Below are 72,089 nucleotides of genomic sequence, written 5' to 3'. Positions count from 1 at the left end.
GGCACAACAGCCCCAGGCAAATTCCCCAATTCCCTGGTGGGACGGGAGCCCAAGTCACTGGGGAGAGCTCTGGGCCCTCTAGGGAGAAATCCTCAGGGTAAAATGTTGAGGGGGATATTCCCTCACCCTACATGCACACGGAGCTAAAGGGCCAGTCTGCCAGCTCCTGACTCACACCTTTGAGTCTGCAGTGGCACAGTGATTCTGTGGAGGTGGGCTTTGTTACCTGCCAGTCAAACCCACCTGGTCAACCCTTGCTGGTGCTGGCTATACCACTGTAGTAGAGGCATGCACAGCTGGGCTTCCTCCCAGGGACCAGCCTGGGACAGGGGATGTTGGCTGAGAAGTTTTTCCCACTGAGCTCCCAAGAACCATTTCACCCTGTTGTTGACTAGGCATTCATACTACAAGTGATGGAGTGGCATATAAGTAGATAAAACCAGGAAGAAGGGCTGGAAGAATGCAAGACATATAGACACAGAAAGACACCCATTAGACTGTATTGTGAGGAAACAGTCAGCTGGAAACACAGGAAACAGACACCAAGTAAGGTCTGCAACATTAACAACTATAAGCCAAGATATTTACAGAATCCTTGCTGAGCACATGGGTGACAGCGCATGTTGTGCCTACTGTCCCAACTCCATCAGATTTGACCTTGAAAATAAACAAACCCTGATCTATTGCAGGCTTCCCAATGACTTTTGCCCCAATTCTACAAACACTGAAACATGTGCACAACTTTATTCACATGTACAGTCCTAGTGCACTTCTGTTTGATTCGATCTATGAATCAATGGGCCTACTTCTGTGAATACAGCTAGTCACGTGCTTAAGTGTTGCAGGATCAGAGCACTTATCTTCATTACAATGATAGTTGCCTCACCTCAGTGACTCAGTGGCTTGCGCAACATGTTTCTTGTTTCCAAACTTGTGCTATGGCAACAGAGAGGAATAAAAGCCATTTTTGGCTGGTGTTTCACACAGTGGCCATCACTGCTGTCACTATCGCATGCTGTAATTTGAGAAGGAAACTGTAAATGCAAGATGGGTAAAGCAAGAGTGTTTTATGGATTGTACAGCAGGGTTATACAACCAGTAGCTGCACCTGGCTGCTAATACCTGTACAGCTGCTAACCTTAGGGTACTGCAGACTAATATCTGTCCTGGAATCACATGCTTTAAAATCAAATATATTTTATAAAGCAGTTGGCAGGACGGCTGAGATTTGGGTGCAGGCACTTCTCCTGTGCAGTGTGTGTTGATCTAAGGCCTCTGACATTGGCAAAGCAATTCTTGATTGTAAAAGAAAAATTGTCCTTAGAGCCAGGGCAGGGTTTGGGCTGCCAAATGATGATAATAATCGTGATAAGGACACTGGGAAACCCATTTTATGACTTCTCTCTGATAGACTTACATTACTTCACACCTGAGAGTCCTCCAGAAATCTGCTGAATTCCTGATGCCTAGGCTAACTGGGCGTGGACCCAGACTAACCGCACTCTCTGGGCTCATGGGTTGTTTTGGATGAACTTGAGAGAACTTAAAAACAATGAAGGCCGAACATGGGCAGGAAACACTGACGTGGAAACAGGAGCTCAGGAGTTAGCCTACAGAGATGATCAGCATGATGCATAAACTTCCCCATCTCTGAATTCACTTTACCTACCGGGGGATGGGAAGTGGCAGCAGTCAAGAATAGGCATCTTCAGGGAAAGGAATACTGCGTGGTAGCCTTCAATCTGATTTTTTTCCAGTAGAGATTTTTTTTAAACTATATTTCCTAAAAATCTTCAAAACAAAAGAACATTTACTGTTTGGATCAAAAAGTTCTGTGAATTCTTTTGTTTTTCCACAGAAAGTTTTTGTTGGGAAATTCTTCATCAAAAACCAACAAATTTCAAGCAAAATGGAAACTTTTCATGAAAACTTTTTGGAAAAAAAGTTTTGACAGAAATTTTTCAGCTAGCTCTAGTTTCCTGCCTAGTGGATGAATATGCAGCTGCTATGCCGCTTTGGGGGGAAACCTGAACAAATCTTTTCTCTTCTAAGGGAACTGGAAAGGGTGGGAGGGTATAACTGGCTGGATAACAGAATTTGCTGTTATTCTGGTTCCTGATATACCTATTGTCAAACTGGAAGGGAAATTTAATGCTGTCAGTGGATTTGTTTTCAGGCAAAGAATGCTATTCAACAAAGGAAAAAAAGTCATGTAGCATGTCCCTCCCTCAAAAATGCACCTGATTTACAAATTTCCTTTTGGTCTTGGGAAGGTTTAAGCAAATGAATGGTTTTGTTTAATAAGGAACAAAAGCCTCCAGGATTCCCTGGGCCTGACCTTCTCTCTCACACCAGATTTACACCAGTGTAATTCCATTGCTTTCAGTGGGGTTACTCACTCACCCCGTGACAGTGGGAGAGGGAGCAAGCCCTGTATTTTGGTTGTGATATAATCTGAGCTGTCCTTGGGAATGGGGTTTTGGGCAGAAGGGGACAAGATCAGTGTGGGGTCTTTTTTGGAGCTCCACAGACATTTTAGCAATGTGGGTACTATCATTAATTTTATGGGGAGTTCACAATCTGCAGCAGGGAACACTTAACACTGCATTTTTAAAGCAAATTGTTCTGGTTTTGTTTTGCTCTTTGAAAAGGAATATCTATAAATGTAATCAGTATAAAGACTGCTAAGCCAAAGGAAATAGCTAAACTGATGAGCATGTCCTACAATAAATGTGGACCAAAGAACGTCTTAGTAAATGGCAATGCTACAAATATTTAAAGCTAAAAGGTTGCAATCAAATTTTGGAAATGGAAAATCTCCCTGCTGCTCGCTTAGTGATTCTGACACAGGTTCTCCAACAGCCTGTATCCAATACCATGACTTCTATTTCTAGATCAGGTCTTAGTTTACCTGATTGTTCTTGGGAAGAGAAAGGAAAAGTAACATCTCTGCTTTCTTTGGCTCTCACTTTAGCCTGGCTTTCAATGACTTAAACCACCATTCTAGTGTTCTCACGAGGGTGAGCCAAAGCTACCCCCAGGAATAAAAAACAGAGATGGTAAAGACCAATGTGCTATCTAGATAATAAGCCTGCCAGTATAGGATTGATCCCTACAGTACATACTCTATTGCACTACCTAGTCATTCTTTTAAATATCTGAAATGGTAGAGACCTTCCACTACTGTGGAGACACTGTGCCACAGCCTCACAGAGCTCACTACCGGAGAAGTATTTTTCTCATTCTTTTTTCAAAGTTTCCCCTTCTACAAGAATCTTTAGAGAGATGGATGAAGTGTGACTGCAGAAAGCAGCAGACTAACCTACTGCCGATGACTGCTGAGAATAAGAATACCTACTGCTAAGTTACTTCCAAGGCAACAGAAGTGTTGGGAGGGGAAGGAGATGAATGCCAGAGGAGGCAGGTGGCTGTTACCAACTTTACAGCACATCTCTATTCTCTATAGCATAGATTAACTCTTTCAATACCTGTTCTGTCACTGGCCAATAACAGTATTTTAAAATATGTCACGGAGTTCTGATTATTAAGTGATGGTCCTTGTTTGTTTTTCGCATTCCAGGCAATAATACAACATGGGTATCCAATCCCCCAGTAGCCTGGTAGATAGTGCTCACTGCTTTGTCATTGTGCATACATTTATTCATCATAAACATGCTTCATTAGTTTCCCAAAGACTAAAGATTAGCAAGTTCCCTCTGCAGTGAGCACTGCTAGAAGCAATAAAAATTATGCAATCACTGTTCAAGAACGTGTATCTTTTATGAGCATAATAAATTGCATGCGAATTGCATCGCACCAACAAAACCCTGCATAGATCCCAAGTTAAAAGCACAATGTGTTCACTGAAAGCAGTGTGTCAAAGCTTCCCTTAATTGTGATAAATTCTGCTCCCTCATCCGAGAAGGTGACATTTCACGGCAAATAAGCCCAAGAAATCAACTGGAACAAGGAAGAATTTCCAGTTTTGTAAGCGGTTTCCTGTTATGAACAAAACACAGCATAAAAGTGTTAGGCTGCATGTCTGGTGCATGGTTTACAGGGCTTTGTTAATCCAAATCAAGCTGGTGGAATTCAGTGCAAGAAGCTAACCAGGGTTCCTGAGACCTGATTGAATGTCACAGGGAGAACATATAAATATATGAGGCTAATAGAGAACCTGCTTCTATACTTTCAAGACCATTCCACATCCAAACTACTTTGCTAAAGCCAATAGAATGAGATGTTCTTAAGGCTCCTGTTTGTGTTTGCGTGTGGCTTTCTTAGGGTCTATTCCTTGTACCATTGAAGTCAAAGGCAGTTTTGCCTTTCTGGCAGTCAAGAAAGCTCAGGGCTTCAAAATGCAGCATGAGTGTTTTGGCCAATAATATTTTTATTGACGTGCTCCTGTGATGAAGTGGGACTGTTCTTAATGTTTCCTCTGAATACTGTGTGGGTGCCTCAATTTCCCCTATGCATTTCTTAAGTCTCTAGGGGGTGAGATTGTTGCAGAGCAAAGGGCCAGTGTACATAAATGGCCGACACTCTATCTCCTGGCAACTAATGGCCGGGGCCCTTCCCCCCTGCAAGGGGATAGCTAAAGGTGTGGGGAGAACAAGAGATCAGGTGACCTCCTGGCCCGGGAAAGGAACAAAACTCAGAGAGGAGGGGCTGGAGGGGGGGGTCAATTTGGAGCTAGCTGGGGACGAGGGGTGAGTGTAGATGTGGGTGTCTGGCTCGCTGCCCCCCAGGATGGACCCGGCTGAGGGGTCCTGTTCGCTGTACCTACAAGCTCTGTTTTAGCCCGTGTTCCTGTCATCTAATAAACTTCTGTTTTACTGGCTGGCTAAGAGTCACGTCTGACTGCGAAGTGGGGGTACAGGGGAAAACTTGACTAGGCCCATGTAGCGTTCAGGGATTCCATGTAAATCCCGCAGAATCAGCCAAACTGCTCCAGCAGGAAAAGTGTTTCAGACCCCCCCCCCCCCCCCCCCGAGTGTCTGAGCAGAAATTCACTTTAAACAAGCTTTAAGAAAAAAAGAAGGAAAACAACAGATACTTTAAAAGAAACAGCAAGACCCTGCTTGAGGTATAACAGAACCCAGCCCCCAGTCCTGCCACCATCTCCCAGACTCATGGACCAGCCTCCTTCCTGCTAACTTCAGTTCTTTCCCTTTGGCTTAGCAGCTCCTCCGAGTCAGCCTCCTCCCTCAATCCTTTCTATCTATGTGGGCGCAGGGCCAACAATGATAGCTCCCCATCTAATACATCCAAGGACCCTTGCACATGCCTTTGCTGTGCAAAAAGGCTGAAAGGTGGGGAGAGGGGCATCCCGGTACATGTCAGACTCCCCCCCCACCATACCCCTTTTCTGTCCCTTTACATAGCTGTTTTCCTGCCTCTCATGCACTGGATGTTGTAAAGGAACAGAGTTCCTAGTGCCTCCTCCAAGTATAAACAAAATAGCTCAGAAAATGTATGGAGAGTCTTTTGCAAGATTTGGTTTGAGCTCTTGAATAAATTAGCACCCGGATTTCACTGGGTTCTCAGTGAACCATGAGCCACATCACAAACCCATCCAGCAAAGTCAGAGCAGGCAGATGCTCAGTGGAAGCCTAGAGGCTGGGAACATGGCCTAGGGAAGCTGCACAGAAGGGAGCAGGAACTAGACTTGTCTCTCTCCCCCCCCCCCCCCCCCATACAAAGTCTTTATTAAAGTGTTTCAAGGAGTTGCCTTGTTAGCTGCTGCTGCAGGGACACAAAGCGGGGCCCTGCAAATATATTCAGCCTCAAATGCCAGTTAGAGTGTAAAGGCCTGATCCAAAGCTCAATGAAGTCAACGAAAAGACTCCCACTGATTCCAATGGACTTTAGATCAGGCCCTAAAAGGGGGAGTAGTTGAAGAAAGCTCCATCATTGAGTGTCGATGGTGGGTGTTGGAAACTCAGGGGGCTCCCTGCCCACAATTACTGCCTCTTAATTTTGAAGTCCGAATCTTTCCCCAAATCTGCCTGGCAACAAGTTACCTTCCCCACATCGCCATATGTCATTAATCATGCCTGGGAAAAAATAAACAAGAAAGCCTTGGGTGTTGGAGGGTTCTAGGAAGTCTGTAAGGGCCATCAGCAGTTTCCGTGCTAACAGTCATGCAGAACATGTAATTTCATGGACTCTCCCGGTAAATGTGTGTTGTTGAAATATCAGAGAAAAGCAAGCACAGTAATTCACAGCCAAAGGGAATTTGCTTAAAGATTCAAACAAAACTTCACAACGATTTTTCACGTGTGCAATAGTTTCCCAGATTCAACCTTCTCCAGAGAGGAAGCAGAGTCCACCAGAGGCTGGGAGCTCACTCCAATTCTTCGCTGAGGGAGATGGAGGAACCCACTGTGCCCATCACCCTCCCCTAACTCAGACTGGTTTGGCAGACATCTCATGATGCTTTTCTTTAGGAAGGGCTGGCTCCAGGCTATGGGAAGGGAGGATTGTGGGATTTTGGTTACAGGGAAGTTCTGGGGAACTTTTTTCTGAGCTTGTTTTGCAGCTTCCTGTCTTATGAGATTTCCATACGCCCCTGCTGGATGTAATCATAAACAGGAAAGTGTGGAGCCAGCTGGGGACGAGACATTCTCCTCCTCTCAGGTCTCCCTCCCAGAAATATTTTAATTCCAGTTAAAACTGACAAATAACGAGCTTGTTGAATAGCAGAGTTTGGGAGGAAGGGCAAACTCCTGCTTCTGACATGGAGATTAAAGTGGAGTGTCCTTGCTCCTGACTCTGTTGCTGAAGTCAATTTACAAATGTCCTTCCACCCTTCCTTCCTGTCTCCTGCACCTCCTAGCGAAGGGTGTGTGTGTGTATTTCAGGGTGATAGTCAAACTGCCACTCCCGCCATTGATACAAGTATGCAAGCGACTCCCTTCGCCCCATCCTGGGGCTCCCCAGAGGTTATCTTTATAAAGAACTGAAATGCATTGGGCACGTGAATCTTTAGAACCCTGGCTCCTGAAGAGAAGGGTGAGTGAAAAGCCCCATGGGACACCCGCAGCCCTGGCATGTTGGTGCACAATTCCTGGGGCTTCAGCAGAGCACTGCCTGGTTGCACTAGGGCTGATGTTATCCCCATTTACTCTGGGGGCTCTACAACAGCAGGACTCCAAGCTCATTTCATTAATACCCAGAAGGGGTAACATGAGCAGCTCTGGCCTGTATTCTCAATATGGCTACAAATAGACGAGACAAGCTGTTTGTGGCAGGGACTGGGCAATAGTCTATGTTGCTGCAGTGCCTAGCACAAGGGGGGCCTGTTTTCGGTTGGACCTAGGCATTACCATAATAAGCACAATAAATAATACAAGTAAATAGTAATAAAGGCCCTAACTCTGAAGTGAGCTTTCCTCCCCAAAAACTATTACAAACTTTTGTTTAGAAACAAGTGCCTGCTTTTCTTTAGGGTCACCGATCTGGTGAGGTCTGAGAGTTACCCCAGTTTATGCCCTTACAGCAAATATGATCTTCTTTGTCAAAATACATTTCCAGATAGAAGAAAACAAGCTGCCCCAATTATGCTTTGCCATTTGTCTGACATTTTCATTATCCCTGACACAGTACCCATCAAATATTATCTTGTACTCAAAGCCACTTCTGTCAAATTAAGTTAGAAGGAAGTAGTGGAAAACTAAAAGCTCCACAGCTAATCCTGCCACCTGGAAAATCAGCAGAGAAATATAATTTTATAGTCTTTCAAATTAAATCAGATTCTGTACTCTCTGCTGATGAGTTAATCCAATACTGAATGGAATATTTCCACTCAACCATGACTCTGCTTGGACGGATTTGATTCATGACAAAGCAGTTCCAGCTCACAGAGATGCTGCTTTTAATTGTATTCTGTAGTGATTTCTTTTCATTTTACAATTTGCCTCAACAGTTATCCATTAAGAAGCCATCAGCAGGAAGTGGCCTTTAATTGGGGGACCTGTAGTTCACACAGAAAGGATTGTGGCAATGGAGCAAGCATGTGGGCCTCCATTCGTGGGCATTTTAACTGGAGTTTCAATCTCATTTTCACAGCAGCATGCTGAGTTTGAAACGTGGGTGGGTTCCTGTCCTCAGGTGGCCTCCAGCTGATGTCAGAGGGGACCTGCGCAGGTGCAGCCGCAGGACTCAGTCTGCATGGATCCGATTGCAGAATCATGGCCTAGCAGTGCCTCTTAACGCCCAGTGAAGCTACAGTGATTCTGGGTCAGATTCACTAGTTCCCACACCTCCCTTCTGCCAGCTGACAGCCTCGGAGCATATCCTGAAGAGACGGGTGAGAACAGCAGCTAGGTACTGTTGCCAGCTGGAATCAAGATTGAGCAGCCCCAAAGTTGCTCTAGCCAGAGCCAGAGACCAGAGCTGGGGCAGAGATTCAGGGAGCTGTAACCAACTTCCTGACAGCTCTCTTTCTCTGCTGCACTAGCGGAGATCTGGCCCTCAATGCATTCGAAAGATGCAGTTTTACCTAAAGATGACCTGGAAAGGATGGGCTTGTTCAACACCTCAGTCCCATCAATATAAATATTAGAGCTCACCACAAACATAGCCTGAGAGATTCCCCCAGTGAAATCTGGGGGGACCAGACCTGACGTTTCTAAGGTTAAAAACAAGCAGGGGGAAAAACAATTAAAATTCTTCCAGGCCCTTTAAATATATTATGAAGAGGTGGAAAAGGGCAGAAACCCAATTTTTAAAAAATCCTTTCCCAATCACCTTTATCTGATTACAAACATGGAGCAAAGTCAATATGGATTCAGAGCTAGATTAGAGTACTGGACCATACCTTTACAGTTTCTTACTTGATGCAAATGGCTAGTGTCTCTCTCACTACCTCACTTACCCATCTCCCACACTTAGCACAAGATTTTCAGAAGAGCTCAGCATGCTATGTGCATCTTTGAAAAACTGGCCATATGGAAACTGCTTGGTGCTGAGCAATTTTGAAAATCTGGCTGCAAGTGGAACTGGACTGTTGAAAGAATTTGAGTTTATGCTTTTTATAAAGCTAGACTAGCTGAGATCTGCACCCCACTAGCAATATATTCTTTTCAGACCTTCTTTGTACATCATAAAGAAGCAAAAAAGAGCAAAAGCCCACAACTTTACCCGTTGCAAGTCACATTTAAACTACACACAGACAGGTACTGATGGTGCCATAATTACCTAGTTAAATATGTGAATGAGGATGTTGTGCCACTGGTAAGCCAAGTGCCAGCTCTGGCCAAAGCCTAGCTGAGAACTGACAAACTCACAGCTGGAAGCCAGGCCAATTCACTTGTGTATTAGTGTAGTGCGAAGGGATTGTTAAATGTATACGAATGCGTTTGGTGCTTAAACTTCATGAAAACTAATGGGGTGCTGCATGCATTGTTTTCATTTATTTGTATCCTGTTAGAATGTGTTAGCAAACATTTACATTGTATATACCCTGTAACTAAGCCCAGGTCTACACTAGCGGGGCGGTCGACCTAAGATACGCAACTTCAGCTACGCGAATAGCTTAGTATCTTAAGTCGACTTACTTGGCCGTGAGGACGGCGGCGAATTGACCGCTGCTGCTCCCCCATTGACTCCGCTTCTGCCTCTCGCGAGCTGGAGTTCCGGAGTTGACGGGGAGCGTGATCGGCGATCGATTTTATTGCTTCTACACTAGACATGATAAATCGACCCCCGATAGATCGATCACTACCCGCCGATCCAGTAACCCATCAAACCAGAAAGAAGCCCCGTGTAATGCAAATGAAGAACATTAGCAGGAAAGTGATAATTCTTGTGCATTTGAAGACAAGTGGTCATTGTGTGTGGGGATCAGAGATCAAAGACTCTAAATCAGTGCTGCAATGCAGCCCATCAGGGTAATCTGATTGCGGGCCCCCGAGACATTTTGTTGACATTGACCAGCCGCAGGGACGTGCTGGCCGCCGCTTCCTGCAGCTCCCATTGGCCGGGAACGGCAAACCGCGGCCACTGGGAGTTGCGGGGGGGGGGGGGGCGAGCCTGTGGACGGGCAAAATGTCAGCAAAATGTCTCACGGCCCGCAATCAGATTACCCTGATGGGCCGCAGGCTGCCCACCACTGCTCTAAATGAACTCCTCTCTCCATCAACCAAAAAAAGAGCCCACGTGAATAGTGACCCTGTCGGCTTGTTTTCTGTGAGAAGAAGCTATAAGTATGGACACAAGTTAAAATTCTTCATCTCTGGACTGTTTGGATTCCAACAGGGCATACTAACCAAATGAGAAGACGGAAATCTCCAGAGTTATTCTGTGTAGCCCTAAAAGACTTTTGGGAAACTGGCAGATTACTATATTTCTGCTGCTACCTTTTGAAAGAATAGATTGACTCACCTGTACTTATATTTTTACCTGCTTTAACCACTCAATAACTCTCATTCCTTTTTCTTACCTAATAAACCTTTAGTTAGTTTACTATAGCACTGGCTTACTAGCATTGTCTTTGGTGTAAGATCTAGGATGCAAATTGACCTGGGTGAGGGGCTGTTCATAACCTGAATTTGTTGCAATATTTGCTGTAAGTGACCATCTATCACATAGTCCACCTTGCCTAGGTGGCAAAATAGACTGGAGTGTCTAAGGGGACTGTTGGTGACTCCATTATAAGACTATTGTAGTATTTTGGGAGTTCACATTTGATACTGCCTTGCTAAAATATAATTATAGAACACAGCACCTGTTTGGGGTGTCAGCCCCGCTTTTGACAGTCTGCCCTGAAGTAGGCACTCATGGTTGTGCGCCACTCCAGTCAGCATGACAATTGACGTCCTATCCAGCTTCTTGGTTGACCTCCCAAAGTTTACCTTAATAAGTATGAAATGGAAGCCTCCGTCTTTAAGGGTGTATTCTCTGTAGAAAAATACTGAAGTTTGCTGAAGAGCTTTAGCTGGGGTTTCTCTGATTTACTTGAGAATCTATTTAAGTCCCAAACTTAACAAGCTTAAGGGTCATGAAACACTGGGTATTTTCCAGTATGTCACAATTACAGAAACACCTGCACTAAATGAGATTGTGATAAACTACTGTGAAAATCAGCATAGGGTTCAATAACCCTCAAAATGTATCTGCCCTTCTCTGTGGGGTGCTCTAATGATTGCTCAGTGCTGGGATGTTTTATGCTACCTACACGATCTGCTTGTTTCTTTCCTACTCATTTCTGCACTGAAGTTTAACACCTCACAATAGTTACCGCACAACTGCACTGGCAGAATTCTAATAGCACCCTGGAGTCACAGGAAAAAGGAATGCAAGAAAACAAGATTGAAGATGAGCTTTGCATCTAGAATTGCTGCAGCTGGAGATAGTATCTATATGAGGAGCGACGATTATGGACCCAGGTCCTGAATATATCCTCCCCTCCCCCCCATCCCTCTTGATGGTTAAAGGGCTGACAGATAAACAAAACCGCACATCTGTAGTGACGTCTGAGCACTGGGGAGGTGAAGTTTATTTACACACCGTGGCCTGTGTTTTCAAAAGCGACTGATGATTTTGGGTGCCTCAGTCCTTGGATACTCACCATGAGATGCCTCAAGGGGCCTTATTTCAGAGGGAGGGTGCTCAGCTCTGATAATTGGACCCTTTCAAGCTAGCACCTTTTAGACAATTCAGGCCCATATGTGAGGAAACCAAAGATACCTGATCTCTTTAGTCCAAAGCACAAACCCAGGGTCTGAATCCAAAGTATAAGGAAAATTCTTTCTTCACCTGTTGGCCCCCCAGAGAGAGAAGGGTTCTCTGGGAGACCCTCCCTATTCCTGCATGAACCAGGGCATGGCTCACATTCCTCCCTCTTGATCCTGCAGATGAGTCAGCAGGTGGCTGCCTAGCTCTGCCATCCTACCAGCTTTTAAGGGCATCTGGCTCCTTGGGGCAGAATTTTGACCCCGTCCTGCTGGATGTTCCATTGCTGGGTCCAATCCCTCCTTCACAAGTGTCTTTAGGTAGCAGTTATACAGTATAGATATAGGTCTACATTTAAAGCAGGATTTGCCACCTCACACAGACAAAGTGATATCATCAATAAAAGCCATTACTGGGATAGAAATTAATTGCTCGTGTTGGAGGGAAATGAAAGGATAAATATTAAAGGAGTAGTTGATTCTGAGGAGCTTCCCTAGTCACAAGAAAAGACGTCCTTAACACAACATGGTCTTTATGGTTTGGATTTTTATTTTCTTTTGCTAGGTTACAGTATTTTTTAAAGACATAAGCAAATATCCATTAGGCTGCAATTGGCAGTAAGGCCAGGTATTGTGATTTCTGACCAGAGAAAATGTTTTCTTGCAACTTTTATTCACACTCTTTGTAGATTTTGAGTTTCTTGTATAATAAAGAACATGCTAAAACCAAGTTCAAAGTCCCATCCCCCTCTGAATCACACACCTTCTTAGGTGAGTTTATTCAATGGCAGAGGAATTCTCTTTTAGCTGTGCATGTGTGGACTAATGCTGTCATCTAGTGGCCATTTACATTTCTCCTATAAATGTCTCATGGCATTTGCCAGGAATTTTCTCTCATTTAAAGGGGCTTCTCACTTTGAACTGGAAGATTAACTGGTTTCAGAGTAGCAGCCATGTTAGTCTGTATCCGCAAAAAGAACAGGAGTACTTGTGGCACCTTAGAGACTAACAAATTTATTTGAGCATAAGCTTTCGTGGGCTACAGCCCACTTCTTCGGATGCATAGAATGGAACATATATTGAGGAGATATATATACACATACAGAGAGCATGAAAAGGTGAGAGTTGTCTTACCAATTCTGAGAGGCCCCTCTGCCATGTACATTGGCCAAACCGGACAGTCTCTACGCAAAAGAATTAATGGACACAAATCTGACATCAGGAATCATAACATTCAAAAACCAGTAGGAGAACACTTTAACCTGTCTGGTCATTCAATAACAGACCTGCGGGTGGCAATTTTGCAACAAAAAAGCTTCAAAAACAGACTCCAACGAGAAACTGCTGAGCTTGAATTGATATGCAAATTAGATACAATCAATTTAGGCTTAAATAGAGACTGGGAATGGCTGAGCCATTACAAACATTGAATCTATCTCCCCATGTAAGTACTCTCACACTTCTTATCAAACTGTCTGTACTGGGCTAGCTTGATTATCACTTCAAAAGTTTTTTTTCCTCTTACTTAATTGGCCTCTCAGAGTTGGTAAGACAACTCCCACCTTTTCATGTTCTCTGTATGTGTATATATATCTCCTCAATATATGTTCCATTCTATGCATCTGAAGAAGTGGGCTGTAGCCCATGAAAGCTTATGCTCAGATAAATTTGTTAGTCTCTAAGGTGCCACAAGTACTCCTGTTCTTTTTGGAAGATTAACTGCTTTTCAAGTTAAAAGGGAGGGAGAGGGAAAGACAGAATTTTTCTTCTTGGAAGTATCAGCCCAAAAGTGCTTATATACTACAGCATATTGAATAGACTCTTTATCCAGCAAAAACCCAACCTGTTGGCTGCTAACCTGAACCACTGAAGATTCAAAGGGTCTGTGATGCTACATTGAAATATTAACCCTGTGCGTATCGCATCTTTCTGATTAGCTGAAGGAATTCTGCCTATTAAGGCAGGATTAATTTCTGCAAATGGAATTTGTCAAGTCACACTGCATGTGTCAATGAGGACATACAAATACCAGTTCAATGGACATATGCTGCAGTTCCACCAAATTAATGACTCATTAAGATAACTAATCTAAAACAAAGGATGGAGAGAAAGCAGGAGATAATTTATGCCAAACATCACAGCGGTAACACCATGAAGGGAAACAGTCAGTGGGAAAGCAGCCATGACTCAGATTAATCGTGGCAGACTGGGAAGGAAAATCTGAAAGGTGCTCCTTCAACCTGAGCTTAGCTCTGTTCCAAATGCAGGAGAAGCTGTTGGCACTGCCACTCCTTTTATAATCACAATAGACGTTTGAAATAAAGGGAAGAATTTATCCTTCTCTGGGCAGCTGGTGACAGATTATCTGAGGAGCTGTGGAATTTCCCAAGGCCCCATATAAAATCACTCTCCCAGAAATGTTTAATTAATCATATTTAGGGCTCTTTGGACTTCACAGGATCCTCTGTTGGTAGCTGCTTTACCTGTAAGTGTCTGGGCTGCAGAGTTTTAATTGGCTTCCTCTAAGGACACTCAAGAGAATCATAAAAGGCAATTTTCAGGGATTCAAAGGTCACTGCAGAGTTTGATCTTCTTGCGTGGCCCTGTGTGCAATCACTGGCTAGGAAGGGGGAAGCAGGACTGAAAGACAAGGATGCATAAAGACTCAAAAGAATATAGAGACAAGACATTATTCAAAACCAGAGGCCTGATAGGCACCTTTGCTGTCATCTGGGGGCTTGACTTGGGCAGGGGGCAGCTGTCACTTGGCATTCTGGATGCGGGGCTCCTTATCTCAATAGCTACTTTGGGACTAGATTCTTCAGAGGGGCACGTGTAGGGATAGAACCCTTCTGCGTGTGTCCAGTGACGGGGAGGGAGGATAATAGTCAAGCAAACTGCAGTTCCTGTGCCCAGAACTGCCCCCATAAATCACCCCTGGGGCATACTTGGGGAGAGGGGTCACTGCCACAGGAATGCGCTGCCCTCTTTTAAACCTGAGGCTCTGCATGACCCCAAAGGCAGTCACTTGCAAACCCCGAGAGCCACTGTCATTGTTTCCCTTTCCCCTCACTCTTGTCAGCAGCAGCAGGCTGCTATTCTCTCACTGCCCAGCCTCTGGGTTTGCAAGGCACAGGGGAAGCTGGGATTGTTATTTTCCGTTTTCAAGGACGGTGTATTTTAAATTCCATTGAAGTCCCCATATCTTGGGTTAGGTGTAGGGTGACCAAACGTCCCATTTTGGCCAGGACAGTTCCTGTTTTAAACCCTGTCCCGGCTGTCCTGACTTTTTTGGCAAAACTGGGCATTTTGATCAGTCGGCAAAAGCAAATGGAACAAATGCTCACTTTTGTCAAAAAAAGTGGTGCGCAGAGGAACGTAGGGCATGGGCGAGCGGCAATGCCAGCCCCGCACAAGGGGGGAGGCAGGGCTCGAGTGGGGTGGCAGGCAGGGCTCAGGTGAGGAGCGATGGCAGCCCAGCACAGGGAGTGGGGGGCAGGGCTCCGGCGAGTGGCTTGGGCCAGCCCGCCAGGGGAGGAGGGGTGCGCACACACACAGTCTAGACCAGGAGCCAACCTAACCTATCCTCTCTCAGACAGCCCCATATGTATCAGAGGAAGGTGCCAGGAGTCCCATAATGGAAGGTTATGAAATAACCAGCCCATATGGGGAATTTTCTTCCTGTCCCCGATCAGCTAGTGATTGAGTCTACACTGAAGCAGGAAGGTTTACAACCCTGATACATTTTTAACCCTTCCTTTTGTGATTGTGGCTCTTCTCACTGTCCATATAAATGTCTAATCCAGTTTTGAATCCTACAGGTCTTCTGGAAGTGGCTGCTGCATGCTGATTATGCTTCATCTATAAAGGTGTTGCCTCTCATTAGCTTTAAACTGGTTGCCTTTCAATTTCATTGTGTGTCCCCTTGTAATATGAGAGAGGGTAAATATTTATTAATTATTATTAATCATGTGTATTGAGGCATCACCTAGGAGCCCCACTCATGGACAACGACCCCAGCTGGGCCTGGTGCTGTACAAACACAGGACAAAAAATGGTCCCTGCCCCCAAAGAGCTTAAAACCTAAGTGATGATTTAATAACCAAAATAGGAGCACCCTAGTCACCTTCTCTGTACAGTTCATTCTTTTACAGCCCCCATTTCTTCATCTTTTCTCTACACTAAACGGCCCGAATCAGTGTGTTATTAACTCTTTGAGGCTCCGCTTCTCCTGTAGTTTCACTTGACCCTAACTCTAATAACTGCTCTTTTCTTTCTCCAAATCTGTTTTAATGCAGCCCAGTAGCTTTTCCTTCAGACGGTGAAGGTTGGCTGCTTTTGTGTGATGCAGTTTCATAAGCTCTTCAAAAATCTGGACAAATTATAGCCACAGCTCTGCTGCTAATTCTGAACGGTCTGTTTCTCAGGAAAGGTTGCCTGGGGCCATGCAGGGTCTGTCATAAACAAATGACATCACTCTAAACATTTAGAGATGGGACCTGCAATCAGTGCATGCAATACGTTCCCCACAACTGAATTTACCGTTGGGGCTCTGAGGTACCAAGAATGTCCCTTGTTGGTGATGAGCCCAGGTGGTATTATTGGCATGACAGTAGCATCTAGAGGTCTCCTCTGAGATGAGGGCCCCGCGGTGCTGGGTGCTGCACATGCACAGTAGCAGACAGTCCCTGCCCCACAGAGCTTCATCTCTAAGGCCACAACCCTGAAAACACTGAAGCGTGTGATTAACATTTATAAGCATGAGAGGTCTCACTGAAGTTAAACATGTGCATCAGTGTTGGTAGCTCTGAGACACTGATAGACAAGACAAAGAGGGAGGGAAAGGAAGGATCATTGCCTTTATTCTGCAGATGGGGCATCAAGGCACAGACAGACTGACGCCCAGACTGGCAAAGGTATTAAGGCATCTAACTCCCCTTAATGTCAATGGGAGAAAGGCTCCTAAATACTTTTGAGGATCTGGACTTAAGGGAGTTGGCCAAGGTCAAAGAGGGGTGTGTGACAGAGATGTGAACTGAACCCAGATTTCCAGGGTCCTGGCCCAGTGCCTTAGCCAACAGACTGTCCTTTCCTGCTTGAATCCCTGAATACTAAGTAAAAGATCTCTTGCTATCAGCACAGAAGAGTCTAGTTCCCTGATGGAGAGTTTCCTTCCACTTCTGGAGGAAGTGGAATAGTCTCACTAACGTTGCTCGTGCAGAAAGCAGGGACTTGTGTTATGATTCATTGAATAGTGCTGTGGAAGAGCGTGAAGAGGGAGCCTGCCTTCGGAGAGTCACAACCTGCAGAGAACGCTGCTGAATGAACAGCACAGCTTCTGCTCTATTATCGCACAGATGAGGCATAAATAGCCATGCACCCGGGGGTCCCCATCATGGACTTACACTGAAACTAGGAAACTTTTCCAAACCCCTGTCAGTTTCCAATTCAAGGAAGGTCAGGTTTTGCCCCATGTGCTAATCATTTTTTTTTAATATTCCTTCAGTTGTGTCTCTCTTACTTTTCACCAGGCCCGCCAACAGCAATTCCGGGCCCCAGGGCAGAACAGTCAATGGGCTCCCACGCATTCACAAGCTGCGCGGACGCCATCCGCCTGACATTTGGGCAGTACCGCGCCCGCACTGGCTGGTGCCCAGCGAGCTGCTAGCTGGGTGCACTCTTCCAGCACGGCCAGGGCTTCCACATGCCCACCTGGTAGGGTTGTCAACTGTCCAATCGCGCAAACCCAAAGACCCTTGCCTCGCCCCTTATGAGGCCCCGCCCCTTCTCACTCCATCCCCCTCCCTCCATCACTCGCTCTCCCCCACCCTCACTTTCACCAGGCTGGGGCAGGGGGTTGGGGTGTGGGAGGGAGTTTGGGTGCAGGAGAGGGTGTGGGCTCTGGGAGGGAGTTTGGGTGTGGGAGGGGGTGCGGGATGTGGGCTCTGGGAGGGAGTTTGGGTGCGGGATGTGGGCTCTGAGAGGGAGTTTGGGTGCGGGAGGGTGCTCAGGGCTGGGGCAGGGAGTTTGGGTGCGGGAGGGGGTGAGGGGTGTGGGCTCTGGGAGGGAGTTTGGGTGCGGGAGGGGGTGAGGGGTGTGGGCTATGGGAGGGAGTTTGGGTGTGGGAGGTGGTGAGGGATGAGGGAGTTTGGTGCGGGAGGGGTGAGGGGTGTGGGCTCTGGGAGGGAGTTTGGGTGCGGGCTCTAGGCTGGGGCAGGGGTTGGGGTGCAGGAGGGGGTCAGGGGGTCGGCGCTTATCTCGGGCAGCTTCCGAAAGGGACCGGCACACCCCTCTGGCAGTGGCTCCTAGGCGGGGGGGACAGGGGGTCTCCGCATGCCGCAGCCCGCAAGCACTGCCCCCGGCCAATGGGAGCTGCAGAGTCAGCGCTCGGTGCTGGGGCAGCACGGGGAGAACCCCTCACCCCCGGGGCCACAGGGACGTGCCAGCCGCTTCTGAGAGTGGCGCGGAGCGAGGGCGGGCAGGAAGCATGCCTTAGTCCCGCTGTGCTGCCCCCAGGCCCTTTTAAATCACCCAGGCCCCTGGGCAATTGCCCTCTTTGCCCCTCCCCTCCCCCCGTTGGCAGGCCCGCTTTTCACCATCACCCTACCCTGATATTTTTCCAATAAACTGAGTAATTCTATTACCCTAATCCCAAGACTCTTGTTAAAAGCTTGGGTGTGCAGTCTGGTGAAAGGAGTCTCGATTTAAACCTGTCAGTCAAACACAGTTTTAATCCTTATGCTGAAATGGTTTCATGGAAAGGAAAGCGGGCTTTGGATTTGGCTTAACAGCCTGAAAATGCCAAGGAACCATCTAGAGCTTTCTAGAGCATGGTTGTCTTATACGCAGTATGCAGAAGAATTGCAGAATAAGCTAGATGTCAGACTAATCGGATAGCCATCGCAACTCAGGCCATGGTACAATAACACAGAGTGCTAGGAGTCCTACTTTCAGAGTGATGGCTTAAACCTGTGATCCACTGGCTCAGAATGACCCATGCCAGATTCTTTACATCATTAACTTACTGATTATGCGGATGGAATATAGTGAAGCAGAGCAGAATCCCCCTTTTCCCTTGATGAACTGCAGACTGATTTGTTGGGTTGATATTCCATCTATCTAGACCAGGGGTAGTCAATAGGAGGACCATGGACCAAATCCGGACAGCCTGACACCTTTGAATGGACTGCAAAATCTTTTTATTTATTTATTGTTATGATTTTTGTATTTTCTCTGGAGTCTGGACCCTGACTATACCGTGACTAAGAAATTTGGACCTTGACAAAAAATAATTGATTACACCGATCTAGACACTTACACCAGGCTCATCCCTGTGATGTCTTAACGCCATCAGGGAACCGTGCAGTGCAGTGGATTTCAGTGACTGGAAACACTGGATAAATAGATGTTGCAGTGGGTCCATTGATATACCTCACCCATTGCGAGAACTGCTATAAATTGGTACCTTTCAGCATAAGTACCAATCTGCACACTCATGGCTGTTTACCAGCTCTACTGCTGGGGTATGCGAGTCAGCCTGACCTTATTATGTATGCGTTATGATGTACAAAAGATTCTCTGATTTTCTAACAGCAATTCAAGGTTTAGAAGACATCTCCCTCTACACTGCAGCACTTTCCTGGGACTCAGACCATTATGCCTTGGGACTGAGAGGCTCCAGTGTGCTAGGTGTTGTCCAAATGCATAGTATGAGATAGTCCCTGCCCTGAAGAGCTTCCAATCTAAATAGACAAGACAAAGGGCGTAAAGGGAAATGGAGGCACAGAGAGGGGAAGCGACTTGGCCAAGGTCATACAGACCTAGCAAAAGACCCAGAACCTAATAGCAATATTTTTTTAAGTACATCAGACATAGGAAGTCGGCCAAACAATCAGTGTGGCCACTGGACGATGGAGGTGCTGAAGAATCACTCACAGAAGATAAGGCCATTGCAGAGAAGCTAAATGATTTCTTTGCATCAGTCTTCACTGCAGAGGATGTGAGGGAGAATCCCACACTTGACGTGTTCTTTTTAAGTGACAGATCTGAAGGACTGTCCCAAATTGGGATGTCAATACAGGAGGATTTGGAATAAATTGATAATTATTATTATTATAATAAGTCACCAGGGCCAGACGCTATTCACCCAAGAAACACTGTGAAATTGCAGAACTACTAACTGTGGTATGTAACCGATTACTTTTATCAGCCTCTGTACCAAATGACTGGAGGACAGCTAATGTAACACCGATTTTTCAAAAGACCCCACAGGCAATCCTGGCAGGTACCGGCTGGTGAGCCTAACTACAAGGCAAAGTGGTTGAAACTATTGTAAAGACCAGAATTTTCAGACACAGATGAACACAATATGTTGGGGGAAGAGTCAATTCAGTGTGACAGACCCAGACCAGTGGGGTACAGGAGTCTGGTAGAGGGCAAATATACTGGTCACTGGATGAGTAGCCCAGGGAGTTGTAGCTGTCATGCAGCTGTTACAGGAGGCACTATAGACAGCTGCAGTCCACAGGGCCCTGGGCTTGAACCCGGAGTAGAGGGTGGGCCCGGGTTCCCCCCAAACCTACCAATTGACGTGGACTGTGGGTTCTCCCAGAGGGGAAGGTCTCTGGGCTCTTCCCCAACCCACATGGTGAATCTCTGAGGCAAGAAAATCCGCCAATAAGCGCAGGACCCACCAAGATAGAGGAGGAACTTTGTCACACTGGTGTCAGGGGTGGGATCTTGGGGTGCACAGCGCGGCGGAAGAAGGAGGGTGATTTAAACAAAAAAAACAAAAAAAAAGGAGAGGGTTTATTTTTTTTCACCACAATGGATGACGTAGTGCGGGCACTGATACAAGCTACAGCGGCCCAGCAGGAGGCTACCTGTGTCCAGGCAGCCGCCCAACAGGAGGCAGTGCGGCTGCAGCAAGAGACTAATTGCCTGCTGATGGACCAGGCTGCTCAAGACCGAGCTATGTTGCGGGAACTGGTAAACCAGGTAAAGTCCCTTACAGAGCTGAATCGCGGCCATGATGGGACGCGGCTCATACGGGCCAGCCATTGGCTGCAGAAAATGACACGGAAGGATGATGTAGAGGCATACCTTCTGGCCTTTGAGAGGACAGCCCTACGGGAGGCCTGGCCTCAAGATCAGTGGTCTGACATCCTTGCCCCATTCCTGTGTTGGGAGGCCCAGAAGGCCTACCATGATCTGCCTGAAGAGGCTGCGGCAGACTACCCCCAGCTGAAAGCAGAGATCCTGGCCAGATCTGGGGTAACGACAGCAGTGCGGGCCCAGCACTATCACGGTTGGAGGTACCAGGAAGACAAAACCCCGCGGTCCCAATTGTATGACCTCATCCATCTCGCACGAAAATGGTTGCAAACAGAGTCCCGGAGTCCGGAAGAGATACTAGTGGTTCTGGTCATCGACCGATACATGAGGGGACTATCACCAGACCTTTGTGCCTGGGTAAGCCAGAACGAACCCTCCACCTATGATGAGGTTGTCGCCCTGGTAGAGAGGCGAAGGACAGCAAGGGAGCTGACCCGACCAGTTAAGGAAGAGGCACCCCGGGTTAAACTAGCAGCACCAAGCCCTAAAGTTCGGGTGACTGGGCCACCAGGAGGGCCCAGGTGGAAAAAGAGAGAGGCTGAAGGCCCATTAGAGGCCACAAAGAGTCGGAGCACTGAGGGAGAAGAGGATCGTGATGTTAGACTGCCCAAACCAAGAGACCGGAGAACGCCTAGGGCTCCATACAGATGTTATGCCTGCGGGGAGTGGGGACACATAGCTGCACAGTGTCCCAATGCTGAGGAGCCTATGCAGTGTAACCTGGGGAACTGGGCAGATCCATGCTCCCTAATCCACCTTGTGGGGGTCTCACTAACCCCACATATGTATACCAGACCAGTGAAACTAAATGGGGTAGGGACCACGGCACTGGTTGATTCGGGGAGTGCTATCACGCTTATCTCAGGGAAGCTCGTGAAGCGTAGTCAGCTGCTGCAGGCTAAACGTACGGGGATAACATGTGTCCATGGGACAGTTAGTTACTACCCCACCATCCCAGTAAAAATCGAGATCCAAGGGAACACTACTGAGGTAGCAGCAGGTGTAGTCCCTAAACTCCCATACCCGGTGCTCATAGGGAGGGACTTCCCAGGGTTTGGAAACTTACTCCCAGTAGGGGGATTGGAGAAAGATGGGGACCCTAAAATTGATGAGGCATCCACAGCAGACTGTCAACCCCCAATCTTCTCTGAAATATCCCCAGATTTGTTCTCCACTCCCAGACAGGGTAGAAAGACAAAAAGGGAAAGAAGGGCAGCTAAGGCCTTGGGAACCCGAATACTGACCCAAAGCCAGAGGGTCGCTCTTGTAGGTAGGCGGACCCGCGCAGCTGAAAAGGAGGCCACGCAGGAGGGAGAAGCACCTGAGTCTGACCCCCACTCTAATGCTTCTGAACCAGTAGAGGCAACAGAGACTGGGCCCCTAGATCTTGGGCAGATTAGCCCCGGGAGAGGAAATTTTGGACGGGACCAGGCAGAAGACCCAAGGTATGACAACATTAGGAAGGAGGTGACTGAAATAGATGGGGTCCCCGTGGAAGGAAAAACCCAGGGACCAGGACCCTACTTCATAATGAAGAAGGATCTCTTATACCGGGTTGCACCAGTACAGGGGCAGAAGGTACAGCAGATCCTAGTACCTCAAAAACACCAGAACGCTGTATTAAGTCTTGCTCATAGTCATCTTTTTGGGGGGCATTTGGGGGTAGAGAAGACCCTGGCATGAGTCCTACGATGGTTCTTCTGGCCCGGAGTACATGAAGAAGTGCGGAGGTACTGTGCCTCCTGCCCGGAGTGTCAGCTGCACAGTCCCCGTCCCCACTTGAGGGCACCTTTAGTACCCCTTCCCATCATAGAGGTCCCCTTCGAGCGAATAGCCATGGACCTAGTAGGACCCCTGAAGAAGACGGCTTGGGGCCACCAATATATACTTTTTGTTTTGGACTATGCTACTCGCTACCCAGAAGTTGTCCCCCTGCGGAACACGGCCTCTAAAACTATAGCCAAAGAGCTGGTGGGGATCTTTGCCCGAATGGGGCTACCGAAGGAGATATTAACCGGCCAAGGAACCCCATTTATGTCGAAGCTAATGAAGGACCTCTGTACGCTGCTCCATATACATACCCTGAGAACTTCGGTCTACCATCCACAGACTGATGGGTTGGTAGAAAGTTTTAACCGAACTCTCAAGGCTATGATAAGGAAGGTGGTAAGTCGGGACAGGAAGGATTGGGACACCCTACTACCCTACCTTATGTTCGCTATCCGGGAGGTACCACAGGCCTCAACTGGGTTTTCCCCCTTCGAGTTATTATACGGGCATCACCCCTGTGGCATACTAGATATCGCCAAAGAGATCTGGGAAGAGGAACCCAATGAGGGGAGAAATATAATAGAGCATGTAATGCAGATGTGAGACTGGATAGCCCAGGTTACCCCTATTGTACGGGAACATTTGGAGAAGGCACAGGAGGCCCAGCGAACCCATTACAATCGCCAGGCAAAAGTGTGACAGTTCCAACCAGGGGATCGGGTTATGGTGTTGGTACCCACGGCAGAAAGCAAGCTTCTGGTCCAATGGCAGGGGCCCTATGAGGTGGTTGAACCCGTGGGGGAAGTAACCTACAAGGTGCGGCAGCCAGGACGCAGAAAACAAGAACAGATTTGTCACGTTAACCTTCTGAAACCCTGGCATGCACAACGGTCCAAAAAGACCTAACCCAGGAAAACAAGCCTTCCAAACAGGTGAGAGTGTCTCCCGATTTAACACCAGACCAGAAGAATGAGGTGTCTGAGATGATCTTCCGGAACCAAGATGTGTTCTCGACAAAACCGGGTGGAACAACCGAGACATATCACCACATCGTCATGAACCCTGGGGCCAGAGTAACAATGAGGCCCTATTGGGTGCCAGCAGCAAAAAGGGAGGAAATAAAAGCAGAAGTAAAAAAAATGCTGGAGTTGGGGATCATCGAAGAATCCCACAGTCAGTGGTCCAGCCCAATCGTGCTGGTGCCCAAATCTGATGGCACCACAAGATTTTGCAACGACTTCCGGCGACTAAACGAAGTATCCCAGTTCGACGCGTACCCCATACCTCGCATAGATGAGCTAGTGGACCTTCTGGGTAATGCCCGGTACTTGACTACCCTAGACTTGACAAAGGGGTACTGGCAGATTCCCCTTGCAGAAGACGCAAAGGAAAAGACTGCGTTCTCTACACCAGAGGGTCTTTTTCAATATACTGTCCTCCCTTTTGGACTACATGGGGCCCCAGCTACCTTCCAGCGCCTCATGGACAAGCTATTATGCCCGCATAACAGTTATGCTGCTGCCTACTTGGAAGATGTGGTCATTCATACCCCAGACTGGGAAACCCACCTGGAGAAGGTGGAGGCAGTCCTCAATACCTTCAGGCGAGCTGGCCTTACAGCAAACCCTGCCAAGTGCACTGTAGGGTTTACAGAGGCCAAATATCTTGGCTACATTGTGGGAAAAGGTCTGGTAAAACCCCAAGTGAACAAGTTAGAGGCCATCCAAAATTGGCCCCGACCAAGTCGCAAGAAACAAGTCCGGGCGTTCCTAGGCGTGGCGGGGTATTACCGACGATTTATCCCCCACTTTGCCACAAGGGCAAGCCCCCTGACAGACCTAGTGAAAGCCCGTGGACCTGATCTGGTGAGATGGTCTGACGCAGCAGAGGAAGTATTCACAGATCTACGGACTGCCCTCTGCAGTAACCCTGTACTGATAGCCCCTGATTTCACCAAGGAGTTTATCCTGCAGACGGATGCATCGGAAGTAGGGTTGGGGGCCGTTCTATCACAGATGGTCGGGGAGGAGGAACACCCAATTCTATACCTCAGTCGGAAACTCCTTCCAAGGGAACAAAAATATGCAGTGGTGGAGAGAGAATGCCTCGCTGTAAAATGGGCCATGGAAACATTGCGCTACTACCTGCTTGGGCGCAGATTTGTCCTCGTGACCGACCATGCCCCTCTTCAATGGATGCAGTGGAACAAGGAGAAGAACACAAGGGTGACCAGATGGTTCTTATCCCTCCAACCTTTCCAGTTCCGTGTGCAACACAGAGCAGGGAGCCGTCATGGCAACGCTGATGGCTTGTCACGTGTGCACTGTCTGGCGTCCCAAGCTGCCCAACCCCTTGGCGTTGAGCAGGGGGGAGGGATATGTGACAGACCCAGACCAGTGGGGTACAGGAGTCTGGTAGAGGGAAAATATACTGGTCACTGGATGAGTAGTTTTCTGTTCCCTGAGTGACCAGAGCAGGGGCTGCACTAGAGTAATTAGGACACCTGGAGCCAATTAAGAAGCTTCTAGAATCAATGAAGGCAGGCTAATCAGGGCACCTGGGTTTTAAAAAGGAGCACACTTCAGTTTGTGGTGGGGAGTGTAAGGAGCTGGGAGCAAGAGGTGCAAGGAGCTGAGAGGGTGTGCTGCTGGAGGACTGAGGAGCACAAGCGTTATCAGACACCAGGAGGAAGGTCCTGTGGTGAGAATAAGGAAGGTGTTTGGAGGAGGCCATGGGGAAGTAGCCCAGGGAGTTGTAGCTGTCATGCAGCTGTTACAGGAGGCACTATAGACAGCTGCAGTCCACAGGGCCCTGGGCTGGAACCCGGAGTAGAGGGCGGGCCCGGGTTCCCCCCAAACCTCCCAATTGACCTGGACTGTGGGTTCTCCCAGAGGGGAAGGTCTCTGGGCTGTTCCCCAACCCACATGGTGAATCTCTGAGGCAAGAAAATCCACCAATAAGCACAGGACCCACCAAGATAGAGGAGGAACTTTGCCACAGCAACTTTTGTAAAGGGAAATCATGCGTCAATCTATTAGAATTCTCATATCTCCCACAGAAGCCCCACAAAGACAGTATCAGCAACAGGAATCCAAAGAATCCAGGTAGATGAAAATACTCCTCAGAACAGGTGACCAGGAAAGCCAATGGAAAACAGAGAGAGACTTCAACACCTCCAAAAAATCACCTAGGAAGTGCCACAACCAGGTCAACCACATTGAATAATATCTGGCACACTAGCAGACTCAGCTTCCAGATGGGGAATGACTGGGGACACAGCAGCGATGGATGCCAGGATATCCTTGCAGGAGTAGAAAGAGCAGTTGGACATTAGATGTTGGTCTCAGAACAGAGAATGCTCTTGAAATCTAACCTTAAGTTGGACCTTTTCTTTCTCAAGGGCTTAAGACTGGTCTGTCTTTAAAGCCTTGTTTGATACTGTGTATAATGGAACCTTCTGTACATACAGATAAATTGCATTGCTCTGGAATTCTTCCTGGTGTGGTAGCAGCAGTAGTGCATGCTATACTGACAGAAGCACTGTTTCTTTAATTCCCATTTATTGGTGTGTGAGGAGCGGTACCAGGCAGCAATGGAAAATGCTCAACAAGACTCGCTGTATAAGATGTAAAAACAACAAGGAGTCCTTGTGGCATCTTAGAGACTAACAAATTTATTTGGGCATAAGTTTTCATGGGCTATAACCCACTTTATCAGATGCATGGAGTGAAAAATACAGTAGGCAGGTGTGTATATATATATATATATACACACACACACATCACATGAAAAGATGGGAGTTGCCTTACCAAGTAGGGGGTCAGTGCTAACGAGGCCAATTCAATCAGGTGGATGTGGCCCATTTCCAACAGTTGACAAGAAGGTGTGAGTAGTTGATACTCACTTGTCAACTGTTGGGAATGGGCCACATCCACCCTGATTGAATTGGCCTCGTTAGCACTGACTCCCCACTTGGTAAGGCAATGCCCATCTTTTCCTGTGCTGTATATTTATACCTGCTACTGTATTTTCCACTCCATGCATCTCATGAAGTGGGTTATAGCCCATGAAAGCTTATGCCCACAAGGACTCCTCATTGTTTTTGCTGATACAGACTAACACAGCTACCCCTCTGAAACCTGTGTAAGATGTGATCTTCTTAAACCAATCTGTGTGAGACAAAGCAGTTAATTGCTGTACAAGTACACTTTTCAATCTAAATTCCCAAATCCCCTGTGATTACAGACACAGAAAGCATTTTTAGACTGTTCGGGGATGTATTGGTTCAATAATCTGCAGCAGGCTTTACAAACCAGCTTGGCACATCTGAAAGCGCTCCTGCGAGAAATGAGAAGACACACGTCAAACAGGAGGAACCAGCTGTGTGAATCCACAGAGCTGTCTCCATGGAATAGGGTTCTTCCAGGAATGTGATACCATCAGCATCCAAAAACAATGAGGAGTCCTTGTGGCACCTTAGAGACTAACAAATTTATTTGGGCATAAGCTTTCGTGGGTTAGAACCCACTTCATCAGATGCATGGAGTGAAAAGTACAGGAGCAGGTATAAATACATGAAAAGATGTGAGTTGCCTTACCAAGTATGAGGTTAGTCTAATGAGACACAAATTAACAGCAGGATACCAAGGGAGGAAAAATAGCTTTTGAAGTGGAAATGAGAGTGGCCCATTCCCAACGGTTGACAAGAAGGTGTGAGTAACAGTAGGGGGAAATGAGTATTGGGGAAATTAGGTTTAGGTTTTGTAATGACCCAACCACTCCTAGTTTTTATTGAGGCCTAATCTGATGGTGTCCAGTTTGCAAATTAATTCCAGTTCTGCAATTTCTCGTTGGAGTCTGGTTTTGAAGTTTTTTTGTTGAAGAATTGCCACTTTTAGGTCTGTTATTGAGTGACCAGGGAGATTGAAGTGTTCTCCTACTGGTTTTTGAATGTTATGATTCCTAATGTCAGATTTGTGTCCATTTATTCTTTTGTGTAGAGACTGTCCGGTTTGGCCAATGTACATGGCAGAGGGGCATCAGCATCCAAATTATGCATAGATCTAAGATTTGGGTTGGGTTAATCTCTAATTGTCCTCTACCACCAGATCCTTAGTAAAATAAAACTAAAAATAAGGTAAAGAGAAGCCTTACACACAAATGCTAAATACTTGGTAAGAGAGAACTCCGCTGTGCCTCCCTCTGGGTGCTTATCCCTGATTTACATTTCCCCAGTTTCACTCTGATTTTGATATTTTCCTGTAATGCAAATGGGGTGAAATATTTTCACCTAAAAAAAATAAAATGCAGGTCAATTTTTTTAAAGATTACTGCTTAGAGACAGGGTCCAATTCTTAGTTAGGTTCCTAACTAGGGCCTTCAACACTGGGAACAAAGGTGCATTTTGACAAGACAGCTAGCTCCTAGTGTAGGCAGGGCAGGTTGTAATTTTACCCTAGGGTTTGCCCTGGCCAGCTAGATCGAGGTGAGACTACAACTTGCCCGGTCCACACTAAGATTCTACAATGTGTTAGCTTGCTCAGTGTAAAAACATACCGTCTTCCTAGTGTAAACAGGTCCTTTGTGGCCATATTTTAAAAAATGCTATTTGCCCATTCCTATTAGATTCCGAATGAAGTCAAAGGGGATGCCCAAGTGCTCAGCACTTCTGAAAATCAGATTACTTATTTACTGGTAGGTGTTTATATATGGACTTAGGAACCTAATTTTAGGCATCTATTTTTGAAACTTTGGAATCCTATAACTGTTTTCTCCCATCAGATTGAAATAATAAACTGCAGATATCTACCCATGGTGAATTATACCACTCCATCCACCTTCCATGCATGAGTTCAAAGCCTGAAAAAATTGGATATGCCGCTAAAAGGCTTGCAGTGTGAAAAGAAACTATCATACTCAAAGCATCTAGTATTACATTATTGTACTTCACCCAGGAGATAAACTGTATAACTGATCTGTCATTCATCATACATAATTAAGGAGCTCATAAAATATTTACAAACACCTGGATACTGAAAGGATGAATGAAGGTTCCTGGCTATTTGCAAGGCTAGCAGCAGCAGAGTACATGGCACAAGCACAAAATAAATACACAGCACTGGATCATAAGTCGAAACAGTGTGTGTGGAGCCCTTGTTATTTGTTATAACCTTTCTGTTAAGCATCCTCCCCTTGTCTCAGCAGATGCGGAAGCCACTGGCCTTTGAGGGTAGAATGTGGTCCTAAGAATTCCTCATTCTGGAATGAACAGGACCAACTGAGTAGTTCTCAACCTAATTTAATTTCCCACTCACAAGGTGGGTGAGGTAATATATTTTATTGGAACAATTCCTGTTGGTGAGGCAGACAATCAGAGAGCTCCGAGTGGCTCGAAAGCTTGGCTCTCTCACCAACAGAAGTTTGTCCAATAAAAGATCTCACCTCACCCACCTTGTCGCTCTAATATCCTGGGACCGACATGACACAATTTCCACAGTCAGTCATTACTGGCTATTGGAGAGATGCTTTGAACAAGATGTATAAAAATTGCCAGTAAGGAGTTACTAGTTGATTTTCACCAGTATTAGAGTCCAGCAAGGCTCTGACAATCAATCATTGTATAGTCCATTACAGTAAACAATCTGGCCATTCAAGGATGAGAGTAATTTAGCAGGTAAGTATTCGGGCCCCAATATCTGACTACGCTGCAGTTAGTTGAGAGAAAAGAGCCCTATCATATCATAACCTCAGTGTTAGATTGTATTACACTCAGGGAGATAGAATTGAAGAACACTACAAGAGGAACCTTATAGATACTAAATAAAAATACTTATTATAATAATCCAGCACAAATTGGAGATGTCACAGCTACAGTATGAAGCGTCTGTTATTCATTCCTACTGAATTTTACCCAACTGTGAATAAGACATTTGTCAAATGTGAGGCAGCCCTGTTTTGTCTGTAAACAGTGGTGTCTCCCAGGGATCTGTACTGGGCCCAGAACTAGTCAATATATTCATAAATGATCTGGAAAAGGGGTAAACAGTGAAGTGGCAAAATCTGCAGATGATACAATACTACTCAAGATAGGTAAGTCCAAAGCAGACTGTGAAGAGCTGCAGAGGGATCTAACAAAACTGGGCAACTGGGCAACAAACTGGCAGATGAAATTCAATGTTGATAAATGCAAAGTAATGCACACTGGAAAACAATCCCAACTATACATATAAAATGATGGGGTCTAAATTAGCTGTGACCACTGAAGAAAGATCTTGGAGACACTGTGGATAGTTCTCTGAAAACGTCCACTCAATGTGCAGCGGCAGCCAAAAAAGCGAACAGAATGTTGGGAATCATTAAGAAAGGGATAGATAATATGACAAAAAATATCATATGGCCTCTATATAAATCCATGGTACGCCCATATCTTGAATACTGCGTGCAGATATGGTCACCCCATCTAAAAATATATATATTGGAATTGGAAAAGGTTCAGAAAAGGGCAACAAAAATTATTAGGGATATGAAACAGCTTCCGTATGAGGAGAGATTAATAAGACTGGGACTTTTCATCTTGGAGAAGAGACGACTAAGGGGGGAATATGATAGAGGTCTATAAAATCATGACTAGTGTGGAGAAAGTAAATAAGGAAGTGTTATTTACTCCTTCTCATAACACAAGAACTAGGGGTCACCAAATGAAATTAATAGACAACAGGTTTAAAACAAATAAAAGGAAGTATTTCGTCACACAACGCCCAGTCAACCTGTGGAACTCCTTGCCAGCGGATGTTGTGAAGGCCAAGATTATAACAGGGTTCAAAAAAGAACTAGATAAGTTCATGGAGGATAGCTCCATCAATGGCTATTAGCCAGGATGGGCATGGATGGTGCCCCTAGCCTCTGTTTGCCAGAAGCTGGGAATGGGTGACAGGGGATGGTTCACTTGATGATTCCCTGTTCTGTTCACTCCCTCTGGGGCACCTGGCATTGGCCACTGTCGGAAGATAGGATACTGGGCTAGACGGACCTTTGGTCCTACCCAGTATGGCCGTTATTATGAAGACAAAAATGGTTTCTGTATGAAAGGTCACATTGATATGACACCTAATGGCCTGATGGAACTTTATTAAATTAAGTGCATTACAGACCAAACGATTGCTTTTGCCTCCTTTTCAGAATAATTACATCTTCGAAGATGTAAGTGACAGACACCTGGAAGTTTTTGCCTCCCTCTCTCCCTCAGTTAACATGTTTCTAATTACACTAATGTAAGAACGCCCCCCCCCCCCCCGCCACCCCACCGGTCCAAATCCATTGCTTATCATAACAAGAAGATAAACCCTTTGATGCCCAGCAGAAGGCAAAGCTCATGGGAACAGAGAATGCCTTCTGTGACCCCCATGATGCAGGGCTCTCGAATTCTGGGCTGCCACATCATATCCCAGATGTGGTGTGGGATAACCCCACTTTGCAAGCAGCTGGCTGAGAACAAGGGTTTACAAACAGGATACGAAGTGTAATAGCAATGGTGGAGACCTGCAGAGCACTGACCACATCGTTTGCCACACAGTTAGCAGCAGAGTGGGCTGCATAATCTGACTTTGCACTGGTGCCTGTCCCCTTTGCTCCACCAACATATCCAACCTTATCCATTTGTCTGCCAGCCAGCTTCTTACACTTATCTCCATGCCGCGCCCAGCTTCTCTGTGTTTAAATCCCTCTGAAAAGCTCCCTTCTGCCACACTGCTCACCATGAATCAAGTTGATTTGTAAATCAATTGCCTACTATTGTCTCCTTTTCTCTGTCTGCCTGGCTGTCTCCCTTTAGAAATGGGAGCTGCTTGAACCGGGACTGTTTGGAAAGTGTTGAGCACACAAGGGTGCTATTACAAATAAGCAATAAGTAATAGCAGCACGGATGGACAGTCACTGATTTTTATGTGTTTAAGAGTAAGATTAGAGATTGTAAATGAATCTTCTGTGTGTTTGGCTGCATAACCTCCTATGAACTGGAGGTTTGACAGAGGGACTTACCCCAAGGAAAATACACCTGTGTTCATTCAGTCCTGGGGAATTCCTATTTGATCTCATTGCTTTCGGGGCAGGGACTGTCTATACAGTGTTCATCATAATGGGGCCAGTCACCACTAAGGTCTATCGCCTTAGTTCAGCAAACCCCTCAAGCGTGAGCTTAACTTGAAGGGTGTACTTTAATTGGATTTAAGTCAATTGGACTTAAGCATGTACTTAAATAATCAGAAGCTTTTTTGTTATACTATACCAGATTCTCCATGAGAATGAGTGATGGATCACTGACCTGTATTGTTATCCCAGCCCAGAAGATTGGGTTCTATCCCAGAAGCCTAGAGAATAACCATAATTCCACTGTTAATGACTGAAAGCCCCAGGACAAGGGCAGAAGAATGGCCCTGAAAGTGAGCAATATGAAGAAAGAACTTTGACAATAGAAAAATCAGAGCAATATGATGACGTATTACGTACTCTTCTGCCTGTTCCGCTCCGGGCCTGGAGTGGAGATTAGTCTGGTATAAGCAGTGGAACATTTAATAGGTGTAAGGAAATTCACCTTTGCTCCACCTTGAATTAAAAACGTAAATTTAATGGATGTTCTGGTTCTTTGAAATGTCTTTCCCATAAAACTTCTCCTAAAAAGACCCAATCTCAAAAGGATAACTAATAAAAGCACTTCATGTGGTTATTTGAAACAAGCAGAATGCCACAGGATTGAACAATTACCTGCAATGACTATTGGGAAGTGGCTGTGAGCAAAAATCAGCTCTTTCCCCAAGTACAGATCCATAATCGGGATTTACTTGCCAGGTGATGGGAATGGGGTAACCCCAAATCGCTCAGGATGAGGTTCATAGAAGCGTGATGAGCAAAACATGAAATAAAATGCAACTGGTTAATGCTGAAAAATGTGGAAACCTGAATGACTGTTGCAGAGGGTGGGAGGTCAGAGGTGGATGAGAGCATTAAATAACAGAGGTGTCCCCCTGATCTAAGGGATGGGGTTGAACATGGGCATTTCGTTTTATGACAGAATCATACTGGAGATTGCCTGCTGCCTAATTTGCTTAATTACTCTCCCGCCCCTTGTGTCACTGTGTGAGCAGCAGAGAGCGTAGCACCTTGTCCCTGCTGCCAACCCTGCACAGAGGAAACAGAGTGTCAGAAATGCTGGATGCCACAGGAGGGACTGCCATTATGGAGGGCGAACCTCACACACACATTAGATGCTGCCTTTACACAGGGCAGGCTAACTCATCTGCTGCCAACACTTCCCATGGAGCAGCATTCCTAACCCCTGGGGATACTGCCATAACCCAAGGAAACGCTACCTTCCACAGGTTGCTGTTTAGAGTAGAACCCCCTATGGAGGTGCTGCCTGTCATTTCCCTAATTCCCCAGGGACACTGCTGTGTTTGCTCACTAGAAAGAGACAAATGGGTCTGATTCTTCACTGCCTTGTGCGGTCCTTCATACCTGTACAGGTTGTAAATGATTGGGCTGCTCAAGCTATAATCCTGCCAGGATGCAGGGGCATGGATCATCCAACCCAACACAACCCTCTTAATCTTAAAGTTTCTGCAGTTCTATAAGATTCCACTAATTGCCTTACCATGGAGGAATCCTGTTTAAAAATACTCTAGAAACCTAAGCTCCATGGGCACAGTAATTGAAAAGGACTTTAAACACTGCATTAACTACTGCTGTTAAATTTGAAACCTTAATTCATTTGACCACAACTGCTACCCATGAAGCAAAAGTTGTTTCATGGGAGAAAAACAATAAACCTTGAAAGAGTTTCAACTTCTTCTGAATGCTGCTATTTGTCTCAGATGGGGATGAATGACGTTTCCAGAAGGGTGACTAGAACCTTGGGAACTCTCCAGTATCCCTGGTTGAGATTCAACCCACTAGCAAACTTTGTTTTCCAACTACACATTACGCACTGAAAACAGTTCACTGGTCTCTCTCTTTCTAAGTGACTCCAGATCACACAAGCAATGTTGTTCCATTCTCTTTAACACCGTTTTCTTATCTCACTCTCCTTCATTCAATGAATGACCCCGGCAACAAATCATTGTAAGGAGTGGGCGGGAAGGTAATATACCTTTGCCTATGGGACAATTCGAAAAATGTCTCCAGCTTTTGATTAAGAGTATTTGGCAATGCTTGGACAGTTGCTGGAAATGAATGGAAAATGGTTGTACATATAACTGTTCCTCTTGGCTAACCGCCTGTGTGTGGTACTGCATCATTGACTGTCTTGGACAAAAGGGCCCAGAGTGGTGAATCTTGGTCTCTGTTACAGAGAAGCTGTGTTCTAATGGTGCAAACTAACACCCTTTTCAGTGGTCAAAGAGAGGGAAAACCTGGGAATGCTTGTCTTGCACAAACACAAGGAAAATACAGAGGCATGTCCTGCTAAATGACAGACAAATACTTGGGCTTTCACTTCCCTAGTGAGCCACAAGATAATCCTCTGAGGCATTGAGAGTGCTTTGGAACTGAATCAAATGTAAATTGTGTAAAACTATAACCAACCTTCCTACTGTACTGGAAAGTGACAGTTGGGTTGCTAACGTTCCTGCTGATTACACACTGGTGAATTGACTCACATTAAACCAAAATGTTATTCCAGGTTTGATGGTCAGAGCCTGCCTGTCTGTCATCTACTAGGAACAATGATATTCCCACTTCTGTGAAATATGGAAAACTGTCACTAGAAGCAGAATAAGAAGAGAAATTGTATTCCCTGTGAAAGGTGATGGCCATGCTGTCAGGCTCTGTTCTCCAGTTCTAGCCATGGAAAATATTTAAAATCAATCTAGGCACATGCAATAATTTGAGAAGTAGAGCAGATTAAGGTGAGGGTGTATATTTATGGGAAGCAATTTGGGGGAAATGCGTTCAGAGTCTCTTGTGTTTGCGATCCACTTGATTTTCTGCTGGAATCCCTGGCAGTTTCCTACCAGAGCAAACAGAAATTCTGTTCATGCTACAGAAAATGAAGTCCTGCACTGCAGTCAATAGAAAATAATGGCTATCAATTACACAGCTGGAACTGCTGACTTGATCAGCTTTTGTAACTCTTTAGGGGTCTGTTTAATAAACCCACTGAGAGAAGTGTCATGTCTTTTATGGGAATACTTTCCAAGGCTTTATTTTCTATAAAGAAAGGAGTGGCAGTTACACACAGCACTGCTTAGTCTGCCATAGACTCCCGAAGAATTCAGAAGTGATGGGAGACGGACATGAGCTATTTGTTCTCTAATGGAGGGATTACTTTGCCCACAATGGGAGGTACTTGCTACTGAAAACCAGATTTATTCCTTTCACTCCGTTTCAATCCTATTTACGAGTGTCATAACTATAAAGGGAAGGGTAACAGCCCTCCTGTGTACAATACTATAAAATCCCTCCTGGCCAGAGACTCCAAAATCCTTTTACCTGTAAAGGGTTAAGAAGCTCAGGTAACCTGGCTGACACGTGACCCAAAGGACCAATAAGGGGACAAGATACTTTCAAATCTTGGTGGGGGGAAGGCTTTTGTTTGTGCTCTTTGTTTTGGTGGGAGTTCGCTCTTGGGACTAAGAGGGACCAGACATCAATCCAGGCTCTCCAAATCTTTCTGAACAAGTCTCTCATACTTCAAACTTGTAAGTACAGCCAGGCAAGGCGTGTTAGTTTTATCTTTGTTTTCTCAACTTGTAAATGTACCTTTTGCTAGGGTGTTTACCTCTGTTTGCTGTAACTTTGAACCTAAGGCTAGAGGGGGGTCCTCTGGGCTCTTTAAGTTTGATTACCCTGTAAAGTTATTTTCCATCCTGATTTTACAGAGATGATGTTGACCTTTTTCTTTAATTAAAAGCCTTTTTTAATAACCTGATTGATTTTTCCTTGTTTTTAGATCCAAGGGGATTGGGTCTGGATCCACCAGGAGTTGGTGGGAGAAAGGAGGGGGGATGGTTAATTTCTCCTTGTTTTAAGATCCAAGGGGTTGGATCTGTGTTCACCAGGGAGTTGGTGGAAGAGTCTCTCAAGGCTACCCAGGGAAGGGAGTTAGCCCATTGGGAGTGGTGGCAGCAGACCAGATCTAAGCTGGTAGTTAAGCTTAGAAGTTTTCATGCAGGCCCCCACATCTGTACCCTAAAGTTCAGAGTGGGGAAGGAGCCTTGACATGGTGGCAGAGCGGTGGGATCATTTTAAACCAAAAGCCAGTAAGATTTTTTTTTCTCCTTTCTAGCTGCTTAGAAAGCAGAGCTGAAGGTAGATGCATATCTGATCTCTCCATGCCTGAATGCAGAGGTGTTACGTTTTTTTAACAAGGGTCTTTGTTAAGAGAAGGGTTCAAGCAGTGAGCAAACAGCTGGCAAAAGGAATTTACAAGCTGAATTGTTGTTTTTCTTTCTATTTCTCGGGGATAGCTAGTTAGAAAGTCTCTGTTAACTAAGCAGCCCTGAGCTGAATGCATCCCAGTTTCAGTGAACTGCAGAGGGGGTGTGACCCAGCCCAACAAAGCAGGAAAATATGTACCAGTGACACCGCTACTAAACTAGAGCTGGCCAGACTGGCAGCTGAAGAAAGTGAAAAAAATCATAAGAGACTGCTCGAAATAAAAGAACTCGAGAAAGCAGCTACTGAAAGAGAAGAGAAAGCCAAAGAGGATGCCCACAAAAGAGCTATGGAGGAAAACAAAAAGAGATGGAGCTGAAAGAAAAAGAGATGGAGCAAAAAGAAAAAGAGATGGAGGAGAGGGAAAAAGAGAGGAAGCATGAACTGGAATTAGCAAGAGCTAGGCCGGATATACCAGCCAACCCTAACAACCCCTCTCCAGGTACCGCTTCCCATCCCAGAAAATTCCCCACCTACAAGGCAGGCGATGATACTGAGGCCTTCTTAGAAAATTTTGAAAGGGCCTGCCTTGGGTACAGCATCACTACAGACCAGTACATGGTAGAGCTGAGGCCGCAGCTCAGTGGACCCTTAGCAGAGGTGGCGGCTGAAATGCCTAAGGAACACAAGAAGTTATGAACTTTTTAAAAACAAGGCCAGAATCAGAATGGGGCTAATACCTGAGCATGCCCGTCGGCGGTTCAGAGCCCTAAGGTGGAAACCAGACGTGTCATTTACACGACATGCCTACCACATTGGGAAAAATTGGGAGGCCTGGATATCAGGAGCAAGTGTTAAATCTACAGAAGAGTTGCCCTTCCTAATGCAAATAGAGCAGTTTTTAGAGGGTGTTCCTGAGGAAATAGAAAGGTACATCCTAGATGGGAAGCCCAAAACTGTAACCGAGGCAGAGGAGATTGGAGCCAAATGGGTGGAGGTGGCAGAAAAAAAAAAAACTAGTAGCAGTCAGAGTGAATATCAGAAGGGGCAACCCGAAACAAAACCTTACCACGGGGGACAACCCAAGGCCCCACCTACATCCCAAGGGAAACCCCAGACGCCTTCTCACCCCACCACACCAGTCTCCACCAACCAACATCGCCCCGGTGATACCTTAGCAGGGTGATGTTTTAAATGTAATGAACTGGGACATATAAAGGTCCACTGCCCCAAGAACCCCAACTGATTACAGTTCATTACACCACAATCACACCAAAGATCCCCAGGCCCAGATGCCTCTCAAATACCCTCGGAGCAAAGGGAAACCTTAAGAGTGGGCGGAAAAAACGTTATCGCGTGGAGGGACACTGGGGCACAAGTGTCGACTATCCACCAATCCCTAGTGGACCCCAAACTCATCAACCCGGAGGCTCCGGTGACAATTCAACCCTTCATGTCACACTCTGTAACCTTGCCTACAGCCAAGTTACATGTCCAGTACAAGGGCTGGTCAGGAATGTGGACTTTTGCAGTCTATGACAATTATCCCATCCCCATGCTGCTGGGGGAAGACTTGGCCAACCATGTGAAGCTAGCCAAAAGGGTGGGAATGGTCACCCGCAGCCAGGCTAAGCAAGCTTTCACATCCATCCCTGTTCCTGAGCTGTCCACCAGGGCCCCGTCTGTGTTACCAGAGACCCAGACAAAGGTGGTGGAACCGGATCCCCTGCCAACGACTGCAACAGCCGTAGTGGATCCAATCCCAGAGACCCAGCCAAAGCCAGTCCCAGCACCGGAACTGGCAACGCAGCCAGCACCAGAACCATTGCCAGCACTGAGTCCAGCGCTTGCAAACCCGTCTACAACTCCAATGCCAGAGGGCACCAGCGAGCCTGAACTGGCGGAAGCAGCAGATAACCCTACCCAAGAGGCTCAGCCAGAGCCTGAAATACCACATAGTGCACCAGCGGACAGCGGTTCACAGTCAATGGAAACAGCCCCAGCACATGCATCGCTTCCAGAGGGGCCAAGCCCCAGTCCACAGTCCAAGGAGGAACTGATGTCTCCAGCATCAAGGGAACAGTTCCAGGCCGAGCAGGAAGCAGATGACAGCCTTCAGAAAGCTTGGGCGGCGGCACGGAGCACCCCACCGCCTCTCAGCTCTTCTAACCGATCCCGGTTTGTTGTAGAACAAGGACTTTTATACAAGGAGACTCTTTCTGGTGGGCACCAGGAAGACTGGCATCCTCAAAGACAGTTGGTAGTTCCCACTAAGTATCGGGTAAAGCTCTTGAGCTTAGCCCATGATCATCCCAGTGGCCATTCTGGGGTGAACAGAACCAAAGACCGATTGGGGAAGTCCTTCCACTGGGAGGGAATGAGCAAGGACGTTGCTAATTATGTCTGGTCTTGTGAGGTGTGCCAATGAGTGGGAAAGCCCCAAGACCAGGTCAAAGCCCCTCTCCAGCCACTACCCATAATTGAGGTCCCATTTCAGCGAGTAGCTGTGGATATTCTGGGTCCTTTCCCAAAGAAGACACCCAGAGGAAAGCAGTACATACTGACTTTCATGGATTTTGCTACCCGATGGCCGGAAGCAGTACCCTTAAGCAACACCAGGGCTAAAAGTGTGTGCCAGGCATTAGCAGACATTTTTGCCAGGGTAGGTTGGCCCTCCGACATCCTTACAGATTCGGGAACTAATTTCCTGGCAGGGACCATGAAAAACCTGTGGGAAGCTCATGGGGTGAATCACTTGGTTGCCACCCCTTACCACCATCAAACCAATGGCCTGGTGGAGAGGTTTAATGGAACTTTGGGGGCCATGATACGTAAATTCGTAAATGAACTCTCCAATGATTGGGACCTAGTGTTGCAGCAGTTGCTTTTTGCCTACAGGGCTGTACCACATCCCAGTTTAGGGTTTTCACCATTTGAACTTGTGTATGGCCGCGAGGTTAAGGGGCCATTACAGTTGGTGAAGCAGCAATGGGAGGGGTTTACGCCTTCTCCAGGAACTAACATTCTAGACTTTGTAAGCAACCTACAAAGCACCCTCCGACACTCTTTAGCCCTTGCTAAAGAAAACCTAAAGGATGCTCAGAAAGAGCAAAAGGCCTGGTATGATAAACATTCCAGAGAACGGTCCTTCAAAGTAGGAGACCAAGTCATGGTCTTAAAGGTGCTCCAGGCCCATAAAATGGAAGCGTCGTGGGAAGGACCATTCACGGTCCAGGAGCGCCTAGGAGCTGTTAACTATCTCATAGCATCCCCCACCTCCAACATAAAGCCTAAAGTATACCATGTTAATTCTCTTAAGCCCTTTTATTCCAGAGAATTAAAGGTTTCCCAGTTTACAGCCCAGGAAACAGATGACGCGGAGTGGCCTGAAGGTGTCTACTACGAAAGAAAAAGTAATGGTGGCGTGGAAGAGGTGAACCTCTCCGCGACACTTGGACGTCTGCAGCGGCAGCAGATCAAGGAGCTGTGCACTAGCTTTGCGCCAATGTTCTCAGCCACCCCAGGACGGACCGAACGGGCATACCACTCCATTGACACAGGTAATGCTCACCCAATTAGAACCCCACCCTACCGGGAGTCACCTCATGCCCAAACTGCTATAAAAAGGGAGATCCAGGACATGCTACAGATGGGTATAATCCACCCCTCTAACAGTGCATGGGCATCTCCAGTGGTTCTAGTTCCCAAACCAGATGGGGAAATACGCTTTTGCGTGGACTACCGTAAGCTAAATGCTGTAACTCGTCCTGACAACTATCCAATGCCACGCACAGATGAGCTATTGGAGAAATTGGGACATGCCCAATTCATCTCTACCTTAGACTTAACCAAGGGATACTGGCAAGTACCACTAGATGAACCCGCCAAGGAAAGGTCAGCCTTCCTCACCCAGGCAGGGATGTATGAATTTAATGTGCTCCCTTTCGGGCTGCGAAATGCACCTGCCACCTTCCAAAGACTTGTAGATGGTCTCCTAGCGGGATTGGGAGAATCTGCAGTTGCCTACCTCGATGATGTGGCCATTTTTTCTGATTCATGGGCAGAACACCTGGAGCACCTGGAAAAAGTCTTTGAGCGCATCAGGCAGGCAGGACTAACTGTTAAGGCTAAAAAGTGTCAAATAGGCCAAAACAGAGTGATTTACCTGGGACACCAGGTGGGTCAAGGAACTATAAATCCCCTACAGGCCAAAGTGGATGCTATCCAAAAGTGGCCGGTTCCAAAGTCAAAGAAACAGGTCCAATCCTTCTTAGGCTTGGCCGGATATTATCGGCGATTTGTACCACACTACAGCCAAATTGCCGCCCCACTGACAGACCTAACCAGAAAGAAACAGCCAAATGCAGTTCAGTGGACTGATGAGTGTCAAAAGGCCTTTAACCAGCTTAAGGCGACACTCATGTCTGACCCTGTGCTAAGGGCCCCAGACTTTGACAAACCGTTCCTAGTAACCACAGATGCGTCCGAGCGAGGTGTGGGAGCAGTTTTAATGCAGGAAGGACTGGATCAAGAATTCCATCCTGTCGTGTTTCTCAGCAAGAAACTGTCTGAGAGGGAAAGCCACTGGTCAATCAGCGAAAAGGAATGCTACACCATTGTGTACGCGCTGGAAAAGCTACGCCCATAAGTTTGGGGACGGCGTTTCCAACTACAAACCGACCATGCTGCGCTAACGTGGCTTCATACCGCGAAGGGGAATAACAAAAAACTTCTTCGGTGGAGTTTAGCTCTCCAAGATTTTGATTTTGAAATACAACACATTTCAGGAGCTTCTAACAAAGTGGCTGATGCACTCTCCCGGGAAAGTTTTCCAGAATCAACTGGTTAAAAATTGTTCTTGGAATGTGGGACATATTGTTAGTTTTTATCTAATCAGTAGTATGTCTAAAGGTGCATGTGTCTTATTAACTCTGTTTTCTCCTAGAGCTCCAGGAAGAAATCACAGCCAGTGTGGAACCGGCTGTCCAACACTATCTGTGATTTGGGGGGCGTGTCATAACTATAAAGGGAAGGGTAACAGCCCTCCTGTGTACAATACTATAAAATCCCTCCTGGCCAGAGACTCCAAAATCCTTTTACCTGTAAAGGGTTAAGAAGCTCAGGTAACCTGGCTGACACCTGATCCAAAGGACCAATAAGGGGACAAGATACTTTCAAATCTTGGTCGGGGGAAGGCTTTTGTTTGTGCTCTTTGTTTTGGTGGGAGTTCGCTCTTGGGACTAAGAGGGACCAGACATCAATCCAGGCTCTCCAAATCTTTCTGAACAAGTCTCTCATATTTCAAACTTGTAAGTACAGCCAGGCAAGGCATGTTAGTTTTATCTTTGTTTTCTCAACTTGTAAATGTACCTTTTGCTAGGGTGTTTACCTCTGTTTGCTGTAACTTTGAACCTACGGCTAGAGGGGGGTCCTCTGGGCTCCTTAAGTTTGATTACCCTGTAAAGTTATTTTCCATCCTGATTTTACAGAGATGATGTTGACCTTTTTCTTTAATTAAAAGCCTTTTTTAATAACCTGATTGATTTTTCCTTGTTTTTAGATCCAAGGGGATTGGGTCTGGATCCACCAGGAGTTGGTGGGAGAAAGGAGGGGGGATGGTTAATTTCTCCTTGTTTTAAGATCCAAGGGGTTGGATCTGTGTTCACCAGGGAGTTGGTGGAAGAGTCTCTCAAGGCTACCCAGGGAAGGGAGTTAGCCCATTGGGAGTGGTGGCAGCGGACCAGATCTAAGCTGGTAGTTAAGCTTAGAAGTTTTCATGCAGGCCCCCACATCTGTACCCTAAAGTTCAGAGTGGGGAAGGAGCCTTGACAACGAGGTTAGGGAATAAACTTGCCATGAGTGATGTAGCGAGAGCTCCGCCGTAGGGAGATACAAGACCAGACGAGTTTGGGCAACCAAGCCAATTCATCAGCACTTAGCTTTTGCTGTATTTGTTGTTGTTGTTTTGCATTGTCAAGATGACACCTTCCCATGCACAAGAGCTCTTCTAAGGGATCCTCAATCTTCATAAAAGCTCACTGGGAACAGCCACCTCCTATATGATATATCAGCCAGAAGTCAGACAGGACAAGCCCAGCCAACTAGCACACAGCCCGTACTTGGCTGTCCCCTGGAAGCAGCTACAAGACTGGTGACTTCATGGTGGCATGAAATTACCTCTCTACCCTTTCTAGTTTCAGAGGGATTTGGGTGTTAGACTTCTGCAAATAAGTCAGCTTTCACAGAATCCTCCTTGATGATACGCTACCAGTGAACTGGAAGATGCTTATACGTGCTGCTCCTTCATTTCCTACAATGCTTTAGCTCAGCTTGAGTTTGGATATGACCTTCTTTGTTTGCAGAGACCCTGAAAGGATGCCTGAAAACAGCTCTAGGTCAGGCCTGTAAGTGTTTGGGCTTGATACTGGAATCACTGTGTGAAATTCGATGGCCTGCATTGTGCAGGTCAGAGTGGCTCAGTGTTTCTCAATCTTTTCAGATTGGTGACCCCTCAATTGAAGTCAAAAAAATGTGTCCCCCCCACCTTTACTATAAAAGTAAGAGTAAAAATATATTGATGATAACAACAATAAGCTCACATAATATATTTCCATGTGCGTTTCAAGAGCTTAACAGAATACTTGACCATGACGGGTAAAGGCATGTGGGGCGTGGGGGAGTAAGATTTTCTTTGCTTTAGACTTTTCAGCAATTCACGACTCCCCTGAATGCCTTTCATAACCCCCTTGAAGGTCACAACCCACCCGTTGAGAAACACAGGACTAGATGATCATAACAGTCCCTTCTGATCTTAAACTCTATGATATCTATGAAAGTCTATACAAGACATGTGATCTGCTTATAAAATGATATTCATAGAGAAAGTGGTCCCTGTGCTGAAACCCTTAGTATATAGGCCTTGTCCTGGTGGCAAAGGGTTGAATTTCATCCTATTCCCTCACTCTGCTTCCCGTATTAAGAGCAGTTACATATTTGCAAACGGATGACAACGGAGCCATTCATTTAAAGTGCAGTGAAAAATGGGGTTGAGCACACAAAGTGATTTAGCTTTCGTCTATTCTTTGCAATATTTTATTTGTGCTGCATTTTCTTTTATTCCTATCATCTTGAGCTCTAAAATTAGGAATGCAGCTTTCTTACGTGGCATCTTCCCTATGGTAAATCTAATTAAAGAGCAATTAAAGTGCATGTTAGCTCTATTATATGAAGGTGACCTGAGCGCCTGCTAAATGTTAACAGCATTCCCTGCTAACTGGCATTGAATGAAGAACATGTACTAGTAGTTTTAATGATGGAGCTTTTAAATTAATATAGTTATTAAAGTGCCTTGTGTATTACAGAATACTGAATAAACATGTATCATTCTCTGGTAGCCAAAGTGTTTCATATGCTCCTTCAATGCTCTCCACAGAGAATGACATCTGTCATAACTATAAAGGGAAGGGTAACAGCTCTCCTGTGTACAGTACTATACAATTCCTCCTGGCCAGAGACTCCAAAATCCTTTTACCTGTAAAGGGTTAAGAAGCTTGGGTAACCTGGCTGACACCTGACCCAAAGGACCAATAAGGGGACAAGATACTTTCAAATCTTGGGGGGGGGGGGGGGAAAGGCTTTTGTTTGTGCTCTTTGTTTAAGGGTTCGTTCGCTCTTGGGACTGAGAGGGACCAGACATCAATCCAGGTTCTCCCCATCTTTTTAATCAAGTCTCTCATATTTCAAACTTGTAAGTAAAAAGCCAGGCAAGGCGTCTTAGTATTACTTTGTTTTCTCAACTTGTAAATGTACCTTTTACTAGAGTGTTTATCTTTGTTTGCTGTACTTTGAACCTGAGACTAGAGGGGGGTCCTCTGAGCTCTTTAAGTTTGATTACCCTGTAAAGTTATTTTCCATACTGATTTTACAGAGATGATTTTTACCTTTTTCTTTAATTAAAAGCCTTCTTTTTAAGAACCTGATTGATTTCTCCTTGTTTTTAGATCCAAGGGAGTTGGATCTGTATTCACCAGGAGTTGGTGAAAGGAAGGAGGGGGGAAGGGTCAATTTCTCCTTGTTTTAAGATCCAAGGGGTTTGGATCTGTATTCACCAGGGAATTGTTGAAAGGTTTCTCAAAGCTTCCCAGGGAAGGGAATTAGCTTGTGGGAATGGTGGCAGCGGACCAGATCTAAGCTGGTAGTTAAGCTTAGAAGTCCTCATGCAGGCCCCCACACTTGTACCCTAAAGTTCAAAGTGGGGATACAGCCTTGACAACATCTGTGACAAACACACACACCGGCACCTTTCATACTCATGAGGGATGAAGAATACCAATGATTGTGGAGGAAGCAGGTAAGGGGGAAAATACACAAGCAGCCACTACAAAAGTTTGGCCACCTGAAAAGTGCTAAAATGCAATGAAGAGTGGGAGGAAAGTCAGGCTCTTCCCAGGGACACTGCAAGGAATAACGGGCCTCATCCAAAGCCCACTGAAGTCATCAGGAATCTTTCTATTTAGTTCAGTGGGTTTTGGATCAGGCTCCTAACATATCACAGCTCTTCCACATGCCCCCTCCACCCCACTAAGGGTAGGTCCACACTACCCGCCCAATTCGGCGGGTAGAGATCGATCTTCTGGGATCGATTTATCGCGTCTCATCTGGACGCGATAGATCGATCCCAGAAGCGCTCCCCCGTCGACTGCGGAACTCCTGCTCGCCGAAAGGAGGAAGCGCTGTCGACGGGGGAGCCTGCCTGCGCCGCGTGGACCCGCAGTAAGTAAATTTAGTTCGATCTAGGAAACGTCGACTTCAGCTACGCTATTCTCGTAGCTGAAGTTGTGTTTCCTAGATCGATCCCCCGCCCCAGTGTGGACCTGCCCTAAGTGGCGAGTTCATCAGCATAGAGCAGGCATAGAACTAGGCCCATGGTAGCAATGCTAGACTACATGATCATGAGGCATGGACAGCGTGTGAGAGCAGAGGGTTTGCTGCATAACCACAGGAAAGGAGCTAAAGCCATTTCAATGCAGAACATGCTTTGCTTTGCAGATGCACTGGGCCTAGGCCTGTTTGGTATGAAAGTATAATCCTGTCAAATTATTCAGTGCATGGACAGCACCAGATAAGGCAATTCTGGCCTCGTCCTCCAGTGCACATGGTAGCTGTAGAATGTCTAAGCAAACCAGACCTTGTAATCCATACACGCCATTACCCGTTTCCTAGCCAAGGGATATTGGCCAACATTTTTAAAGCTCTAGGACCAAAACCTGCTCACAGTTACTCTGATACAAACCTGGAATAACTCCATTGATTTTACTGGATTTACAACTGTATAACTGAGAGCAGAATTTGACCCCGAATGTTCACATTTGGAAAACAATTGGGCCACCTCCAACAGTTCTATTCTGACTGCACGGACTGCCACATCCCCACACAGAGCAAACCCAGCTGACAGCTAACACTGAAATATCTCTTTTACGAGTAGGCAATTTGTCCGATGTAGGTTAACAATAGCAAAATGCTAATGATCAGAATAATAACTGAAAGCAGCGCCCATCCATTATTGCACTTTTCAGACACACTCCCTAGGAAATATTGTTATGTTAAATGAAATCTGCACCACGTGCTACATCAAAGTCAGGGAGATTTGCATCCCCAAAACGATTTCCTTTTGGTAGTTGCCTTATGTTTGACTTGGGAGTTCACAAATCATTGAACTACTTTAGCTGTTTTAGCCTGGCAAGTAACTATTGCCAAGTATGATATCAATCCCTGGGAAAAGATGAGACCTTAAAGCTAAAGTAAATGAAGCTTTCAACTTATAAAAAAAAATCCAGGAAGATGAAATGCAACTAAGGCCGGACAGAAAACAAGAATTCCATTTTGTTAAAAAATGGGGAGGGTGTTGAAATTTGTTTGAGAGAGAGACACCACCCCCCTACACCCCAGAATAGCCAATAGCCCAGAGATTAGGACAATCATCTGGGATGTGAAAATCACTACTATGCACAGACTTAAACCTGGGTTTCCATATCTCAGGTGAATGCTTTACCCACTGAGCTACTCTGGGATATATATCTATCTCCCAGAATAGTCGGTAGCTCAGTGGAAACCCACGTTTAAGTCTGTGCATATATAAGTCTGTGCATATATATATGGCAGTTAAATCAAAACTGATATTTTTCTTCAAAATCATTCTGCAGAAATCTTTTTGATGAGTTCCAATTGCAATATTTGTATTGCAGTGCTTTAAAACAAAAGGCATCTTCTGAGGCATGTTAGCAACAAGAAAAGGGTCAGGGAAAGTGTGGGAGCCTTAATGAATGGGGGAGGCAACCTAGTGACAGATGATGTGGAAAAAGCTGAAGTACTCAATGCTTTTTTTGCCTCGGTTTTCACAGACAAGGTCAGCTCCCATACTGCTGTCCTGGGCAACACAGTATGTGGAGGAGGTGAGCAGCCCTCAGTGGTGAAAGAACAGGTTAAGGACTTTTTAGAAAAGCTGGACATGCACACGTCCATGGGTCCAGATCTAATGCATCTGAGGGTGCTGAGGGAGTTGGCTGATGTGATTGCAGAGCCATTGGCCATTATCTTTGAAAACTTGTGGTGATCGGGGGAGGTCCTGGACGATTGGAAAAAGGCAAATATAGTGCCCATCTTTAAAAAAGGGAAGAAGGAGAACCTGGGGAACTACAGACCGGTCAGCCTCACCTCAGTCCCTGGAAAAATCATGGAGTAGGTCCTCAAGGAATCCATTTTGAAGCACTTGAGGAGAAGAAGGTGATCAGGAACAGTCAACATGGATTCACCAAGGGCAAGTCATGCCTGAACAACCTGATTACCTTCTATGATGAGATAACTGGCTCTGTGGAAATGGGGAAAGCGGTGGATGTGATATATATTGACTTTAGCAAAGCTTTTGATACGGTCTCCCACAGTATTCTTGCCAGCAAGTTAAAGAAGTATGGATTGGATGAATGGACTATAAGGTGGATAGAAAGCTGGCTAGATTGTCGGGCTCAACAAGTAGTGATCAATGGGTCGATGTCTAGGTGGCAGCTGGTGTCAAGCGGAGTGCACCAGGGGTTGGTCCTGGGGCCGGTTTTATTCAACATCTTTATTAATGATCTGGATGATGGGATAGATAGTACCCTCAGCAAGTTCGCAGATGACATTAAGCTGGGGGGAGAGGTAGATATGCTGCAGGGTAGGGATAGGGTCCAGAGTGACCCAGACTAATTGGAGGATTGGGCCAAAAGAAATCTGATGAGGTTCTACAAGGACAAGTGCAGAGTCCTGCACTTAGGATGGAAGAATCCCATGCACCACTACAGGCTGGGGACCAACTGGCTAAGCAGCAGTTCTGCAGAAAAGGACCTGGGGATTACAGTGGATGAGAAGCTAGATATGAGTCAGCAGTGTGCGCTTGTTGCCAAGAAGGCTAATGGCATATTGGGCTGCATTAGTAGGAGCATTGCCAGCAGATCGAGGGACATGATCATTCCCCTCTATTCGGCACTGGTGAGGCCACATCTGGAGTATTGTGTCCAGTTTTGGTCCCCCCACTACAGAAAGGATGTGGACAAATTGGAGAGAGTCCAGTGAAGGGCAACGAAAATGATTAGGAGGCTGGGGCACATGACTTATGAGGAGAGGCTGAGGGAACTGGGCTTGTTTAGTCTGCAGAAGAGAAGAGTGAGGAGGGATTTGATAGCAGCCTTCAACTACCTGAAGGGAAGTTCCAAAGAGGATGGAGCTCGGCTGATCTCAGTGGTGGCAGATGACAGAACAAGAAGCAATGGTCTCAAGTTGCAGTGGGGGAGGTCTAGGTTGGATATTAGGAAACACTATTTCACTAGGAGGGTGGTGAAGCACTGGAATGGGTTACCTAGAGAGGTGGTGGAATCTCCATCCTTAGAGGTTTTTAAGGCCCGGCTTGACAAAGCCCTGGCTGGGATGAATTCGTTGGGGTTGGTCCTGCTTTGAGCAGGGGGGTTGGACTAGACGACCTCCTGAGGTCCCTTCCAACACTGATCTTCTATGATTCTATGTAATGGGCTGTGCGTGAACAGAACTCTGTTCCTGTCAGAAACACATTTATTTTGGCCCTGATTCCAATTTACACTAAGGCCCCTTTGCACCATTCTAGCAGTGTAAAGGGACCTTTAAAATTAGCTTAACTTACTTAAAGGTCCTTTTGCACCGCCAAAGTCGTATAAAGGGGCCTTTGTATAAATGGAAACCAGGGCCATTCTGTTCAAAAACTGCAGAATCCATAGGCAATGTGCTTTTAGTGTTTTCGTGCGTGACAGCCAGGACCAACTACACAAAGGAAGATTCTCTCCCCCCCACCCCACCCCCACTTAAAATCCACAGAGTCACCATCTTATCCTGCTTATGCCTTACAGTAATTGGTCTACGGGAACAGGGTTTGGTTCATAAACGACACCGCACAGAAAGAGGGACGCTGTTGAATGCTAGAGAGGAGTTGACACATCACTCCCATAACAGGACGCAGCCTGTGACAGAGGCTGCAGATCTGAGGAGTCCTGTGGAGCTGCAGAGGAGAAAGCTCCCCAGGTAGAGATCAGTGCAGGTGGAACATGTTCCTCTGACCTCCCTTTTCATTTGTTTCAGTGGAAGCTGCCTGGTTGGACTGAACAACTCCATTCAGCAGGTAGGAAAATCCGCCGTCTACAGGTTAACAACGCAGGAATTAATTTACAAGCATTTTCATCCATTTAGTAGCCTCAGACTGACATCCGAAAAGGCCACTAAGGCTCGGCAAGAGGATAATTACTGTTTTCAAAATCTCCTCAGCCAACCTGACGTTTCATGCTTGCAGCTGATCATAACCAGAGTGACGATCGGGCTGCTGTTCATGCCCCATAACAAAAGCAATGACTCAGGTCTGGTTCTCCGCTGCCCTGCACCTAGCGCAGTCATTAACACTCTGAGAACGGTGAGTGTAAAAACACCAACAACCCTGAATTCTCCCTTCACACCAGTGGCAGGATTTTATGCCCACTCAGCTTGCAGGTTCCTGTTCAGGAAAGCACTTATGTGCATGCTGGAAATTAGTGGAACTTAAGTGTGTGCTTAAGTATTTTTTTGGAGTGGGACCTTCTTTTGCACCACAAAGAATGGTAATCGGGCTTCTTCAGTTCAACTGTGGCCTTTTAAAATTAGTATCCCATGTGAATCCTGCAGCTGGGCTATTCCTGGGTGCATGTGTTCTAAGATGAGTGTCTCCTCTGGAAACAAAAGAATAGAAATCCTTCGATTAAATGACTTCTGGTGACGGCAGCAGTAGGGGCAAATATATTTACTCTTATTGCTTCTTTGAAGAAGAGAGGTTTTTTGCATAATTAGGCAAACAATCTTCCATGCTGACAACTCCAGAGACAGGCAAATCTGTTAGACCAACGCTAAAGGCTAGAATGTGGTCTTAATGAATGAGGCTGGGTTTAGATTTAATAGTGTTACCAGCAACATTTAATAATGGATAGAAAATGCCCCATAATGTGATTTACAGGGGATGTTGTTCTTCCTCTGAGATACACGTTCCAGGAGCAGGCAGTTCAGCTTTGCTGCCTCCGGAACTTACACGCACTTAGGAAGAATCTGTAATAGCCACTTTCTATGGTTTAAGACGACATCTAGCTGGTGTCAATTTCTATTCCTCCCAGCCACCCACCATTTCCTGTACAAAAAGGAGAACATTTGACCCACAGAGGTTACTTACTAATGAATTCTTTCACATTCTCCTGGAGAGTTAACTGCATGCAGCATCGGCAGCTGGCCCAGTGGAAAGGGAGAATGCTTGATCCCAACCAGCCCCTTGGAATGAGTCTTGTTCTGAGCTGCTTTTCGACACCCTATGCAAGATGTGGAACCTGCCTTGGCCTCTACGTCTGTATTTTCAGGTTTAATTTGCCAACATCCATATGCACTGCTTAAAGCACAAGGAGGACTGGCTAATACAGAGCAGCCATTATTGTGAGAACATCTGTGAACTGTTGTGTTTCACTGGGCTACAGTTAATGCCTATTGTGTCAGGGTTTGAACGATTATTTGATTGTCTTTCAAATGTTCCCCTCTCTTCCCTTTTGGATTTTGTTGTGTAGGTTTTAAAGGGCAGTGCAGCCAAGAGATAAGAGCCCCCTGGGATGTGGATCTTGTGATTCACAAGCAGTACAACAACTGGTACTTTGGGGTGGAACCCTCATCTACAGGAATACATGCTGCAGGCACATACAGTGCTGGCTGGTTGAAATACTCAGGACGGATAAACCTGAAAGAATGAAGAGAATGAACAGTTCTCCTAAAGCAGGAGCTGGATTAAAAGGCAAGCTGACTGTGTTCATTTGGCCTTAGCCGCCTTTACAAAGAGCTTGGACAAACATGTAATCTCTCTATTCAGTTTTCAGGATCTGTACACCAGAAATGCATTGCATCTGAGCAATCCAGTAAGGAATTCCTTTTCCTTTACAAGGTTCCATGTGCTCGTTAGAGTGTAAACTCCTTTGTCTTCCTCGGCCTTTAGTGCAGCGCTGAGCACACTGTTAAAGCCTGAAGAAAAAATAAATAATCATAGTACTAATAGTTGTGTGCCTTGATATCATAATAAGCATTTCCTAACTAATCTTCCTCATTTCTGGGGCAGCTTTGCATTTCTTAAATGCCCTTCCCAATGTCACTCAATGAGTCTTGATTCTCCCTCTGGAGGATTACATCTGCAATCCAGCATTAGCGGAATCTGAGTTAAGACTTGTTTGGTGAGCATAACGTTAATGTTCCCTTTCAGTTGGAGCATTGTGTGTCCATTGCACTGTGGCATTATCCCTGAAATGTTTCCAGTTGTATTCATTTTCTGATGTGTTTTCTTCTTTATTTGTTAGTTTATATTTCTTTTTAATGGATCCTTTTGTAATAATCCTTCTGCTGTTGAGATATCTCTCTGCTGAGTGCAGAAGCCACAAGAAAACCAATTAAGCTACATCCAGAGGTCTTAGAGCTCCCATTTATTACTATTAGAGAAATATGTTAACCTGTGAATAACTGTTCTTTAAGAACCATTGCACAAAGTGTGCAGTTGGCCATTTTAACATATGATGAAGTGTTTGTCCATAAATTCAAGAAGCAAGTCAAAGAAGAGAGGTAGCCATGAAAATTAGACATGCACAGCCTGGCTAGCTGACAGCTAAGATTGGAGATGACAGAGGTCTTACAAAATACAGTATTTGAAGCATGGGAGCAGTAAGGAAGAAAATGAATTGTTTAGAGTGGTCCAAAAGTCTATAACTACTGTAGGAGTAATTGGCGCACAGTGCACTGTGTGCTGCATAGGCGCTGTTCTCTTCAATTGTAGCAAGAGCACTGGAAGAAGAATGTAATAAATAGAGCCCTCAGGATGATGGCTGCCCATCTAGGGAGCTTGCCATAAAGCTGGACTTGACAATATTCTGATTGGTCTTTCAATTCAGAGCATAAAACTTTACAAGCCACTCCTCTAGCCCTATTCAGCTGTGCTCCAACTGCCCTAATCAAACTGCTTTGTCATTATTAACTACAGATCTTCTGAGAAACCAAAAAAAGATGAAAAGGAGAGGGGGGCTAGTGGTGAGAGGGGCATATGTGATCTAAATGAGCTGTTATATTTAGGATCCTGCTAAATTTCATATGGGATAATGGATTAAATGAAGTAGAAAGCATGGTATGAACTGGAAATTTGCTGTAGTGACTAATGCAATTAATCTCTATTGAAATAACTAAGCCTTTTAATTTGTGCTGCATGAACAGTGTAACCAAAGGGCACCGGTATGAACTAACCCCCTCGCACTCAGAGAGCATGCATCCACCAGGCCATGGATCGCCAGCATTCCTGTTGTCCTCTCTCCGGTGCACACAGCATGTTCATTCTCAGCTACTTCCCTGCCACAGAGTGAGAGCTCCGCGGCCCTTTTGCTTGTGCAATGTGTCATTTGCCATTTTTATGACAGATTTGTTTTGAAGAGCAAACTGGCTTGTAAATCAATTTGTGGCACCTAGGTGGAACCCAGCACATAGACACCATGCTGCAGAAGGCAGGGCAAGCATCTAAAGAGAAAAGAATAGCACAGCTGAGCACAGCAGTAGCTGCTGTGCTATTTAATGAAGTTTTACATTTAAGAAACATTCATTCCCTTCTGGGTATCAACGTCCAGCCCAACTTCACAATTACATTGTAACAAAAGGGTTTAAGGCAGGTGGAGTGAGCACACTGCAGAATGGTTTGCTCACTCATTGGACTTCAAGAGACACCAGCGCTGCAGGTTTAAGACCAGATGGGACCCCCGGTCTGTGAAGTAGGGAGAGGAATTTCTTTCCAAGTTTGATTTGCTGAGCTCCAAAGGCATTTCCCTATGTATCCCTCTCTGCTTTATCACTATGCTTCTCCTACTCATTGCCCACAACTTCCTCATCGTAAGGGTCTAGAAAACATCTTAGGCCTGGAACAGTGGATGCTGAAGGCAGCTGTGGAAAGAACCAAGCTTTTGGCCTCCTTTTGGGAATGTGTTATAAGAGAGATGCTGTTGGCGACTTTCTAATATCAGCCACCATGATGCATCAACTAAACACGACTCTGGACTTAGTAGTTACAGCCCTCTCTGTTGGTAATAAGGTCAAGAAACTTCTTTCCAGTTTTATCAAGCCCCTGAGCACCCAATGGATCCAGAAAAGAAAAACCTGTCATGCTCTTCCCAGCTTCAACCCAATGAGTCTCTTATGCCAGTTATTGGACCAGGTGATTATTGTCTCTAATTATTATTTTACTTTTATTAGGCCTGACACCTTTCCCCATTTTATTACCAAATAAGTCCCACCACTACGACAACTTTCTCTCAAGATCAGACATAAACATTTGATTTTTCCAACTGCACACCAAGGAGAAGCCAAGAACTTTTCCCTGCCTGCCTCTTTGTATCTGTTCTGTCTACCAGGCTCAGCAGTCTATTCTGCTGCCTCCCTTTCCTTTTTTATTTGTGTCACTGTGTTTTTCAGATTGCAGCTCAAATAGATTGTGGTCAAGTCTGTTTAGAGGACACCACCTGTGTGATGTAAGCAGTGGAATTGCATTTTTTGTTTTTGAAATGCCAGTAATCCCTGTTCTGAGATAAGGAGAAGAAAAAAGACATAAGTAGGTCATCAAGCAGAGGGCCAATGGGTATCTGTTGGTACCTAATGGGAATCTAACTACAATGCCCTCCTGTTATACATTGTCATTCTTGTTATTTTATATTAAATAACCATTAGAGCTATGCATGTATTAGCTCTCCTCAACATTCATGTAAAAAAATGGATTTGAGCAGGCATTTTTTAGATGAACGAAGTGCTGGCAATTTCACCAGTTGTGAATGGAAAATTGTTTTCTGGACCTCTGGACTTATTTTATTAGTGTTTTTAAATTGCCTATCACCATAATATCTAGGAGTCATTTTGTGAATTAGAGAAAGCAAAACCTATTCCTTAAAAAAAAAAAGGAGTTTTACTTTCACCGTTTTTCATAATCTTCAATAACTTGTCAGCTTCACTTTACGGATGAAATGTTTCACACACTAAGGATTGAGGCATGTGGTGAAAAAGTAAAAGCACAGGGATAAGTTCAATCAGGCAGCCATCTCCTGTCCCACCAACGTGCCATGAGATGCTCTCATGTTCCCAGCTCTGCTCCCTGTGGCAGGTCATGTATCTGTTCCCAAAGGCCATTACTCTGAGCACTGCCATTAGAATGACTGTGAAAGGAGAACAGCATCACTTAAGGGACCCAGGTTATTAAAAAAAGCAGGTGCTTTCAGTGTGTCTAATTAGCCCCTTTCAGTTGTGGCATGTCACATTAGGCTGCGTCTACCACACAACATTTTTTGCATGTAGGAAGGGCAATTTGAAACAGGGTGACCAGATAGCCAATGTGAAAAATCGGGATGGGGGTGGGGGGTGATACATAAGACAAAGCCCTGAATATAGGGACTGTCCCTATAAAATCAAGACATCTGGTCATCCTAATTTGAAAAGTTGTGGTATTCTGAAAATTTGAGCCTGAAATAGTGCTGACCACAAAAACTATCATTTGTGCTCAAGTTCATAAAGGTTAATCTGTCACTTCACTTAATTTGGGACATGATATAAGAAAATACTGTGCTACCCAGAAGTTATCAGTGATGGGCAGCCTGAGGTGACACACGCATCAGCAAAGTTATCAGAACTTATCCCATCACTCGCTGTGAAAGACCACAGCAGTGAAGATATACCCAGAGATTCACAGATCCTTAAGGCCAGAAGGGTCCATCAGTTCATCTTGTCTGACCTTACAGATGCTGGCAATGGACCTGATCCTGCATCGCTGAAGTTAAGGGGATTTTTTCACATGGGCTGAAATGGGATCAGAATCTGACCCATTAGGACTGTCCCTCATTTAGGGTGTATTGGGGACTGTGTTGGAATTGCAAGCTATCACTTTGAGAGAGAGAGAGAGAGAGAGAGTGTTATGTTGGAGTTCCAAGGTCCTTCTTGCTGGCTGGGTGCTCTGAAGTGAAGCGTGCAATCTGGGGTGTAGCTATCCATTCTGCAGACAGACAGCCTAGGATAAGATGGGGTGAGTTGTGCCTCTGTTTTTTTTTAGGGAGCAGCCTGCTTTGTGTCTCTGTTTGTCTCTGCATGCTATTCTGAATTCTAGGAAGTAAAGCAGTGTTACATTATAATCTCCCAGCAAGAATATTTTGTGTGTTTAACATCTCTGTGTGCAGGCTGTGAACATAATACCATCTTACTGGATATTTCCCAAACATCTGATAACACTGGTCTACAATTTTTGAGAAGTCATCTGCTTCAGAGATAAAATGTGCTATTTATTATGTATTTTGATGTGCTGAATTCAAATATGACAATTAAAACAACTGATTGGCTACTGTTTCTAAGATATTTAAGTTTTTACATTTTATGTCTATGTATATTGTGTAGATAGTAGAGTTTTAATCATAAATTGTAAACCTAGGTCTTTTCATGTGTTTATGGTTGCTTTACATGATAATATTTCACCTGTCCTGTTTATGTAACACTTTAAAAATCAGCAAAAGGGTTATATAAATAAAATGTATTATGAAACAAAAGGCAAAAAACTATTATGTACATAGTTTAGTCCTATTCAGTGTCTACTCGGCGCTTCTTGGCTTGTCTCTTGTATTCATTGAATGGAGCATCTCTTGTCATTGTCCAGCAATAGTCTGCAAGCATTGATGGGCTCCATTTGCCCTGCTGGCGTTTCTCCATTGTTGCAATGTCCTGGTGAAATCGCTCGCCATGCTCGTCGCTCACTGCTCCACAGTTCGGTGGAAAAAAATCTAGATGAGAGTGCAAAAAATGTATCTTTAGTGACATGTTGCAACCAAGGCTTTTGTATGCCTTGAGGAGGTTTTCCACCAACAACCTGTAGTTGTCTGCCTTGTTGTTTCCGAGAAAATTGATTGCCACTAACTGGAAGGCTTTCCATGCCGTCTTTTCCTTGCCACACAGTGCATGGTCAAATGCATCATCTCGAAGAAGTTAACAAATCTGAGGACCAACAAAGACACCTTCCTTTATCATAGCTTCACTTAACCTTGGAAATTTTCCACGGAGGTACTTGAAAGCTGCTTGTGTTTTGTCAATGGCCTTGACAAAGTTCTTCATCAGACCCAGCTTGATGTGTAAGGGTGGTAACAAAATCTTCCTTGATTCAACCAGTGGTGGACGCTGAACACTTTTCCTCCCAGGCTCCAATGACTGTCGGAGTGGCCAATCTTTCTTGATGTAGTGGGAATCTCTTGCACGACTATCCTATTCGCAGAGAAAACAGCAGTACTTTGTGTATCCAGTCTGCAGACCAAGCAAGAGAGCAACAACCTTCAAATGGCCACAAAGCTGCCACTGATGTTGGTCATAGTTTATGCACCTCAAAAGTTGGTTCATGTTGTCATAGGTTTCCTTCATATGGACTGCATGACCAACTGGAATTGATGGCAAAACATTGCCATTATGCAGTAAAACAGCTTTAAGACTCGTCTTCGATGAATCAATGAACAGTCTCCACTCATCTGGATCGTGAACGATGTTGAGGGCTGCCATCACAACGTCGATGTTGTTGCAGGCTACAAGATCACCTTCCATGAAGAAGAATGGGACAAGATCCTTTTGACAGACACGGAACATGGAAACCCTAACATCACCTGCCAGGAGATTCCACTGCTGTAGTCTGCCCAACAGCTCTGCCTTACTCTTGGGTAGTTCCAAATCCCTGACAAGGTCATTCAGTTCACCTTGTGTTATGAGGTGTGGTTCAGAGGAGGAGGATGGGAGAAAATGTGGGTCCTGTGACATTGATGGTTCAGGACCAGAAGTTTCATCCTCTTCCTCGTCTGACTCAAGTGAGAATGATTCTGGTGCATCAGGAACCGGCAGTCCTTCTCCGTGGGGTACTGGGCGTATAGCTGATGGAATGTTTGGATAATGCACAGTCCACTTTTTCTTCTTTGACACACCTTTCCCAACTGGAGGCACCATGCAGAAGTAACAATTGCTGGTACGATCTGTTGGCTCTCTCCAAATCATTGGCACTGCAAAAGGCATAGATTTCCTTTTCCTGTTCAACCACTGGCGAAGATTTGTTGCACAAATGTTGCAGCATATGTGTGGGGCCCACCTCTTGTCCTGATCTCCAATTTTGCAGCCAAAATAAAGGTGATAGGCTTTCTTAACCATAGTGGTTATACTGCGCTTTTGTGATGCAAAAGTCACTTCACCACAAACATAGCAGAAGTTATCTGCACTGTTCACACAAGTACGAGGCATCTCCGCTCACTTTGGCTAAACAGAAATGTGTCCCTTTGCAAAATCAAACACTGACAAATAAGAGAGCACGACACTGTATGATTTCTAGAGCTGATATAGGGCAATTTGTTCAGCAGAGTGATGTAAGCTTCGTTATGATTGCATCATCCATGACTTCTAGGAATAACATGATGCAATTCATATCATGTATGACGCAATACCAGCTTCAGATTGCATCATTCATTGTTTTGCCTAAAAAGCAAGTACTGTCCAAACCCAGTCATAGATTTATTCATAGATCCAGTCAAAGATGTATTTTAGTCATTTCTGGTTTAAATTGAGATCCCTTCCCTTTATAACTCACTTATCCTCCGCCATTCCCAAGTCAAGGGTCGTATATACTGACCCAATAGCATATCTTGAAAACTAGAGCCAATCAACAATTTTAAGCATCATTTTCGTTCTCAGTGACCCAGAATTAGTAAAGTTTGACTACATTTATTTCAGAAGCATTTTGGCTGTAGAGCAGTGAACCAAAGTGAAACCATGTAAGCAGGTAGTTTGCTTTGGCCACAACATAACATGCTTCAGAGTCTCACATCTCTATGGAAGGATCATCTTAGGAGCCCTCTACTGAGCTGCTATGCATCAGTCCACTGATGGGGGCAGCCAAAGGGTTAACTGTGTAGCGGACAACAGAAGTGTGGAAGATTTGTGCAGAATGTATTGCTTTCTCTATTCTTACAGGGATGTGCAGTCACAGAAATCAAGATGAAGAGGCTAGTGCTGGAGATAAGGACAATGAATTTCTCTTAGTCTTATGACAGGTACTTCCAAGGTTAGGGGCAGCATGGGACTCTGACAATATGGGACACTTCTTCTGTTGTATTAATGAACCTCATTTGCTACCTGAGAAGCATGGTCACTAGTGCCAACCAAATGCCTTTAATTAATATAAAAGGCAGGTGAAAATTTTAATTCACTGAATCTTTGTCAACTGCACAGAGCAGTATAATCTTTCTGTAAATGTGATTACAGCTATTGCACTTCCAAAGGTAACTGGAGGACATGCCATTAGCTGTACATTGAGTACAGTATGTATTTTGCTTTTACTCCTATTTATTTTAACTTCACAGCAACATAAATTAAATTTACAATGATATTCAACAAGTGTCACAAGCAGGATTAAAATTCAATTAAGCAGGAAAAAAAGGGGTAGGGAAGACTGTAAATGGGAAAAATTGACCTCTATAGTATATCAATACTGCCTGGGCCTCCCTTCCTGACTCTGCATTAACGGACTGTCAATTCTGCTGCAGGCAGAGCCGGAGTTCTATAGAGGCATCTTAAAAACCTGTCTCTTCACTGACTGGGGGGGGGTGGGGTTGAGGGAACCGTGTGATGTATACTTGTAGCACTTATCCTACTAGCCCTGGCATTAATTTCCCACAGCAGAATATTTGCTGAGCATCTGTTTTAAAACAATGGAGTGAGACAGCAAAAACAAAACAAGACGACATACATTTTAGCCCACGGCATACAGCCACAATACGACTATAATGAATGTGCAGCGGAATCAGTGCAAAAGGCTACACTTGTTAGACAACCTCCTGCCTCAACAGAATGCCACAAAGCACCTGCAAACCCCGGGTGAAATTCACCCCTGTGCTGAGAGGGGCCAGCACCAGAGCTAGGTGCCCTGTGGCTCTAAATGGACCATAGGTGGGGTATAGGCCCAGTGACAGGGTTGGATTCCATCCACTTTGAGCACAATCTGTGCCACCTTTATTAGCAAACCATCTCTATGAAGCACCATTGCTTACGTGATCACTTAAGGCAGGATTCAACACATCCAGTCCATGAGGTGTACATAACGTATACAATGCAAGATGAAATTCAGTGAAGATAAGTGCAAAGTACTACACTTAGAAAGGAAAATCAAATGCGCAACTCCCAAATGGGGACTACCTGGGTAGGTGGTATTACTGCTGGAAGGATCCAGGGGTTATTCAAGTTGTGATTCACTATATGAGTCAACAATGTGATGCATCTGCAAAAAAGGCTAAATATTGTTCCGGGGAGTATTCACAGCACTGTTGTATGTAAGACATGGGAGGTAATTGTCCTGCTCTACTGGCCACTGGTGGGGCCTCAGCTGGAGTACTGTGCCCAGTTCTGGGAACCCCACTGCAGGAAAGATGTGGACAAATTGCTACAAGTCCAGAGGAGAGCAACAAAAATGGAAGAAGGGTTTAGAAAACCTGACATGAGAAAAGGTCAAAAAAAACCTAGGCCTGTTTAGTCTTGAGAAAAGAAGACAGAGGGAACCTGATATTGCCTCAAATATGTTAAGGGCTGTTATAAAGAGGATGGGGATCAATTGTTCTCCATGTCCACTGAAAGTAGGACAAGAAGTAATGGGTTGAATCTGCAGTTTTGGTGATTTAGTTTAAAACTTTATAAGAACATAAGAACAGCCACACTGGGTCAGAACAATGGTCCCTCTAGCCCAGTAGCCTGTCTTCCAACAGTGGCCAATGCCAGGTGTTCCAGAGGGAATGAACAGAACAGGCAATCATCAAGTGCTCCATCCCCTGTCGCCCATTCCCCGCTTCTGGTAAACAGAGGCTCTAACTAACTATAAAGATAGTTAAGCACTGGAATAGGCTTTGAAGGGAAGTTGTAGAAACGTCATCAATGAAAGTCTTTAAGAACAGGTTATCATAAAATAAATCCCTGTCAGAGATGGTCTAGTTTTGCTTGGTCCTGCCTCAGCACAGGAGGCTGGACTAGATGATCTCTCAAGGTTCCTTCCAGTCCTACGTTTCTCTGATTCTGAGTATTACAATACAATAAAATAAGTCAACATATTAAAATTTAGACTTTTAGGTTCCTTTCCACTTCCAAACCTTCTAAATCTCAGATATCCCTTTTTACTGTAGGCATGTCTCTGTTTTCTTTAACATCAGAGACCAATTCATCCCACGAGGAGTTAAGAAACTTCCCTGGTCTCATTTACTGTACACACAGATTCTGCAACAGGCTAGAGATGGCATATGCAAGTGCAGCATATTATTTATTAGATTTATTTTATTGTTTGTTTGATTTCAGCCTGGAATTAATCTTTCCGCCTTAGTAAAGAAACACTGAAATGGGCCTTGATTCATCAGTGGGACTTATACACATGCTCAAAGTCTGCCTTATGTAAAAGTTATTTGCTGAACCAGACCCAGACCATGGAATCTAGGAAAACCTGGGAGAGACTGAGCTACAGCAGGGAACACTCAATGTAGTTGGGTGTTGAGACATTAGAGAGACAAGGTGGGGGACAATCTTATATTGGACCAACTTCTGTTGGTGAGAGAGACAAGCTTTCGAGCTTACACAGAGCTCTTCTCCAGGTCTAGACAGCAATTGGCAGCCAAGAGACACGTCCGTCCAAAGGAAGTGTAGGGGCTGGCAGTCTGTCTTACACAAGTCAACCAACTCCCCAAATTCAATTAACAAAAAATCAACACTTGCCTCAAAAGGATTATACTGCGGTTTGATCTGTATTGTTTCTTTAAAACTTAAGTCTGAGCTCCAATCTCCAAGACGGTGAAAGGGCCATAAGATTTATTCTTCTGCTGTTGATTTTTCTGCTCATCCATGCAGGTTATTTTATTTGACAAGGTACTTGTTTTAATGGGAATGGATGTCACATCTCATAGCTATTCTGCCTTTGAGTTGGTTGCCTAGAAGTCAGTTATTTTTCCCTTGGCTTTTGTTTTCTCAAGATTAAAACCTGGCAGTCAGCTACTTGCAATTAGGCAGCCCCTGTTTTGATAGGAATGAAAACCTGGCAAAGGCTGAATGATGAATCAAATAGGGCTGGGTGCTGTGGAACATATAGGGGTAGATGTTCACCCTCATTAACATCTCTGTAGCTTCTGCACTGGTTAAAAACAAAAACCACCACTACCTAAATGTGTAACAGATGCACAATTGCTCTAGGGAGCAGTGCATTATGGACACACAGCCAGCCTCACATTCTTCACAAGCAGATGTTCTCTTCAGGTAGATGGCAAGTTCAAAGCTAGTCTGGCATTTTTATTCCATCATGATTTTTTTTTGAGAGAGTTCCTATAGTTTTTACTTCTTCTTTTTAAATCCTGCCCTTTAAATGTGGTAAGTCCTAATGTAGAACAAAGAAACATACATTGAGAATTAAAACAGAACTAGGTGCCACTTGGAGGTGGGATGCAGGGGAAAATATTATGCAAGAGTTCTTAATGAATTAGACAGTGAACCGCAGCCTGGCAAGCAGGAAGGAGCAAAGACAGCAGTTCAGGGTGTGGCACATTTCCCTCTCACTCAGCACCGAACCGCTGCTTCAGCACCAGGTTACAGAGAACTGTGCTGCTGAAGGGGTGTGAAGAAAGTTCTTCTCCATTCTCCCAAGGGGATTCCATGTAGCCAGAAGTTTTTCCGCTAGTTTTTCTAAGCAGCTAGAACATCTTCTGAAGGCTTTAGGATGGGGGAAAATGCCAAAGCGTCAAGGGGATGGATGGGGGTCAGGGGAGCCAGCCTGCTCCTCTGTTCTACACACAGCATTGACTGTTATGGGAGTCTGTACATTGATTCATAATAATTAACACCACTGCACACTTAGTTATTTCGATTTCTACAGAACATAAAACGCTCCTGTCCTAAAACTGTGGGTATTCTTGACAGATATTAAAAACAAAAGCCACCTTAGACAACAGCAATAAGAACAGCAGCTTCCCCAAAGCAGAGAGAGGACCAAAAAAACCCCAGTTTCCTGATCCCAGCTCACAGTTACACGCAGCTCAGCCCACAATTCCACCAAGGAAAAGAGGATTTACGGTGTCCCCTGAAGACTGGCAGAGCTCTGTCTTTCAGCCAAAGATCTCAAAATAGTTGGACAGCAAAACCATCCTCATTTTACTGATGGGGAAACTGAGGCACAGAGCGGTGGCATGACCTACCCAAGACATATTGCAACACAATGGCTGTACCAGAAAGAGAACCAACATCTGCCAATGTATAGCTGTGCTCACTGCCTTCCAACACACATTCCAGGGGTTAGTATTACAGTTGGCTGGAAAACAGTATATATCTCACCAAAAAACCTGGTGGAAAATTCCCTTTTGAAGTTTTCCCATCCAGAAATTCTGATTTTCTTGTAGGAAACTTAAAATATGTTGGACAATATTTATTTCCCAAGCTTCCTTAATGTTTCCCAACTTTTTCCACAAAACAGTACGAAAGTCCGGGGAAAAGAATCACTTTTCACATTTAAAAGGAACACGCTCCCTCTTAAATGTTAAGTGTTCAACAAATCAAAAAAAAATTGTTCCCCTGTCCCATCCCCCACCCCCCAAAAAAATTTCATTTTGAAAAAAAATTGGAAAAATAAAAAGATGTTAAAAGTTAAAAATTTCATTTTCGACAAAACCCTATTTTCTGATAGAAAAAAGTCATTGGAAAATTTGTGACCAGCTCTAGTTAGGATGTTTCTCACTCCCACACTAATTGCAAATGCATTGTACAGTAACTGATGGTATCCCAATATTTTTGGGACTCCAGGTTGATTTGATTACTCAGTCACCATATGGGGTTTCAGGAGGAAGGAATTTCAGTGAGAAGGTTTCACTGAAGGACACTTGGCTTCATTAGGTACTGCAGATTACAGTTTTGGCCCATTACTGATAGCAACTTCTAAAGCACAAAAAAAGATTCCTGAGAAAAACCTCAGTGGTAGGGTGATCAGATGTCCCGATTTTATAGGGACAGTCCCAATTTTTGGGTCTTTTTCTTATATAGGCTCCTATTACCCCCACCCCCGTCTCGATTTTTCACATTTGCTGTCTGGTCGCCCTACTCAGTGGGTAAAGCTAAATGCCAGGCAGTGAGAAGCCAGGCAGCTGCAGCTGCCACTGGCTGGTATTTAAAGCTCAGGACACTCATTTGTCACTAATCCTACCTTTTACTGCCCTGTCATTTCCCAGTCTGTGACATTCCACTAAAGTATGCAAGACAGAAAATTAGAAACAAGAAAACAAGGGTTAGTTCAGCTCATTTGGAAGAACGTTTTTGCCAAACTGGGAAATGATCCTTCACTTGAACGTGGTTTGCAATATGGAAATAAAATATTCACATTTTATTAGCTCTTTGTAGTTGAGCCTCATCTCAGCCAGAGATTTCACAGGGTCCTTATAATCTCCTTTAATCCTGGTGGAATAACTAACCTGTCAGCTGTAGCTGGCATTTTTCAATTTCAGACACCAAAGTGTACAGGCAATGAAGTTTGCAGGGTTCGATGTGAGGAATGAAATTTCTGACAGTCGAAGGAATTTATTAATATGGGCCTTCTAGTGAAAACATGAGACTCTTACTGGTGCACCAGATGTTATTTCACGTTCCAACTCCCCGGCTTGTTGGTAATGGGCTGTGGTCATGGTCCTGCCACAACTCAGTAACCCTGCATCCTACTCATGATTCAGGAGTTCTAAGATCCACAGCATTTGCTGCACAGAAACTGGAATTTAAACTCTGTCTCCCACCCATTAGCACATGCTCATAATTAATCCTCTGCCCTGATTTATGTGATACAAGATAGCAAACTCCATGGACACCTACAACACATGACTGGGAAGAAAGAGATGATTTCCCGAGGAAGCTAGTGAGACATCGAATTTCTTATAAAATATGCTGTCTTTTACAGAACTTAACAAATGAGAGTTGTTGGTCTAGAGCAAGTTGTCCTTGACCAACAGAGGAGGAGATTGCTGGCCAGCAACCAGGCATGAAACAGAACAGCCAGTTTTGCCAGCTGCAGAATAGCTTCCAGCTGGCACGTAGTGCACTCAGAGGCAGCTACTCCTTCGCTCATCTGACAAGAGATTCTATGAAGCCTGGGAAGAGCCTGGGATGTGTGGGAAAGAGAGGAGTGGGAAGAGGCAGTCTCTCCCTTCTATTGCCAGCCAGCCCCTGAGGCTCAGATGCAGACAGTAAGGAACAAAGGCCTGGATAAAAACATAGTGAATAGGCTGAGAGGACAACAAAGTGACCAGTCAAGGCTGAAGATGCTTCCTAGTGGACAGAGCTAAAGTAATTTTCAATTCCCATTCCTGGCAGAAAGGCTGTGCTGTGAGACTCGGAAGCTGGTGGGATAGCGTGTGGCAATGAGTAGTTGACTAGATAATACAAGTTCTTTCTGGAAACAATTTAACTCTTTCCCCCCCAAACTCTTACCAGAACATGCATACACATTTCCTCCCTCCACTATAACATTTTGAAATCTAAGTGAGGCTTGTGGCATCGTAAATAAGTCAAAGTTCCATGGGGCAGGTAAGTCTATCACAGAGGAAGGATGGTCCAGTGCTGTTGATCTGCAGTACCTCCCTAGGAAGTGTCAGGCTCTTATAAAGCATTTATATGAAACTGTCGTTGCTCTAAATGTAATGACACTTGACTGAGTGCATTAACACATTCACAATTTTTTTAAGTCTATCAGTTTTGTTCAATTTGACTCTAATCTGTCAGTGTCTCACTGAGTTTCATTCCTACAGATCCTCTGTCCTTCAATCCATCCATCCCTGGGGGTTCTGGCTCCTGCTCCGGCTGGTTGTCCTTTGCCTCCTCAAACTGTTCTTGGTTCTCAGGGAAATCCCATTACAAAACAAGCCGCGCAAAGCTGTGTATACAGTTGGGACGCACTGGGAACTGAGTTCAGTCTAAAGCGGCTGTGACAGAGGACCTGTTATTTTCTGATAACGTACATGCCATGACAAGTACAAGCCTTGGTAAGCGGGTTTAATAATGATGGGAAGGAGGCAGAGAATGGTCCTGCTAGTGAAGGCAGGGGGCTGGACTCGATGACCTTTCGGGGTCCCTTCCAGTTCTATGAGATAGGTAATACGGCCTGCCTCGGTAAGAGAGAGTGCGCTAGTTTCAAAGTTAGCACTATGTTGAAAAATTAGAGAGAGTTCAGAGAAGATCTCCAAGAATGATCCGTAAGATGCAAACGTGGTCAGGAGAGTCCAGTACAAAGGGGATAAATATTTGATAGACATCACAATGAACATGTGAAAAGGATGGACACTAAGTCCCCCCAGACCGGCACAAGGACAAAGGACACTGCTCACAAGATGCAGATAACTCCCACACACTGCTCTCTGGAGGAAAGTGGGCAGATTTTCAAAAGAGCTTGTGGGATATTCAGCTCTTTCGAAAGCCTGGCCCTTTCTGTTGGTCTGAGCACTTGGAAATCTGCCCGTGTGTGTGTTTCTGGAGGCTTGGCAGGGCCTAAAGGCCCAGCCGAACCCATCTATGCACAGCTTTCCCCTCATTCTTCCTTTGGTTTGGTGACTCTTCCGGTTTCACTATATTGCTTTTGGCCCATCTCTCACCTACGACTGCAACGTCGCGATAAAACCTCCCTGAAATAAACCCATTTTGCTTCAGCCCCCCTGCTTTGTCCCTGCTTCACCCCTTGTGGGGGTAATTGCCAGGCTTTTCAATCAGCAGATTTTTGTTTCTTTGCTTTTGCATTTGATAGTGTTTGTCAGTTAACGGATTTACTTCAGTGAGCAGGACACTCTAGACCATCACTGGGCACAAAACCCTGATGACAGAGGGTAGATTAAAAGGCTGCATTACCTTTTAATCAGTCTTCGGTAAGAAACTGGAGTGGGACAACCCATGTCACAGAGCTTTCTAGTGTCTCCTAGCCATGGTGATCAATAAACAATTACCAAAGAGGATGTCAGGAGAGGGGAAGGCTGGTGTAAATGTTTGAAAATGAAAAATGAGATTGATGATCAGCGTTCTGTATCGGAGGCAGCTCTTACTCCATGTGATCTGGGGCAGCCAGACAGCTCTGAGTCCATTTCACTGTATGTCCACTAGACACACCAGAGAGGAAGGTTCACTTTTCAGGCATAGTGTCATCCTTGTTGTGGCTGATCTTCTTCTGACACTTTCCCTGCATCTTAACTGTTCTTAACTCTGTGGGAAGTTAGTTACAATTCACACCTTTCTTTGATATGTAGGCAGAACGGGGCAGTCCCACGCTACTCCAAATATATGCTGGATAAGGTCAAAAGACCCGCATTCTTGTGATGTGGCCTTCATTACTAACTCTGCTAACAGTAACATCATAACAACCTCAATACCAGAGACAGCAAGATCCCATGGATGAGAAATTGGGCTGAAACCTCTGGAGACTTGGATTCTAGTCCCAGCTCTGCTACTCCTGACCAAAGGTCCGTCACTTCCCCACCGAGCCTCTGTCCCCTCTCTGTCTATTTAGAGTGTACGCAGCTCAGGGCAGGGACTTTCTCTCACTATGTGTCTATGCAGTGCCGAGCACAATGAGGCTCTAATCCAGGGGTAGGCAACCTATGGCACGCGTGCCGCCGCTGATTTTCAGTGGCACTCACACTGTCCGGGTCCTGGCCACCGGTCCGGGGGCCTCTGCATTTTAATTTAATTTTAAATGAAGCTTCTTAAACATTTTTAAAACCTTATTTACTTTACATACAACAATAGTTTAGTTATATATTATAGACATAGAAAGAGACCTTCTAAAAACGTTAAAATATATTACTGGCACGCGAAACCTTAAATTAGCGTGAATAAATGAAGACTCGGCACAGCACTTCTGAAAGGTTGCCGACCCCTGCATCTTTAGCCACTCCTGTCATACAGATGACAACAAAAACCTCGGGCTAATCTTTATCCCCACGTCTGGCTGTTCCTATGCTTTCCTTCATCCATGTCTCTTGTAGCTCTGGAATTCAGAAGCTGCAGCTGCCCCAGTGAGCCAGTAATTTATACAGGGTCCTAACTCCTGCCAACAGGTGAATGACTAGAGGATCCCGGCGGGTCCTGCTATCCTGATATATACACACAGTTGCCGTGGAAAGCATTTGAGCCCCTGGTGAGCTCAGCTCCTTCTCCTCTAAAAAAACCCATTTGCAGCACAGCTGCCTTAGAACAGGAGGTAGCTGGTTCTGTGGCCAGACACATTAAAGGACCTAGGGAAACGCCTCTGTTCAGACACTTCGGTGCCGAGCTCATTTGTCAACAAGAAAAGGAAGCTGAAGTCGCTGAGATAACTGCTTTCAAATTCCAAACTCATCTGGTCCTCAGGGCTGCAAGCTGGAGAGCCTGACGCAAACAGATTCAAATGGACAGAGTCACATCTGAAAGGTGTGTTCCAAGTAGGGTGACCAGATGTCCCGATTTTATAGGGACAGTCCCGATTTTTGGGTCTTTTTCTTATATAGGCTCCTATTACCCCCCACCCCCATCCCGATTTTTCACACTTGCTATCTGGTCACCCTACTTCCAAGCCTGCCTGGCAAAAGCAATAGCAGAGCCTGTGGCTATGTCACTGAAATTCCTAGAGGCCAGGGACCTTTTTCCTGCACCAGTCCATCCAATACTGGATTGTTAAGGTATAACACATAGTGCTCTGACAAATGCAATGTGTATACCCACTGGCTGTTTCAAATCCACCCAGGGCCAGGAGAGGAAGAGATTAATGATCTGTCCCAGAGGCAGAGAACTAAATTGGTCTTGTCCAACACCACCCACCAGAAGTATCAAGCCTAGAGGGATGTTCTGTTCTATTCTGTTCCTTATCCTGTGCTAGACAGACTGCTAGCAGGGTTCTCCAACAGTGTGCGTGTGTGAGAGAGACACTTCTGGGACTCTGCGTGTGCGTGCACACACGTGTGAATGAAAGAGAGATACACTCTCATCTGGGACGCTCGTGACCTAACACTTGCCCACTGTCATTTACCATTTCACTTCTATGGTGTGATTGCGATGTCCAATCTGATGCAAAGGGGGATTTGCCAATTAGTGTTTTTTAAAATCACCTAATTCTCAGGAGAGAGTGTTTGTGGGCTAATCCTCCTCTAGTTATATAACAGCACATGCAATGAGCTTTGGCTGTTTAAATCTTTGGTAGCAGTGATAATCAACATTTGTCACTTTTGGCAATCATTGTTAAGCTCTTTAAGGCTGATATCGCTTATGTAAATCCCTCAGCATTAGCCTTAGCAAAAATAAATCATAAATTCAGGGTTCTGGCCCAGTAAAGGAGATTAGTACAGCCAAAAGGCAACTGCAAGAGAAAATCATAAGCAAAATTTGTAGCCTTACAAGAATAGTTATTTGCTTTAATCTGGGAAGGACATAAAACTGAATTTATTACAACAATTCTCTTGAGATGCAGCTCAGTGCAGCTCCTGAACCAATAATTTATCTTGCATCTTCTGAGGAACTCGATTTTCTATTTTAGTCACGGAATCCCTCTGTTAAAAGGTGCCAGTCAATATTCACAAAGTGGCACATCTCTTTTTGGGCATCTCCTCAGGGGCCAGAGACCTTGTGTTTAAGCATCAAGGGTCTAGGCTACCAGTGGGCCTGTTGTTGTTTCTGCTTGCACAGATAACGCTTGCACACACGCGAGCATGTAAAACAATCCTTTCCTCTCATTTGCTCTGTTTCCAGCTTGCCCAGTGGAAGAAGCATGTACTAGACATGTCCAACAGGCACAAAAACACTTTCTTCTTGTCACTCCTTTATTTGCGTTCAGGGTATACAAGACTGTGGACATGGTACGGGGTGATTCCACAAGACAGTGGTTTTCAACCTTTTTTTTCCTTTGCGGACCCCTAAACATTTCAAATGGAGATGTGGACCCCTGTGGAAATCTTAGCCATAGTCCCCCCAGAGGACTCCCAGAGGTCCACGGACCAGAGCTTGAAAACCACTGCTATAGCGAAATGGGAGAGAAATACAAAGGCAGTGCAGACAGACTATCTATGTATGGTACTTAATACTTAGATAATAAAAACAAGTCAAACGGTTGCTGGCCAGATATAAACTCTCTCTGGACATGCCTGGCCAGGCAGCCTGCACTATGCGGTATGTGAACAGTGTCTCAGGTGGGAAACTTTAAAGGGAACTCTGGAAACCTGAGAGAAGGTCATCCTGCAGGGAGGGAATACCTGGGTGGACTCTCTGGGCTAAGCTATAAAAGGGCTCAGGCTACGTGGTCAGAGTGCTCCCTATGGAATAACATAAGCTTGAAATGCTGTTTCCAGATGAGAGGAGGGATCGTGCACAGAGGAAGTTCCAGCACTGAACTCCACAAAGCAGAATGGGCGACTGAAAGCTCCACTGGCCTCCCAGCTCTCCGCTGCCTCCCCCAAAACTAATTACCCAGCCTGAACCCCCTCTGCTGATCATCAGCCAGTCAGCTAGGTACTCTCTCCTGCTCCCCGTAGCCAGGTACTGTCACCAATGTGGGCTACACATCTCTTTCCTTGGATCCTGCTTAGTTGAGGTTAGAAGGCTCAGGTCCAAATTAACACGCTAAAGTCATCTTATTTAGATACACCTGGTTCTTCACAAATTGCTACTTTACAAATGGAGACTAACCAAGGCAGTGAGCATCTTATCCACAGCTCTTCCTTTGTTACAGGAGAGAGCGCCTCTCCCAAACACCCACCTCTCATCCTCTTCCAACCACCACCGTTAGATTTTCATATAGCTGCTCTTCCTGTAGTATCTTTTCACATTGCGCGGGGAGTAGCCTGAAGGGACACTGATTAAAGGGACAATTACTCTTGGCTAACTAAAGAAACTCAGCTAGGCAAGCAGAGATCGAAGATGTCTCTGCTGTTCTGCTAGACTCTGTGCATTTTATTGTTATCTCATCCCCCGACCTACCCGTCACATTTCATCTACCTGTCACATCCTGCCTGACACCTAGATTGGGAGCTTTCTGGGGCAGGGTCTGTCTGCTCACCATGTAGCACAGTGGGGTTCTGATCCTTCTCTGACATCCTAGGTGCTACCAGAATATAAACAGCAACAACCAAAAGGCAGGGGAGGGAGGGTGTTCAGTGCAGTGCAAGAAGCCTGGACATTTCTTAATCTATTTGGCCAATGGTCTGATATTTACTTGGACATTTATACTATGAATAATTCAGCAAACTTGTAAATGTGGGAGAGCATAAGCTGAGTAATTATCTGGAAATGTCACGGGCAGTATAATGCACAATATGCATTGCAAAGTATAAAGATCAAGCCCAAACCAGAACAAGCAGCAATGTGCTTTTGTTGAAAAATTAGGAAGGTCTGATGTGTTATACAACAGGAGATTTAATTTAGAGCAATGGCTCATTTATTAAATTTATATTCTGGTCAAGTACTGCAACAATAATCCTGAGAACGTTTAATGAATGCATGTGAATGCGTCTTTACTGTATAATCTGTTTCAGTGTGGCTAACATAACTACCATGCTTTCCTCTTGTCTCTAAATAATAAGCTTTCTCATAATTCATTTGTGTCAGAACAAAACACAGAGCGTATTAGTAATACTTTTTCTCCCCTCTCATATGCTTAGGACATTTATTGTGTATAAACTTGATTAAATAGGTTCCATCCAGGAATTTAAAATGGAGGTAGAGCAAACAAAGCCCAGGTGCTGATTTCCGTGTAATTTTGGTGTATTAAAAACAATCAGTTCCACATAAATATTGAAATTAGTGAGGATGCACATACACAAATTAAAAATGAATGACTTCTAGGCTCCTGTGCTGTGGGAATGCCTGCCCCAGACAGATCATGATGAGCAATGTGACATTCATTTTAGAGTGAAATTCGCCTGTGTTGTTGGCAATGATGAGGTCCATGTACCACCTAAAGCCCAGATCCTACAGAGAGCATCCTCACGCAGTCAGAAGCTGATGAAGGCGCAACAGTTACACCCACCTACAGTTCAACAGAGCCTTAAAGTGGATGGGGGCATAGTAATCATTTCACTGTCCTCCCTTGGTTTGTCTCCCCACCACAGCAGGGGGCCCATTCCAGCTTCTCTCCAGTTACAAAATGTACAATATTCCATAGCATGAAAGTTTCGCTTCTCTTCCAGGTTTCTACTGAGCAGCTCCTTCCAGCAGGGTTTCAAGGAGGCAAGTGGTGGTACCAGACCAGAGTTCCCAGTATCTGCACGTGGATGTGGCATGGGGTAGGAATCTTCTTAAAAATGTTAGGTTCAAATCTTGCAAACACTTATGCACATGATTACTCACATGAGTAAAGGCAATCTCTTTTAAAACAATGGATTACTCACGAGTAAAGTTATATGTATATATATTTAATTTTCTAAGTGTCACTGTATTTGTATGTAGCAGTACAAAAGAGCTGTCCTTTTTGTCATGTCTGAACAGTGCCTAGCACAATCATGCCCTGATTCTTGCCAGGGTTCCTAAGCACTACCATAATACCCACAACAAACAGTAATACCATATGTTCATTTTTGCAGTATTAGCCCATTGTTCGCAGGGGTTTCTGAACACCTAATCGCTGCAAATAGCTAACTGCAACTCTGGGCATTCATCTCCCTGTTCCCTTTTGTGTGTGAGAAAATATGACCTAGTAAAAAGTGAATTAATACTTGCTGGCAGCCATTAGCTTTTTTCGTTTGCTGTCACACAAGAACTGGGAAATTCACTCAAGAGCAAACACCAGTTACAATAGACCATTTTATTCCCTTTAGTTATGAAATTTTGAGCTTTCTGGGATTAGACATAATAGGAGAACACTGAAAAGACTTTTTTTTACTCCAGTCTGGCACTTTGTTTAAGTTTTTGTGATTCTTTCCTAATTAAAATACCGATAAAAGCCCCAGTGGCAGTGTGTCATGCTTCTGTGGGGAACGTAATGATGCTGTGGAGGACAATAATGCTGGAACCACTTATTTTTAACTACTCTGTTTTTGCCTGCACAGCAGAAGAAAATACAATGAGATGCTATGACTATATACATTTTTCCTGAACAGGAACATAGAAGACCAGGAGCCCACAATAAGAAAGTATTTGTAATGGGGAATGACAAGGGGAACTATCCAAGATGATGGATGAATATGTACCTTTTCACAAAATGGGTTCTGGGTCACTATTTGAGCTTGTGTGTTTCTCTCCTGGCTCCTTGGAGAAGAAACAGGAAAGTTACAGCAAAAAATTGTTCAATTTTTTGCTCTTTTGATATAAACTTTTCTGTTTGTTTAATGAATTGTTTAATGAATTAAAATGTTAGATGCTCTGGAAAAGCATTAATCAATTTTCCCATTTTTTATTTCAGGCTATTTTCTTTGAGGCGGCGGAAGGTCCCACGCCCGAAATACCGCTGACGACCGGGGCGGCCGAAGATCCGGCCGCCGCGGTCGCCACCCCCCAAATGTTAGCGCCCCAGGTAATTGCCTAGGTCGCCTAATGGGTTGTGCTGGC

The sequence above is a fragment of the Emys orbicularis genome, chromosome 2, assembly GCF_028017835.1.
Source record: "Emys orbicularis isolate rEmyOrb1 chromosome 2, rEmyOrb1.hap1, whole genome shotgun sequence".
In the NCBI taxonomy this organism is placed as follows: domain Eukaryota; kingdom Metazoa; phylum Chordata; order Testudines; family Emydidae; genus Emys; species Emys orbicularis.
The sequence above is the reverse complement of the archived record's forward strand: the minus strand, read 5'-3'. Positions refer to the sequence as shown.